At 48.6% G+C, this 71,201-nt stretch overlaps 2 protein-coding genes across 2 annotated transcripts; one reads left to right on the forward strand and one right to left on the reverse strand.

Annotated features, from left to right (window-relative positions):
• Positions 1-30,883: 30,883 nt before the first annotated feature.
• Positions 30,884-49,158, reverse strand: EIF4E3 (eukaryotic translation initiation factor 4E family member 3). Its single transcript, XM_084292718.1, has 7 exons — positions 48,960-49,158; positions 41,184-41,256; positions 39,225-39,319; positions 37,199-37,259; positions 34,050-34,116; positions 32,518-32,673; positions 30,884-31,995 (listed from the first exon to the last, which is right to left on the reverse strand). The coding sequence occupies exons 1-7, from the start codon at positions 49,088-49,090 to the stop codon at positions 31,949-31,951; spliced, it is 630 nt and encodes a 209-aa protein (XP_084148844.1). The 5' UTR covers positions 49,091-49,158; the 3' UTR covers positions 30,884-31,948.
• Positions 49,159-62,723: 13,565 nt separating this feature from the next.
• On the forward strand, positions 62,724-64,836 carry GPR27 (G protein-coupled receptor 27). The gene has a single exon (XM_084292946.1). The coding sequence runs from the start codon at positions 62,732-62,734 to the stop codon at positions 63,872-63,874; it is 1,143 nt and encodes a 380-aa protein (XP_084149072.1). The 5' UTR covers positions 62,724-62,731; the 3' UTR covers positions 63,875-64,836.
• Positions 64,837-71,201: the final 6,365 nt, after the last annotated feature.

Here is a 71,201-nt window from a genome sequence, read left to right on the forward strand (position 1 = left end):
GTGTTGAGATGAGACTTCTAAAGAGCTTCCACTGCCCTTTGCACTCTCGCAATAATCTTAAATTACTACAACTTAATTGCAATTTCAAGGCACTAAAATGGGGATGTCTTAAAAACAGCAAAGGGAGGGTCACTGAGAGGAGAAAAATTATTTAGTCCTCCTCAGGTACCAGATGCTTCTCGGAGAGAAGAGTTGATTGTGCCTCCTCTTCTCTCATTTTCCACGGAGCCCTATCCTCATTTCCAGAATGGCACCGAACAAAAACTTATCAAGATTATTCTGGATACTTGCCACATACAAACAGCCATTACACATAAGCCTGTTCGCTTGCATGCATGGAAGAGATCGGTGCCAGGAGAATAGAAAGACAAAACCCTAGAGCATATTTGCAAAGAAGGCTGCACGCGAACGGAGCCAGCGGTTTCTCTGACTTGGTAGGTCCAACGCTGGAGCAAGAAAAAAGAGCACACGTTAAATAAAACACTGCAGACACCCCAATCAACAAATATCCGAGCTCCTAAAAATAGACCGGCTTGCATTCCCTCTTCAGCCCCAAACAGATATTTTTTTTAATTAAAAGGCTACAGAGCTCCCACAATTAAGTTTTCCCTCTAACGACTGCAGGATTTATTCCAGCCTACTTTTTTCCCTGTGCATACCCTGGCATCACCTCGCTGCGGTTCCCAGTGCAGCGATAGCTGCGGGAATCCGGCAGCACGGTACTGTGAGAGCAGCCGGCTGCGAGCAGCGTTTTTGTCAGCAAGCACTCCCAGCACACACACGAGATCTTGGTCGGCTCTGACTGCAAGAAGGCATTTCGTAAGGCTTTGGCCAACAGAGAAGCAATCCGAATCGCGACTTAAAGCGCAGCCAAGCACTTTAGGCGTGCCTTCGGTGGCAAGAAGTCAGGGCCCCGAGCCCCTCCGTACCTCGCTAAGCATGTGAGCAAAGTTTTGTTGCCAGGACCTCTCGGAGCAGCCGCAGACAGGCTGCTGATCTCTAGCGCACCACGGTTATCAGCTCCCCTCGGCAAGCGCCGCCGGGCTCCGACTGCCACCGTGAAAACACGAGGGGGGCCGGGAGGGGAGTGAAGTCGCAGTTGTGTGAGTCAGGGACACAGACCCGAAGGCAGCAGCGCCGTTTGATGTCAGCCTGCTCCGGATCAGGCCCCACGCAGCCGAGCTGCCTACCCTGACCTCGCCCTCGGGGCCACGGGGCCCGTGCCATGCCTGGCAGCCAGCACAGCGCCCAGGCAGGACTCCAACGTCCCCTAAAACACCGTGAGCCAACAGCAAGCCCGAGCTGCGTGGCTCCTGAGGGCCTGATCCCGATCCCACCCCCGGGGAGCTGAGGCTCCCTCTCCCCTGGCTCCCCTCGGGCACACGTTGTGGCCACAGAAGGCCCGATGGAGCACGGCCTGCCTGCCCACAGCCACCCCGCTACCTGCCTCCACTGCGGGAAGAGGTTTCAGCTCGGTGCCTCGAAGTTGCAATTAAATTGCAGTAATTTAAGATTATCACGAGAGCAAAGGGCAGCAGCGGCTCTTCGGCAGACTCCTCTCGCCACTTAATGCTGCTCAGTCTTGGGGGTTAAATGAGCTTCTTTAGTGTAAGTACCTTAAAGCAAGCGAATCGTAAACAAAATTTATACTATTTTCTGACAGCATATAATCTATTTAAATTTATTAAAGCTTCTCTGAGAAAATTTAAGATGACAGAAGTATCATTATGTCCTATAAATAACTGGACAGCCTTGCAGAAATAACTGTATTTTACATACAAATCCTACATATGTGTGTGCATGTGGTATTTCATTTGATACACAAATACATGCTCAAAAGACACTTCACAAAATGAATTACATTATCGGCTTCGATCTCTCTCTATAAATGACCACGAGCAGTAAGCATACAACATGCTAAGCTGCGCTCCATAAATCCACATTTTTACTACCCCCCTTTTTCCTAATTTTTACAATACCACGAAACAAGGATAATTCCAGAGCTAAACTGTTTAGGCTGTATCATACCACGGATGATAATGCAAATTGAAGCTCTTAAAAAAAAAGGTGATCCCCTCCAGCAGGAAAGCATATTGCAGCGTATGCTGTGCAGTAACGCCCGGTGCACAATTCTCTGCTCAACTTTCCTGCTCCTTCCCTCACCAGCACAGAAACCGGCTGCCTTGCTATCACCGGTGGAACCGATTTAAGCAGAAAATGTTTATAGTTGTTAAAAAACATTACACATTACCCAAAACGGCTTAATAGCATACATGTGCATGTTTAACACACGTACTTTTTATTGTCTAATTAAAGTATGTGCCATAAAAAAACTACAGGCTTTATGCTAAGTTATGCAGGATGGTTATGAAACCTTACCTTATAAAAAGTATAAAGTACTTATTGTGTGATCTGCACTGTTAATTAAAGAAATACTTATGTGAAAACGTTTTGCATTTCTTAATTCTTCAGTAGATGTGCACTTGGTCTGCCTCCTGGTTAACACACATTCGGGTAACAGCCTTTTCCTCAGATTTTTTAATAGATGTTCCCATTGTTTTTGAATGCTTTAAAGAAATTAAATGGGTGGCTTATTTGTAGAGTTTACAGTGAGGTGTACAAACGCAAACATCAAAGTGTAAAGCAACAAAAATATCACTAACTCGCACTGGTTAAGGTTGGTTAAGACTTAAACCCAAAATATTTATTGAAGTAACAATCAATTATCACTTAATACCCCTCGCTACAATTTTCTCTCAAAACTACACAGTAATTGAGTCTCTCCAACACAGTCACGAAGCCAAGTTACACACAGTTTTGCAAAAACCTTGGCATATCAAGAATAAGGTGCCACCCGGGTAATAGGCTTTGAAAGAAAGACACCACAAGTTTTCTGAACTCTAGGAACGCAGACAGACAATGTACAATGCTTAATCACAGCCAAACTCCTCTATTATGCATCAGCACAGCACTTACACACACACAGAACAAAAAAAATAAAATAAATAATCCACGTTTCCTTACAATTCAGAGATCCAGAAATAAGAGCTGAATTCCACTGAACTTTTACGCTGCTTTCAACATTGCACTACTGAGACGCCACCTTCTCCGCAGCTCTAGACAGCGAAAATAAAAATCAAATCCTAAGTCACTCGGGAAGTATATACAATGCACTCCAAAGCACTATCACTCAAAAAAAAAAAAAAAGGGAAAAAAAAGAAACACCAGCCCAGCCCATGCACAAAACCTAACTTTGCAAGCGAAATCACAAGCACCAGAAAGCCTTGTTTGAAATAGCAGTTATTTTTCTCAAAGTTATCCTTTGGTTTCACAACAAAGATCAGCATTTGTAATGGTCCATTTCTGCATAAGTGAACATATAGCCTTGCTGCCTGATCGAATAGTCCAGAGCTTTCAGTGAGGCAGCTCCTGACAACAGCCCAGCAGCAGCTTTGTTTGATCTCTCCTGCCTTCCTTAATCTGGGTTGTCAAGGTTCACTTGTTGGAGGCTGTTTACTTTACTTTTTCCAAAAAAAAAAAAAAAAAAAAAAGTGATTTTTTTTTTCTGTCTCTCATACAATGACTAATCCAAAGACTAAGGGGGAAGAATGCTGCCAATGCAAGATGTTAAAGCTACAATACCTTTTTGCAATGAGATTTTAGCCGACACCTTTTGAATGGTAACTAGTGAAGAGCTTCCTCCCCCAGTGCCCTGGTCCATTCAATCTGGTTGTGAGATAGTGCAAATCGAGCGTGCGGGGGGGAAAGATTCGGAGCAGAGAAATTGAAACCAGGAGCCCTGATTCCCCCCTTCTTCCCCCAAATTTACTCGCAAAGATGCAGCGTAGCTCCTTGCCTACGCTCGCTGCTCTGAGAACTCGAATTCCTTCAGGATCTCTCAAACTTAGAAAAAGTAAGAGCTTCTCAGCAGCGGCACAAGCTGCAAAAAATAACAACCCAGCGAGATGCCTGCTTTCCCTCCGCCTAAATTAAAGCAAACCGTGGACTACCAGCGCAAGCAGCAAGTTTCTTTGACGACACGCTTTAAAGTTTGCCTAATTAAGAGCCTGTCATTAGTGACAGCAACATTATGTTAAAGCAGGTAAAACGCAACGTTAGGAAAAACTGCATGGAAAAAGGAAACACGGCTTCGAGAATCGCTTTAATATTTATAACCGCTCAGCCCCCTAGAAATCAGCAGGCTACATTGTGTAGACGACACGCTACGAGCAGCATACAGACATTACTCACTCAAAGAGCAGTTACTAAAAATGAAACCTTAAACTTCGGAGCCCAGAAGTTGGGCTCCAGCTTCCCTAGAGGAGCGGCGGCCGGGCGCGGGCAGGCGGCGGGACCTCGGGCGGTGCGCTAGGGCTGCGCAGCCTGGGGAGGTGGGGGGGGGGACAGAGGGAGATGGGGAGGAAAAAAAAAAGGAAAAAAGAAAAAAAAAAAAAAAAAAAAAAAAGAAGGAGGAATCTCGCTCGGTTGGGTTCACTCAAAGCAAAACCACGCAATTAAAATCATTACAGCGAAGCGGCAGGAGGAGGGCTCGCGAAAATCGATGCGCTCCGCAGCCAGCCCAGCGATGCTCTGCGCGCAGGGGCCGGGGAATTAAGGCACAGTTGCGCGGGGGGGGGGGGAGACACGGACCCTCTGCGCCCTGCGCAGCCCAGCCCGCTGCCCGACACCGCTTCGGGTTTGTTTTTTTTTTTATTTTTTTAATTTTTTTTCGGAGAAAAAAAGAAGCGAGAGGGGGGAGGAGGAGGAGGAGGAGGAGGAGGGAGGCGCGGACACGCCGCTCGGACGCCGCCTGCAGCGCGCACCCTCCCGGTGCCCGGCGGAGGCGGGCTGCAGGTGCGGGAGGCGCTGCGCGGGGCTCCGCGGATGTGCCCCCCCCCCCCATCCCTCCTCACCCCTTCCCCGGCACCCCCCCGGCTCCTTGGAGCCGTCCCTATGGGGCTCCGCACCGCGGGGGTTGCGCGGAGAGAAGGGGAAAGGGGGGGCAGAGGGATGCGCGGGTGCGCAGCGCCGGGTTGGGGAGGTGCGGGTGTTGGGTTAAACACTCCGGGGGGGGTGGAAAAATGAAGAAAAAAAGGGAAAAAAGGGAAAAAAATAAATGAGGAGGGGGATGGGCGCAGCGGGACGCGGAGGGGGGGGTGCGCAAAGATGCGCGGCAGCGCAAAGGGCAGCGCGGGGGGGGGCGCAACAGGTGCGCAGGGCAGGGGGCGGCCCCGCCGGCCGCTGGGGGGGGCACGGGGGGGTGCAGGGGGGGGGCGCGGCCCCGCCGCAACTTCTTGCCCCGAGCGCTGAAGTTGGGGCTTGCGCGCCCCTTGCGCGGGGGGAGCCGGCGGAGAGCGCTGAAAATAGGGGGGTGGGGAGGGGGGTACAGGGGAAAGGGGGGGGGTGGATGAAGGGATAAAGGGGAGAGAGGGGTAAAGGGGAGGGGGGGGGGACGCCGCATCCCTCCCCGCGGGGGGGGAAGTTTGCAAAGTGGGCAGGGGGGGGCTGCGCAGCCGGGGTGGCGGGGGGGGGGGGGGGGGGAGAGAAAAATAAAAGGGGGGTGGGGAAAAAGGGGAAAGGGGTCGCGGCGGGCACACGTGGGGGGAGAAGTGCGAGAGGGAAAGTGCCGGGGGATGGGATGGGATGGGATGGGATGGGATGGGATGGGATGGGATGGGGATGGGGGGGGGGGGGGGTGGCACGGGGAGAGGGGAGGGGGGGGGGCGGACTCACCCGCACGACTCGGCCCTGCCGCTGCCCGGCTCGGCTGGGCTGGGCTGGGCTGGGCTGGGGGCCGCCTGGCTCCGTCCCGTCCCTGTCCCCTCTCCCGTCCCTCCTCTCTCTCTCTCTCTCCTCTCTCTCTCTCTCTCTCTGTTTCTCCGGGCACGCCGAGCCCGGGCGGCGCGGCGGCGTGCTCCGCCGCTCGGTAAATAACAATAGAGCCGCCCCTCGGCTCCGCTCCCAGCTCCCAGCTCCCGGCTCCGCTCGGCGCCGGGCCCCGCACGCTGCCGCTGCCGCCGCCGCCCCCGCCCCGCGCCCGCCCCGCGCAGCCCCGCGCGGCGCAGCCCGGCCGCGGCCCTACAGGGGATGGGGGATGGAGAAAGGGGGGGGGGGGGGAAGGGGGGGGGAGGTGAGCGCGGAGGGGGCCGTTTTGGGGAGGGGGGGGGGTGGCCCGCCCCCGCGGAGGGAGATGTTGTTATTTTTTGCTGTTGTCAGTCCCTGACGTCACATCCACCTGCTGGGTAAACAAGGCTGGGTGCGAGGAGGAGGGGGGGTGGGGGGGGGGGGAAATCGGAATAATGGGGAAAAAAGAGGAAAAAAAAAAAAAAAAAAGGGAGGGATTTAGGGGGGTGCGGGAGCAGAGCCGGGCTCGCTGCGCGCCCCTGCGCGGGTTCAGCGCGGGTTCTGCGCGGGGTTTGCGCGGGTTCTGCGCTGCGCCCCCCCCCCCCCTACGTCCCCAAGGCCCCTCCGCAACTTTTCTGCCCCCCCCCAACCGCATCCAGGCGGCCCCGCACCGCCCGCACCCCCCCCCCCCCCCTGCGCCGGGCGCGCAAGCACTGCGCGGGTGCGCAGCGGGGGCTGGGCGAGACGGGGGTCGTGGGGGGGTGTAGGAAGAGTGGGGGGGGCCCGGAGGGGTCTCCTGGGGGGGTCCCGAGGGGGGGGGGGCTGTGTGCGGGGAGCTGCCGGTGCCGCCCGGCCGGGAGCAGCTCCGCAAAGTTGAAAATCGCGGGCAGCGCAGGGGGCTGCGGGCCAGGGCTGGAGCCCCCCCACCGGGACGGAGCTTCTTCCCCCACTCCTCTTTTTTTTAATTCATTTTTTCCCCCCTTTCTTTCATTTTTTTCCTTTTTTTTTTTTCTTTTTTTCCTTTTTTTTATTTTTTTTATTATTTTTTTTTTTTTTTTTGCAACTTTGGGGCTTCCAGCGGGTCCCAAACAAAGCTCCCCAGCCCTTTTAAGGGTCGGCTCCCTGGAAACACCACAAGCACCCGCACCGCAGGGCAGGACCCGACCCCTATTCCCATGCACGGACCCCCCCGACCCCCACAGGACCCCCCAAAAGCCCCCGGAGCGCGCCCCCCCCCCCCCCCCCCCAGCGGGGCTCGGCCGGGCAGGGCCGGGGCCGCGGCGCCACCTTTCGGCAGCAGCGCGGGGAGCCCGGCCGGGAGCACTCACACCTGAAATGCCTGCGAGGGCAAGGCACTTTAGGCCTCATTCATTGTGTTTTCCGTCATTAAAAGGGGAAAAAAGAGCTGCAAATAAATATTTCATAAATATTTGCCAGGACGCCGGCGAGCCCCGGTTGGAGCAGGGGCTTTAAGCACTGGGAGCGCCGCGGTGCGGAGGTGTTTCGGCACCTGTCTGCAGCAAGAAGTGAGGAACATCCTCAGATAACTTTCCTAAAGCACCCCCTTCCTGCTCTTCGGGTTGTTTTGTGTTCATCCTGGAATAAACAGTGGTTGTTGGAAATCCCTCCAGTCTCCTGTTGTCAGCTTCGCCCATCCAACCCGGCACATCAGCCCCGGAAAACCTCAATTAATCCCCTAAGGATACGGGCATGGGGTCGGCTCCCCCTCCACCACTACTGCTGCTGGTGCTGGAGCTGCTCAGGGCCCTATTGCTGTGCCTAGAGAGAGCTGCTCGCTGTTCCCCCACAGCCATCCCCAGAGCAGATTTTGGCAAGGGTGCGCGCAGGCTACGGCTACAGCTTGTTTGCTAAAAAAAAAATGATGAAGGTGATGACGCCTCCGTAATTATAGGTGTTACTTGTTTTAAAGTCGGAATGTTTTCCAAGCTACTGTCACGCCACACCTCCGGTGGCCCCGCAGCCAGGCCTCCCAGTCCTTCCCCTTTTAGTCACTGGTTTACGAGGTTTGCAGAACGCCTCGCCGGGCTGCGCGGCTGCTTTCAGGGCTGCTTGGTGCTCCTGGTGCTCCAGCAGGGCCCGTGGAGGCACTGGGATGTTGTCCTGCCTTCTGCACCAGGCATGGGAAGGCAGGATCTGCACCAGAAGCCCTTCATTGCCCTGGCTGTGGTGGGAATCACGTCCACGAGGACACCCTATAACCACCCTCTGGCCTCACACCGCTGCTCAGAGCCAAGCAGCAGACAGAAATTGCTGTCCTGCCCCGCAGCAGCTTGTCCTCTGCTCATCGAGGTGTCCCTCCAAGTGTCAGGAGCCACCCCGAGCTAACTTTCCTGTAGTTTCCATTTGCCCTGAGCTGCCAGGCCCTGCCTGTTGCCTTTTCCTGTGGGGGCCATGAGCGGCTGCTGTATTCACGTTGGGCTATTAATCTGCCTGAATTTGGGAGAGACCCTGAACTGAATATTCATGGGAATTAATGTCATTTAACTCTTATTACTTCCTGAACGCAGTTATGTGCAACACGTGGATTGGCAAACAGCAGCAGATGTCCTGTCCTGCTGGAAGTCTCCGACCCACCAGCCCCTTAATGGGAAACGCCAACCCCCGGGCACCTGCGGCACTGGGGGTGCACAGGGAGCTGAGGGAAGGGGCAGGCAGCAAGCAGCGCCTGGCAGAGTTGAAAATACGCTTAATAAGGTACTGCAGTACAAGCTCTTCTTCCTCAGGTATTTCATTTACAGTTAGGGACCGCACTTCTTACTCTCTTACAGAAGAGCTTCAGTTTTGCTTCGGTTTTCTCCAGTTCCTGGCTCCTAGAATAAAACCTTTCAGGGTCTCCTCCTCCTCCTGGCCTCTTTCGCGACCCAGCACCTTTTGGGAGGTCCTTGGCACCTCCTAGGAAAAGAAATGCCCAAGTCCAACCCTCCTCAGAGGGACCACGCGCCAGAGCTCACGCTGCTCCTCTGACAACAAAGCAGCAAGTGGCTCGCTCTTCGAGCAGAGCAGTCCCAGCAGCCGCGCTACCAACCCCTGGCGTAACATAACAAGGAGTCTTCCCAAAATATTTGGGCTTGCCCTGTCACAGCGCGCGGCGCTCGAGTTCAGCACTCTGTCAACAGTGCCAGGTGTCTCCTGAACCCCCAGCTCCCGAGCCAAGAGGGAGAGCTCAGAAGCAGGGAATAATCATTATTCACATTGCTAACACAGGGCGGAATGTTGCAGCAGATAACGTAACAAAACCCGCTGCAGCGAGAAGAGCTACAGGTCCTTATTTATCCCAGCTAGACACACAATGAACTCTGTCTCCTGGAAAGAGAAAGTGAGGCTCCCCCTCTTGCAACTGACAGCCACCAAAAAATATATATATGTGTGTATATTCTGGTGTGCAGGCCGTGGCCCTCAAGGAGGGCCGACATTCCCTGCAGCCCTTGATAAACCAACTGGCAATTTCGGGGGGTTGAAAAAAAAAAAAAAAAAAAAAAGTTACTCAAAGCCAAACTCAAACATCTAAGAAAAAAAAAGCTGGTGAAACCAAAATCCAAGAACAATTTCATTTTGAGTCAATCCAAAGATTTCAATTTTGAGTTTTAGGGGAATAAAAAAAAAAAAAAAAAAAGACACACACCCCCTTGCTTGAAAATAAAATTAAAGGACATTTTGAACACAAAGTAGTTTCAAAATGAAAAATCAAAGTGTTTCATGTCAGAAGTGTCAAAACTAACAGCTTCAGCATTTGTCAGAGCTTTTTTGAGTTTTTATAAATGACAAGTTTGGCATGTGTGCACAAACCGTTTTGGTGCTGCTGAATCTGCATTTTTGCATGCAAAAAAAAAAAAAAAAAAAGAAAAAAAAAAGAAAAGAGGTTGGGTGAAATTTTCTGAGCACGAGCCCCCTGTGCAGCTCCCTTTGTTTGGAGGAGTAGGAGGCCAGCGGCAGCCTCCCGCGACGCCTGCGCTGCCGCAGAGCCCTGGTGACACCTGTCATCTCCTCTTTGGCTTATTAATATTTTACCATTGGGTTTGCAGGACTCCGCGGGCCTGGGCTTTTTCAGAACTAGTTCACTAGTTAGCGGGAGAAGGTGCAAAGGTTAGGACAGCCTGACTGCACGTCTCCGGCTTGACACGCTGCTGGGTGACAGCCTGCCACGTACCTAGCCCGGGATGACTTCAGGTAACTCATTAGCCTGGTTCATTACAGCCTTTGCAGGAACAAAGTTGCGGGCTAAGCTCCGTTTCCCCAGCTTCATCACCCAAAGTGATGCTTTTCCAGCGGGGTTTCCTCCTGCCAAGTTCCAGCCAGGTTTACAACTTACCTGGCAGGAGTGGAAATAGGAGCACCTGAAACAGGGCATCGAGTTTAAAACCTGGATTACGTGAAATGCTACTGCTGTAAAAAAAAAATTCCTAACAAATTTGTGAAGCACCAGTATTAGTGACTGAACTTATTCTCTCCATGAAACCAGCGACCAGCTGGGTTTTACCTGCCTGCTTCCAGCACAGCTCACCTTGCTGCAGGTCTGGGACAGCGCCTTGTCCCCAGGGAGAGCAACAAAATTCCCTCACTGCGAGCACCACAGCACGGGTAGCAGATACCTGCCTGCTTTGTGCCGCCTGATTCCTGCACCTCTGCTTCTCGCTGCACCTCAACAGCTTCTCGTTCAGCCAGGCTCAGCGTCTTTAAAGCTTCTGCAGAAAGCTCCAGTGCTTCTCTAGAGCAAGAGAGAAATTCACACCACCATCTCCTCCTCTCCTCCTCCAGCTGCCAGCAGAGCCTCGGCTCCCCAGGGGCTCCAACCCTCCAGCCACGCACCGGCTGCATCTGCCAAAGGCCAGAGCTGCTCCTTCCCCGCCCTGCCCGGAGAAGCGAGCTGAGATGGAGACGTGTTTCTCGCATCACCTTGCCATTTCTGGGGCTGCTCTAACTCCTGCTGTGGTGCACACAAGTCCCCGTGGGGATGCGGTGCTCCTCCGGCCCCCAGCAGGCCAACCAAGCCCCATCCCAGCACAAATCGTCTCCCTGCCCAGCCTCCCTCACCAGTCCTTCCCCAGAGCTGAGCTGGGAAGGGGATGCAGCTTCTCCCACGAAGGGTTTTCTGTTGATGCCGTCTCAGAAGTGTACTTGGCTAAGTCTTATTCCATCCCAACTTTTCCACTATTATGACTTTCTTAATCCAAAGGTCCAACATCAACAAAGATTAAAGCTTTTACTCTGGTTACATATCTCTGAAAACAGCAGTCTCCTGTGTCCTGGGAGATAAACACTACCAGATGCTCTAGTAAACAGCGGAAAGGGGAGAGAGGGGGAAAAACACAGTGGTCGGGAGAAGGAGAGATGAAATCGAGTTAGGAACAGCAGAAGAGACCGGAGAAGTGAATTCCTGGTGGTTCTCGCGGCGTGGCAGTGAAGAGGTTAAGCCCCAGTACGCTGCCATCTCTAGACAGAATTGGTTGTTATTGCATTGATAAAACCCTGGGTTGTGTTTTCCTTGTCCATTTTGACCCGTATCTGACGTTAGCATTGCAAATGATGTCTGCTGCCATTCAACTAGTCAAAGTGAGCGGACAGCAACAAGACAGAGAGCTCCGCAAAGACGATACTAATGGAAGGGGTGGGGAAAAGGCTGATTTACATGTAATTAATTATTATTTATGTAAAAACCATATCATTGTGGTGGTTCTTGACATCATTTAAAGCCTCTTTTCAAAAGAGGAGTCTCCCCTTGTAGCGTGCTGATCTTTTCTGCACTGTTAGTGCGGGTTGGGATGTGGAGGGGTCCGCGTGGGCCACCACCACCGCTCGCAGGCGGACATCCAAACGCCCACGAGGGCCAAGCAGTACAATCCTGCCTCCCCCGACAGATACCTTAGGGTGGCCAGGCCCACGGGAAGCCAGAGTCATCGGGTGAAAACTGTCAGATTTTAGCCCAACGTTGCGCAGAAGATGACAGAGTTACACACAGCTGCCGCGAAGAAGTCTCGGATGAAATAAATGGATTTTCTTCTGAGCTTGTAAAATGATTAACTTATTTATTTGATTTCAGCACCTGATCTCGCAATAATCACCTTGCCCAGCCCCAAGGTACGTTGGCAATGTTGTTCCAGACGCTTCGGCACAGACAGAGCTCCCGCAGGAAGACATCAATCTTCCCGGGCAAATGAAACTGGTCCACAAAAATGAAGGGCACAGCTCCGCCCTGGCCTGCCCAAATCCCCAGCCACAGCTCCTGTCCAGCTCCCAGACACGGCCCTGCCCCGCCGGCTTTCACAGGAGCTAGGTCAAACCTGAGGTGCAGGGATTGCATATGGCAGCATGACCTAATTAATTCTGGCTCTGCTGGGCAAGATCTGCACGGCGGAAAGCTCATTGGCAGTGTCTCCACGGTTCTCTCTAATTTGCCGAAGGAGCTGCTGGGCAAGGAGCTCACTTAACCTCAATGATGGCAGGGACAGATTAAAGAGAGCCGGGCTCAAAAACAGGCAGGTCTCAAGCACCCTTCTTAAGAAAGAAAAACAAACCACAGCGCTAATTGGAGCAATTGGACGGGGCAGGAGCTTCGGCTCGAGCGGATGGGACAGCCTGGCCTCACCTGAGGACGGATGGCACCCGCAGGGATGCCCCGAGCACCCGCCAGCCCCAGCCCCGTGTCCCACCTCCCCCAGCCTGGCCTCTGCCAAGAGCTCAGCACCTCGCTGGCCGGCTTCTGTGGATGGAGATCTCCCCCTGGAGCATAGAAGCCCACCCCATTAGGCAATTTCCAGCCACCACGAGTGAGTTTTTCACTCGACCCTCGCCCACCAGAGCTGTGGTGGGACTCGCATCCCATCCTCAGCAGCATGTGAGCCCAGTGGAGGTGAAGTGGATTGTCCAGCCTTTTTTTGGGGCTTTATTTTTAAGTTTGTTTGTAAGTCACGCTTACCATAGGGATGAGCAGGCTGCTATCTCTGTATCCAACCTCCCAGCTCCATAAAACTGAGCGAGGTCAGCAGAGGGACCTTTTTTCCCGGTGAAATTAGCACAGCCATAGAGGCAGAGGCATTATCAGAGCTACCGAAAGCTTTCTTTATCTGCTCAGCCTAGGACCAGATGTTTTCCTACAAACTCTGTGGCTCTCGGTGGTGCACAAGTGCTCTCTGCCATCTTTGCACATCAAACGTCCGCAGAGCAAAGAGAGTGTTTTGAATCTCACCGAAATTTCTGACTTTCAGGAGGTTATTATTTCTGCTGCGGGTTTTTCAGAGAGAAGGCATTATTTAAATGGGAATCCTCACACCCAAGAACCTTCTGGCTGTTTATTCCTGCTCAGGGTAATTCTCTGGCAGACACATTACAGCTTCCACCCCGATACTGTGAGAGTCTGAGGCACATTTCCACCAACCCTCTGACTTGGTTAATCGCATCAAATATTTTGTTTATGAAGTCCTATTCTACAAAGCCCAACCTGGAAGCAGGCATTCATCCTCCCATCTACAAGCACTTTTGCTATAATTTCTTTTAAAGTCGAAGCTGATCCTTATCTACAAAAGGCCAGAGCAATAAGTATTTAATGTGTTTAGAAAACACGGCTCTTTCACCACACCTGCAGCCCGGCTGCCAACTTTCAGCCATGTGGACTCTCCACTGCTCTGCTGTGGTAAACAACATCGTTTGCCCTGGCTTCCCTCGTAGCAGGCACCTCTCCCAAACGTCTGTAGGTACTCGCACCCTAAAGGGCTTCCTGCACTCAGGTCCTGTGCCTGCAACACTTCTGAGGGCTCAGGTTTGGGGGTGGCCACGGGTGGCTGCTGTTCCTCCAGGTCATCCTGTTAGCGAGTGCCACAGATGCAGAGGAGACCTCACTCTGAACACCGGGACCATCTCAGGAGTTACTCCCCAGTTGTTTTTTTTTTTATTCCCTTTAAGAGAGGAATGAAATCCCATCTTTCCCAGGCTTCTGAGGGCAATTCATCCCAGCCCCCCAGTCCACAGCTGTCTCCCACAACCTGATGCAACGCAACGTCCCGTTTTATAAGCCTCTCCCTTGGCACCTCCAGCACTCCTTTGGGTCCTAGCGATGCCACTGAGCAAACAAACTTCAAAGCAAAAAGCAATGCCAGAGCCAGGGAGACGCGCCTGGGGGGGGAAGAGAACTAGGGTAATAAAACTCACAGCATCACCCCTGTGCCAACAGCCTCGTACTTCTTGTGCCTCCAATTCCTGCCATTTCTTGGCACGGCTTCCTAAGACGTTGCTTCCTTCTGGAGATGAAAGGAGCAGGCAAAGGGTTAAATCCCAGCCGCCGTACCCCACCCCCAGCCTATTCACAGCAGAAGGAAATCTGTCTCTCTCCCACCCCTCAGCATCCTGTCTGTGCTGCATGGAAAACACACAAATCCCTGGCAGCTTCCTGAGGGGCAGAGACCTCAGCCCGGCCGGCACCCAGGCTGAGCTCCCCTCCCAGCCCCGTGCCCCCTGCTCAGACCAGGCCCTGATGCGGTCAGCACAGAGCTCTGCCCTGCTCACGGGCTGAATTACACCCAGAGAGGCTTTTCTCCCCTGGTCTCCCCTTGCCAGGTCTGCCTTGACGTCTCCTTTTGATGTGAACACCCAGAAGGGAGCTGGAACTGCTCCCCCGAGGCTGCCCCAAGCTCATCCAAAGGGATCCCCGCTGGTGTTTAGGGCTGTCCCCATCCCCCTGATGCTCCCCCCGAGCCACACCGCCCCCGTGGCAGCCAGCTGCTGGAGGTGGGGAGCCCGCAGGAGAGTTTCCATGGTGAGTGCAGTCACCCAGGCTTCAGGAAGTCCCCCAGAGGTCACACGGGTGTCACCACCTTCCCACACATGGCCCTGGGGTACCGCAGAGCACGCCTGCCTGTGCTGAGCAGAAAAAACAAAGGTCCTCACCCCTGTCCCCTCCAACAGGCTCAGAGGATGCACAAGCAAGCTGCTGAGATGAAGGGGATGGGAGCTACAAGAAGCCAACCCCTGCCACCCGAGGTGGGGACACAGCATCATGTTCAGCATCCCCAAACACATCCCAGCCTGGAGGTGCTCAGCACCCCCACGGCAGCAGCAGCTCGGAGCCGTGCCCTTGCTAACAAAATCACTCTGAAGCACGAAACTCTCAAGCTACCTCTGGCTCACAAGCGTGTGGCTGTCACCTAGAGGGGCTCTGAACCTCACGCCGTCCGTTCCTCGCATAGAAACATGTCCTGAGACTGCTTCCACGGGGCAGGCACCGCGCTCGGTGCATCCACGCGGGGAATCTGAGCAAGGAGGGCACCGCAGCCCCACACCCGGCTCGCTGTGCCGCGACTTGTCCGCGCAGCCGGGCCCCGCGCGGCTCCTTCCAGCGCTCCCCGTCACGTGGGAGCTGCAGCGGTGCCAGATCGACGCGTTCAAAGTCATGAGTCACAGTTTCCAAAAATTATCTAACTGGTATAAAAGGGAAAAAAAAAAAAAAAAAAAAAAAAGAAATTTAATGAATTCTGTCTTTTCGTATTTCAGATGACACCCAAAAGTTTCTCCACAGCTCGCGGTGCTAGAAACTCAAGGAAAAACAAACACATGACAGAAAGCAGAAGTAGAGATTTTCATGCATTCTCATGATTCCAGAAGCTGGAGCTTTAAGGAAAAAGAAACAATAAACAACAAAAGGCTTATGATATAAGGATTATGATTTGGCTAGCAGCAGAAGTAAAACCTCATGATTTATGTGACAAACCTCAACTGAACAACTCGGCTCCAAAACTTGGAAAAAGGTGAAACATTCCAGCATCGTTTTGGCTGCCAAGATAACAGAAACAATCGTGCAAAATTCCAGGGCAAGCAACAAAAATTAATGAGATTTGTTCCACTTTCGTGAACTCGAAGACAAACAGATGTTGACAAAAAGATGTTGCAAACAGTTTTTGCTGCTCAGCCGAGCCCAGCCCGCAGCGATACGAGTGCATCTCTGCGCCGTTGTGTCATCCCCTTCGCTCTGCCTTTTCAGCACACCCCGAGCAGCCCAGTGCCTTCGCGTGCTGCGTGCTCTTTCACATCTTTTACCAGCACAGTGAGTTTAATTACAGTCTCCTGTATGCCACGTTAACAATCACAATTAGTTATTAAGCATTTATTCTGCCAGAAAACACCTGTACTGGGTACTTCCCTAAGACCCGGTTTCAAAGGGGCAGGAAAATGCCCCCTCTTCAGTAACATCCACACTTTTTAATGCGATTCTACAATTTCAACTACGAGTACCAAAGGGCTCAGCTGGCTCCTGCCTGCTACTTTCTGTTCTCCTTTAATACTGAAGCAATCATTAATTTTATTTGCTATAGATTAGACCTGTAGGACCCAACCTAAATGACACTGAGATCCAAGAGGCCCTCTCCTGGAAAAAGGCTCCAGAAATGGATCCCATGTCCAAATTGAAGATGACGCCAGCACTGGTTTCATTTCAAGGCAATCCAGATGTTCAGTAAAGTGATTAGGAAGTGGTGTGTATCAAATATAAGATACTCTGCATTGAACTAATGCATTTATTTGCTCTGAATGGTTTTCCAGTTCAGGGCAGCACTTTGCCTGTCACAAGTAAAGTGCTTTGACAGAACACATGGACATTGCTGCTGCCTCAGCTGAGCCAGCACACAGAGTGGCCAGCAACCCTCAAATGGCAAAAAGAGCCCAAAAAAAAGTACTGCCACTCTGATACATTTATTTCCTGGCCAACTAAATGAGTTCACCTCCCATTTGTCAGCATCCTGTACATCCACAGCCATTTAAAGGAAGCAAATAAACCTAGTGTTACCATGAAGTCATTGAGGTTTCGCTGTTACTGCTTAGCAGGTGTCCCAAACGTCACCAGAATCAGGTAACACAGCCTTGTGCTTTGAAGAACCCAGGCTGAGAGCTTGCCCTGGCTGTCAGCAGCCCCGGTCAGGCTTCCTTCCCTCCAGCACTGCATCCGAGCCAGGGGTCCCCTGGCAGGCACAGGGCTCTGGTACCCAACCTGGCCCCCACCACGTAGCTGTGACAAGGTAGGTGAGGCTCTGAGACCTGGCTGGGGCCCAGCAAGAGGTGGGAAAGCTTTGTCTCAAACCCCTGCTGAGTGCTGCCTCGCCCCTGGGGACCTGCTGGTGGCATACTCCCTTCAAGGAAGGGGGGTGAGGATGGAGAACAGCTGAGGAAGTTGAGTGGGTGGATCCCCTATTTCACTGCCATAATTAGCAAGAGAAAGGGTAGCCCTCTTCTTTCCCTTCCTCCTGGGTGGAGAGACTTGCAGCAGATGTATTGACTGTTACCTCTGGCTGCCTTGATTTATTTTTATTAAGGACAGTTACAGAAACAAAGTCTCCAGGCAGTCACAAAAGAAAAAGAGGAAAAAAAAAAAATAAATCCAGAGACATCACATCCACTGTGAATGTAAAACACGGTAGCTCCATCCAGTCCCAGAGAGGCACCAGCCACACCATCCCATCCAAACACAGCACCCACAGACACGGACAGGATCTTCTGTGCCGTCAGGGTCCCTTTGGGCTTACATCTCTGCTTTCTCACTCAACTTTCTCTTTGCACCTTCTACTTGTGTAGAGGGGAGGACTCACGGGCACATGGGGAAAAAATCCAGATAAGAAAATGCAGCTGGATTGTAATTTGTAGTTTCACAGTCCTCTGTGGATAAGCCCCAACACAATACATCCATTTGCCTGCAAATTGAGAATTGTGTTAAACCCACGGTAGTTCTGAGGTAACAATATCTTCACGCTGAGAAACTTGAAGACTGCTGAGAAATACAGCACTTAAGCAGAACAAAAAGCAAATTCCCAGCAGCACCTTCCACCCCCATGTTTTTATTGAGTTTTAGTAGAAAAGAATTCAAAAATACAGAGAGCCTGCCGACCAGACTAGGCATTGTCTGCATTAATTTGGGGTATACATTACTCTCAGTTGATACTCAGATGAAAAATTAACCCAGCATTCCTCCATGGCTTCAGATTTCATGAACAAATTTTGCAGGCACATCTCTGGACATGGTGCTCTTGGTTTCCACTTGCACGAGCACACAGGAAAGGGAGGCACAGCTCCGTGCGTGTTGGTGGGGATGGTCTCCCAGATGAAACGGGACCATGCAGAACAACAGCAGCTCTGAACTCCGAAGAGCTTTTCTGGAAGCAGTAATGGTAACGGGACCGTGCCCCAGCTTGAGTGATGGCAGAATCTGGCCACCAGATACCTGACCTGCACCAGCCGTGCAAAAGCAAATAATGAAAACTGAACAAAGTGGAACTGAGATCTTCAGCAGGGCCTGAAGGAGCCATCTTCAGTCTTATGTGACTTCGGTAGTTCTTACTCTGAATTTTCTCCTGAAGCCCAAAATACAAATCTTACGTTATAAAGGTACCATGCTTCCAGCTGATCTTATGACATTATCAGGGGGTTTTCATTATCAAAATACAGAATTTTATAATTGCCATTTCATTAGGTTATACAGGCCGCAAAGCAAGGAGATTCATTGGTGAAACATATTTACATTTTCTAGCTTACTTCTGACAGATATTTTTTATAAACCAGACACGAATTCAAACACCTCAGACCTGCCCTTGCACCAGAGGTTACAAAGTCGGGCTGCTCCTCCCAAGAACTTCTAGAACCATCCAGCTATTTCCATAAGGAGCACCAACAACAAGCAAGAACTTGGCTGTGAACAAGAGGCAGGAAGCACCAGCACAACCACCCGAACCACGCCACCTTCAGCAGCAGCCCCGTGTGCTTCACCAGCCTGCTGCTCTGTGCCCCCTCTCCTAACCACAGCCCCTGGCACCCATAGAGCAGACGTCTGGAGCCCCACGACACCACCACACAGCACCATTACCTCAATAAAAAGCCACCAGGCTTCTCCAGAAGCACCACCACAAACCTCTCAGCCCCCCAGGACACGCAGATCGCCCCCAGCCCTTCCACAGCCGCTTCCCCCCAGCGGCCAGCAAGCCCTGTGAGCAGAGCCCAGGAAGACCTACCTCCCACAGCAACACGGGATCCTTTCCTTGGCCTGAGGCTAACGAGCCTTGACCTCAGCTAGCAGAAAACCAAGATGCTTGAACCTCCAAGTTCAAGAAGCTGTACTTTATCCCCTTCAAGCCCCCCTCACACAAGGCAGGGCCTACCTGCCTCTTGGGCTCCCCAGGCCTGGGGAGCTCTGGGCAAACAGCGCAGGTGAAGCAGGTCAGGCTGTCCCCTCACCATCTGCACACAGGTGGTGGCATTTTCCTCTCATGAACAGGAGATCACGGCTGCAGAAACACTGTGTGAACCACACCACCTCCCTGATCCGCTTCTGAGAGGGGGAAGGCTGGCAGAAACACAGAGGCCTCTGTGCCAGGCTTCCTTGTCAGGACTAACACCTTCCCGTTACAGGAGCTGGGCCCTTCTTAACATCAAACAGGGCGTCAAACACTGGATTTTCAAAGAAATGTATATTAAAAGCAATGCCAGTTATAAGTGATTGGCAAGAATTAACATGGGCATCTTCACTGGAGCACAGTCTGCGAGCTGTGGCAGATAAATACGGGCATTTCTATCGGGCATCGCTTTATATACACCCTGCAAAAGCAAATCATTGGGTGGGATGTGAAAATCAAGGAGGAAAAATATATATGTTTCTGATTATTCTACCCTAATGTTGTGTTCTGTCATTATGGCAGATTGCTTAATTGTGCTGCTGATTACTTTTCCTGAATTCTTCCTACAGCTGTAGTTTTTGCAGTGCCGTGGAAACACTAATTAGCAGGAGGAATGTTGCCTTAAATTTTGTTACAATATCATACATGGGAAAAAAAAAATAGAAATCCTCAGCCTTCACTTACTTCGTCCCCCTCTCTTGTTTACTTAACCCATCTCACTCACCGTCCGTCTGTCCCTCCTGTAAACTCTGTCTGGGCAAAGGTGGCGAGGTCGTAGGCAGGGAAGTCCTGCCGCCAGATGAAGGCAGCTGTAATCCAAGTGAGCAGTTTAGATCAGTCCTTTCCACCCCACAAAATTCACCTTTTAGAACAATCCAAATGTTCATTCACCATAGGACGGGCTAGACTTTGCGTGTGCTTGCTACCAGGAATTATCTATATACTTTGCAATATGCAAAATAAGCTGCCAGTATAGGAACATCTGCACGATGCTGTAATCTTACTGCACATTTAGACTCCACATCCTTAATGATCCATCACGGGGAATGATTTGATGTTGTTTAACTCTTGTTTCGCTAAGCTGTGGCATGCATTTGCCCTGCTTGTTCTGCAATATATTCCTGCAATATATCCACTCGCTAAGGAGAAATGCTTCTTATCTTGTGTAAATGAATGCTGTGACATTCTATTTTTTATTTTTCTGCCCCTAAGCGCTAGCTGCTGGTTCAGCCAGCATTTCTCTTCCTCCTTCCCTTCCTCCAGGCGATCTGGTGGGAAGAGATGTGCTCCTTACTCAGGAGTGTGCATGCAACCCTCAGGGAAGCAATTTTGAAGAGGGGACCCCACTCCTCCACCTCCATTTTTACACCAGTTTGGGATTAGCAGCAAAATGGGGGAGGATGGCAGCGCACGGGTGCTGTTGGTAGGACTTCCCCCTCTCTGAACCGACTGCCTCAGCTCAGCCGAGCTGTTGACCCGACATAGTGCAGCAACTTTCCTGTTTCTCCTGCATGTGTAACCGCAGCCTGAGCCAGCACCTCGACTGTGACCCTCACCCGGTGCCTGAGGCCTCCGCCGCAGTGGCTCTGTGCTCGGGCTGCCCCACACCACAGCCGTTCCGCCGGCACACTTTGGCTTTTACTCCCCAGGGCCAGCGCAGCCCACGCGTCCCGGCGCAGCCACCCCGCTTCCCAGGAAGGGAAACTTTGGGTGGGATGAGAAACCATCCCACACACGCGGCTGAGTCACGAGCCCTGCCGCCCGCCGCAGGGGCTGCACCCCGAGGTGCGAGCACTTCGCCACCACCGGCTGCTCCGCTCCGCCAGCGGCACCAAGCAGCTGAGGCGAAGCAAGGCAGTGGGGTGATTTTGGGGGTGGGAAGGGTCCAACGCTCACCTGAATGGAGTTTGGCCATCTGAAGGAAATAGAAAGTCTGGGAACAGCCAAGGGCAGCTCACTTATAAGCAAGAAGACAGCTTTGGGGCTTAGCACAAGTGCTCCAGCAGCAGAGACGAGGCTGAGACAGGTATAGCTCAGTCAACACTTTGTGCACAAGATCCATTGGCTTCTTCCTGCGTATGGTTTCTCACCAGAACATTGCCCCTGAAGCACTGCAAAATGTTGAACAAACAGTGCTGCACGCCAGGAGTGCATCACACGAATGGATAGCCAGCTGTACCGCTGGCAGGGTGCAGGCAGGAGCCCTGGCATCTCCTGGGCTTCCTGCAGGCTTTGAAAGGCACCAAGCAGCACACACACGGTGACCCCAGGGTGCTGGAGGCACTGGACTCGCTTTGAGCCGGCAGTGGAAGAGCTTGTGCATGCCTAGGGGGCGAGGTCAGCGTTTGTGGACATCTGGCAGCTCCCAACAGGCTGCCAGACATTGGGAAATCTGAGACAAACAGACAAAATCCTCCAGATCTGCCTGTACACAACTTTCAGGTGGAGAATGTCTGGGGAAAGTTGCATACATGGTAACCCTCTGCTTTGCTTTAGCCCTGACTGAAATGCAACCTGTCCTGGGATGGGCTTTGACACCTGTGGTGCTGGGAGCTGGGCTGGCAGCACCCAGTGAGCTTGCCAAGTCCTGCTTCAGAGCTTGTTGCAGGCTTGGGTTTTAGGCAAGACCATCCCTGAAGCTGCTCTCAGCTGCTCGTATCTGTGAGCAGCCAGTGTCATTACTGGGAAAGCAGCACAGCCCAGCGGGGTGAGGAGCACCTGAGCTATCCCCCATCATGGATGAGGAGCAGCAAGCTTGGGGTTTGGCATAGTCAAAATTAGGACCTTCCATCCCTGCACCCACTCAGGTTCTTCAGAGTGTTTGTGAACAGGAATCTCACGGATCAACTAAATCCCATGTGATTGCACTGCACCTCTGATCGCAGGGAGCAGTCCCCACCAAAAAGAGCTCACAGGTGAGGAGCAGGAATGTCAGGCAGTCAGGATTATTAAAATCCAACAGCACACACCGCAGATTATTACAAGCCAGCAGCAGATACGTGTCCTCTAGGAGAAAGCCATTTTATCTGCCTGTTGCTAGTAAGTACTGGAAGAGGTTTCATGGTCACCATAAGTATTAGGACTGAATAATGTTTGGCTATATTAATCTGAAGTGCACAGCAGGGAATAAGGTAATTTTTCCATCCTTCTGATTATATGTAAAAATTTTATATGAGCTTTTTGTGGATTTGATTGCAGCAACTTGGGATGTTTCCCAATTTGTTCCTCTCCCAGGATAGTTTTTCTGGATCAGCTGCTAGCGAGCCCTGGTGGAACACATGGTATAAAGTATTTGTTGCTTTAACATTTCAAACAACCTAGACAGACAAGGTCACACTCTCCTGGCACATGGCCTGCATGCAGCGCCTTCTTTGTCTTCTTTAATATCTGCTGCAGCCGAACAGCAAGGCGAGCGGGCTGGTCCTGCAGCATCTCAATGGTACAAGCATAAATCCACGCTTTCCTTCCCTCTCACTCTCCCGTTTGCCACCTTTCTGTTTGGCTACGGCGGTGCTGTGTTGGCTAGCAGTGGCCTCACCCACCCTCTGGCCGGCAGAGCACGCGAGCCACTTTGTTAGCTAAATGCTGCGCTTCCTTGTGAGAGCAGACGCTGCAAAGTACTCGAAATAACGTTAGCGGCTGTGAACTGCGGGGCCCGATCGATGAGGGACATGACAGCCAATTACCCTCCCACTTTCTGATTGTCCCCAGCAATCAGCCCGGATCAATACTTTCAATCTCAATTGATAGCAGATATCAAACCTGAAATAAAGCGGTTCGCTGTTTTGGAAGCGCTGTCGCAGTGTGTTAAGGCGGCCACCCCACACATTTAACCATTCATTTCACTTCCACCTGGCCCTGCCTGGCCGGGCATCGCGCTGCCCAAACCATGCACAAGTGGCATTTTGGCACAAGCACCCATCAGCCACAGGCACAGACCGGGCAGAGGGCAGCAGCACAGCTGTGTCTCCTTGCACCGGGCACCTTATTGCAGAATTAGCTTCCCAAAAGAAGCAAAAATTATAAATTCAGTTTAGCACAGCAGGGTGAAAGCATGAATATCAGGAGGAAAACATACACTGAAGCAAGGAAGATGCTTAGCACGTCTTCCAAGCAGGCAGCCAGGACACCAGCCACAGGTTTGGCACAGCAGGGCAGGTGGCTTCTCTGTCCCTCCTCACCCGTTGTGCCACCCAGTTGCCATCCCAGCAGCGACCAGTGCTGGGTGCGTGCTGGTGGCCACCCCGGTGCAGGGGGCTGCTCTTGGCCACCCCTGCTCTCTTCGCGGGCGGCGGCGCCTGCCTTTGTTTCAGAAGACTCAGCGAAGCCTCCAACTATTTGAAGAAGCACCGTGCCAGGAGATCTTTCAGAGTTTCCTTTAAAGATGCCAGTTCACGCAGGCTTTTGTAATTGAGCAGGGTCATTTACATTCATAATGGTTTAACCAAAAAAACACCTGCTGGTGTGGGTGTGATGAGCCAGGCCCTCGCTGCGCTGCGGTGGGGGTCAGGACCAACAGGGATGTGACAAGGATGGTCACTGCTGCCCTATCCAAAAGCCTCACAGGGTTTGGTGTTGGTGTCCCCAGAGCATCCCAAAGATATCAGCTGAGCAGCAGCTCCCTGCCCTCAGCACCTATAGCAACCCTCTGCCACACCTGTCCTTCTGCTGTCCCTCAGGGGGTGTCAGCCCCAACATGCCATGCCCACGGTGCCCAGAAATGCCCTTGCTGACATCTGGGACAAGCACCACGTCCCGAGGGCAGGCAGCCTCTCAGCAGCCCCTTAGAAAGGCTGAGGAGGGGTGATGCTGATAGGAAAGGCATCTGCTGCATCCTCAGTGCTGTGGAGAAAAAGCTGGAGAACATGAACTTGGGAGCTCAGGGCACAGATGGAAAAAAAAATAAAAAAGACAAAATAAAACACTCTTAAAAAACATTTACCACGGGGATTGGCTGTAACAGGTCGGAGTGCAGTGTCCTGTCCCCCTGAGCTGACACCCTCAGCTCCCCGCAGTGCCAGGTAGCCCCACCACGCATCTCAGGGGGCACCACAGGGACAGATGGCTGCAAGCCCTGGCTGGGCTGGGGGACACCTCCCGGGGCCCCAGGCTGGTGACATTTCGCTCACAGCCCCATGGGTGAGAGATGCTCCCTGTGCACATTCCCCTTCTCCCCCCCTGCCCTGCCCGATCCCCCTACGAAGGCTCCCCCGGTGTCCCTGCAGGGGCACAGCCGCCTGTCCCAGTGTCCCCTCAGCCCTGCAGCTCCTCTCCTTGCTGCCATTTTCAGAGGGCTGGCTAATGAAACAGATCCCAATTAGCTCTCTGCAGGTCGCTTCGTTTCAACATCCACGTGCAACCGAGGCAGAAGCACAGCCACGAGCTGATGGGGATAAAGCATGAGCCCCGCGAGCACAGCGTGGCGAGGAGCCAGGCTCCCTCTCTGTTAATACACAGTGCTTGTTATAAGATTGAATATCCATTTGGGGGCAGGATTCACCTACTTTCCTCTGCGCGCTCCCCTCTGAAAGCATCGTAATGCTTTACTTATTGGCATTTTATTTTGATGAATAGGCTGCAATTGGTGCAGAAATACCCCGAGTGGCATCAGGAGGCTCAGCCACGTGACCGCTGGCCCATTTGCGCCCAGCACCATCAGTCAAAGTTCGTGGCACTCACGGGATGCTGAAGCCCGAGGATTTTCCTAGCAGGCATGGAGAGGCAGGGCAGCACGAGGCATACCAAGTCTTGGCTGCTGGGTGGTGTCTGGGCTGAGCCTGACGCTGTGCTGCCTTTCCCAAGGCCACGGCGGAGCTGCCCAGATGCAGAGTGCCTGAGCGGTGCTGAGCATGGAGAAGGGGAGGAGAGAAGATTTCTCCAGGCTGGGGTTAGAGCTGAGCCTTTGCGTGGCCAGCACGCATGAAAACAACTTTGATGGGGCAGAAAGGAAAAAAAGAAAAAAAAAAAAAAGGAATGTAAGCCAGGGACCTTGAAACAGCGTGGGTCAGGCACAAAGGGCTGCTTTTACTTGGTGCATTTTATGTAATGTGCAGGGGTCCTGCTCACAACGTGGTGCTCCCAAAAGGCAGCCCTCCAGCAGCAGCAACGAAGTCTCTGAGCTCAGGCAGCCTGCCACAGCCATGAAATAGCTTCTGCACTGACAGGCTGGGTCCTGGCACCAGGCTGCCCTTTACCAAAGCCCTTTTCCCATTGCCAGCCCAGGAGAACGCCCCCTTGGCTGGGGTTTCGGGGCGCACCTCACCACACCATGCCAGGCAGCGGGCTCTGCCCTGCACTGGGCAGGCAGTGGCTGGGGGTGCAAGCAGCAGGTTTGCACTCCATAAAAACATTCCTACAACACATCCAGCTCCCCCAGCACTGCCCCATGCCCTCGCCCAGCCACACCAGCAGGACAAGCCCCACTGCTGCCCCCCCAAAACCCCTGTGCCGTGGGGCAGGCTCCGGCACAGCCCTGCTCTGTGTGCTGGCGGGGAAGGCTGCTGCACCGCCTGCTCTGTGCTGCTTGCTGCCAGAATCGCTCCTGACCTTGCCGGTGCCGCAGGACAGCCAGGGAGACGCATCCCCCTCTTTCCTCCTGCCGGCACAGAGCTATTTGATGTGCCGCTGTTTACTTTGGGAGAGCTGCAGAGCCAAGGCCCTGTCTGAGCACTGCGAATGCTTCTTTCTGGGCAGGGGAGGAGGAGGGGGGGAAGGCAGCGATTCAGTCCAGCTCTAGAAGCAAGCCCCTTGCTATATATAACAAGGAGTCCTCCGTGGTTTGTGCTTTCTAATTGCAGTTAATTAGGAGTCGTAGCTGTAGCTTTGCTTCCCACGTGGCTTTGGGCAAAACTGGTGGTAAAAGTTGTTTTCAAGAGCGTTTTGCTCCTTGACGGTGTCAGGGAGGTCACGAATGTGACAGAGGCCTCAGAGGTGACTTGGGGAGGGTTGTTGGGGAGGGTTGCATCACACCCCCAGGACAAAAAGTGCCTTTACAGGGCATGAGCAGGAGCGCAGACCTGAGGAGAGGCCACGGGAGCTTCTCTCCTGCTCTTCCAGGCTGGGTTTGAGCTTTGCGTGTGCTCAGAGAAGGGGAGAAACGCACAAGCTGTGACTATTTTTGACATGCACTTAAGCTCCGAAACCCCCCAGAAATCAAAGACCCTCTGAATTTGCCAGCAACAGTTCGAGAAAATCCATTTCCTTACGGCTGCTCCCGACTCGGATAGCCGCCCCCCTTCTTCGCACTGTTTATACGTGAATTCCTCCAGCATTATGTGCTTTGTGTAAGCAGGAAAAGTCCAGTCCAGACAAAGCTCCGTGACAGGCTCCCCTGACTAATAGCAGAATTATCCTTACATAAGTCCTTTCTCTTCCTTGGCACTTTATTTTCCAGCAGGAAGGGTGCTTCTCTGCAGCCTGGCAGGACGAGAGCAGCCGAGCTGGTCCCTGCAGCCCCGGGCTGCTCGCTCCATCCTTTGTCTTGCACTGCCATCTCATGGCAGCCTCGCTGCCAGTTTGAGCAGCTCCTTTGGCTTTCAGCTCCGCAGGTATTTTCTTGCTGAGCTGCAAAGGTTTCAGATCTATCAAGCCAAACGAAATCCAGAGATTAAATAAGTTTTTAATTACCGAACGCTCCGTGTCCAGAACCTAAGAGCCTTCAAAGGCAGCTCCAGGCTGGAGCACAAGGCAGAGATCATTTATCTTCCTCGAAGACGAGCGGCCTTCCTGTCCAGACTGCTGCTATATAAATGGTAACACTATACAAACATGTGTCTTCCACATTACGGACCATCTCTAATGGCTCCTTTATTTCAAGAGAGAGAGAGGGGGAAAAAAAAACGAAAAGAAAAAAAAGAAAGAAAAAAAAAAAAGAGAGAGATAAAAACCCATACTTAAATCTGGAAGCCATTGCAGGCTTCAAACTGTAAAACTATTGCAAATGTTGAACTTCCACTCCCACCTCCTTGCAGCTCGGAGATGTTTCCAGCGCTACCCCCTGTCCATAGGCACCAAATGCTGACAGCCACCCAGCACCCATGGGTGCACGGCAGAGCCCCCAGCACCCCCTGCCCAGAGGAGAGGGAGAACCAGCAGTAGCAGACACCCAAACAAGATGCCTCTCCCCGTCCCATGGCGTGCCGGCAGGCCGATGGGGTGTGTTGGCCAAGCCACGCTGCCAGAAGAGCTTTTCTTCCAGGCTTCGGCTCATCCCGTGCCTGCAGGAGGATCAGAGGAGGCCTAATCCCGGAGATTAAGGCCTGGATGCTGGCGGAAGGAAGGTTTCTGCTCCTCGCCACTGCAGGGGGGACTCTGCTGGAGCAGGCAAAACCCAGAAAAAAACAGAATTATTTTTTTTTATCCAAACATTTGAGGACATCTCAGGTCCCGTGGTCACTGCCATGGCCTTGCGGCTCAGCACCCTGCCCTGGGGCCGAGCACTGCCCTTGCTCCCCACCAGGTATCTTCCACTCTGCAGAGGACAGGCTCAGGTTGGCCCCTCTCAGCACCCAGCTGAGGGTTTGGGGGTGGATTTGGGTCTCCGAGGGGTCGTGGCATGGGTGTCCCGCCGTGAGAAATTAGGGGAGGGACATGGGTACCAGGCGGTGCCACCCAGTGTCCCCAGCACACAGCCACAGGGCGTGGGAGCTGATGGGTGAAGCCGTGGCGCAGCCGCTGCGGGGCGGGGCGGGGAGGGTGACTAACAGCTGGTTGGGAAATACCAAAGGCAAAACAAAACAGGAGTCCCCAAAAAATAAGCCCAAGGAAAAAGAAGCAAGCCAGCAGGCTTTGCGTGCAGAACTCGTGGGCGCTGCCCATCACGGGATCATTTCACATTTTACCTGGTAAGCCACCCTCTCCTCTGACCAGCAAATATTATTTTCAAGTATTGCTAAGGGCCAGCAGTGCTGTTGCATTTTGGATCAGGATTTTCTTGCTCCAAACCTCATGTTCTGTGGCCAGAAGACGTTCAAGAATATTCCTTCCTCCCCCAGCTGGCATTCAGGACACGCTGAAAGCGCTCGGTGCAGTTTGGAGCCATGCAGTGCCACGAAGCTTTTGAGACACATCCCTCCCTCCTGGGTGGCCGTCACCACTCCAGAGAGCCTTGTCCCTGTGCCCGTGGTGCCACCACCCTGCCGTTCCCTATTAGTGCCTCAGCACCAGCCTCTTTCCCCCTGTGCTGCCCCAGAACCAGCACCGCTCTGCGTGGCACAATGCTTTCTCTCCCACATCGTGGCAATCCCAATGCAAATCCCAGCCCGGCGTGGCACAGGTTTGCACGCCCCGCCTTGTTGAGCACCTTGCTTTCCCCTTGCACACTTGTACAGAAATTTAACTGTGCAGAGTTCCTTCAGACTACTCCCTGATGTGCAAATACAGCTTTAAATGACTTCTCTAGGAAAGAATCCTCACTATTTTATACAAATTGTCTTGCATGTTTATTGCACAGAATCCCGATCCAAAAAGAAGGGGATTCATCCCGTGCCTATTCATAACACTGCTCTCCCTTACGCATTACGAGCTGGAACAAACTCCAGGCCCCCTCGCATGATGAATGATGCCTACTTCAGGCCTCGCTTTCAGCCTGCTCCGATTTGCTTATTTATGGAGCCTCCGTGGCAGCAGCACCAGTGGAAACCCTTCTTGCCCAGTTTTAGCTTTTAAGCTTCATCCCCCGCAGCCAAGCCTGGCATAGGCAAAACATAAAAAGTGATTTCTTTTATGCTCCCATCACCTGGCGATAGCAGAGCGCTGACTGCGCCCATCCTGGCCTGCAGAGCCTTTTGCTCCTTGCTCTGATGTATGGAGTTCCTTAATTATTATTGAGGAGAGCGTGCCAGCCTGCCACGCTAAAACAGAAGCTCACAGGAGGCTGAGCAAAGCCCACAGTACGGAGTGGCTTTCACTGAAGATGCCCTGATGTGTTCCTGCACAGTGATCAGGCAGCATCACCCGGGCACACTGCACAACACAAAAACGCTCCCACCACTCGCGCCTGCTCCCACTGTGCCATTTTTCACCGCTCCTCTCCAAACCAAAACGCCACCAGCATCTCCGGGGGGCGAATACACTGTAGAGCAGAATCATTAATCCTGATACATCTCACATTTCCTGAACCACTTTGCAAGTTTTTTTTTTTTTTTTTTTTTTAAAAAAAAAAAACAGCACGATGTGAGAGTGCCCAGGAGTGAGACATCACAACGCCAGCACACACCCGCAGCCCGTTTTGGCGCATGCAAGTGCAGCGGCTCCTGCCAAGGAAGCTCCTTGTGCTGTGTGCAGGAGCAGCAGGAGGGACACTGCTGGGACCGTGACATGGAGGGAGGGCTTCCCAGCAGACAGGGCAGCAGCTCCCAGCTCTGCCAACACTCGTTTGTCACCCGGGCATCCCCAAGGTGTAACAACCACCCCATGGGGACACCACCACCAGTCAGGGAGAGAAAAGCATTTGGGGAAGACAACACAAACACCGAGTGTGCCAGAGATTACTTAATTCACAGGGAAATTAAAAACAAAAACAGAACTCCCAAAGCTTTGCAATCTCTTAGAGCAGATATTTTATAGTCAGTCATGAAGACAAAAAATAGAAGAGCAAGATTTCAGCAGCTGCAGAAGCAGCAGGTGAGGCAGGAGATCTCAAGATCCCAGGGCTGAGACAGCCCCTGGAGGGACCAGCAGCTGCTACAGCAGAGAGAGAAGTTGCTGCTAAAGGACAGCAGCAAAAAACAAACTGACTCAAACATATCTTTGCCAGAGAATGAAAGATTTAAGCTGGAGCAGCAACTGATTGGGTACAAGCTTTGGGGCAAAGCTGCCTTTCCCTTGCCTACTAATTGTTATGCCTCACCAAGATCTCAAACAAGTTATGTTCAACAAACTGCTATTTAATTACCAGCACGGAATCCTGTTAATTAGCTTGCCCCAGAAGGCAGCCCTTCATCCCCGTTAAGTGAAATTCCCGACTAATCCCCGCAGTTGTGCCGCAGCCAGGGAAGCTGCAAGGCAGCACACGGGGGTAACACTGAGCCCCAGGGAGGTGAGGGCAGCCACTGCAAAAGTTCTTCCGTTTTTACATTCAATGCTTGCAAAATCCCCAAATGCAGTTTGTCTTGTCCCGAGGAACCCACTCATTGCCCATAGAAATGAGGGCCTCCAAGTGTGCACTTGCACTAAACCCCATCCAGTAATACCTGTATTAACTGAAGCTCCACTCAGTGCTGCAGTAACGACTCCACTTCACCATGGAGGTAAAGCACCTGCTCGTGTTCTCTCACTTATTCTGAGAAGTTTCTGACATTTTACATTCACACTAGTGGTCTTATTTATTTTGAAACCTTGGTTTAAAAAAAAAAAAAGGGACCTTGAGTATTAACTGAATATATACAAGAGATACTACTAGTGGACTTCATGCCTTTCTGGTTTAAGAACAAAAACATTTTAAAATATATGTATATATATATTTAAAATAAATAAATTATATTTTTTAATCTGTAAACAAAATGTAGATAGCTTCTAAGAGAAGTTTCACTGAAAAACACAGGTTTAAAAAGGCAGGTCTGGTAACATTTTGTCTCAAATCAATCACAGAAGCAAGACATTTGATCTAAGAAAACTTCTTTATTTCTTTAATTAATAATCTCATTAACTGCAGTTTTAATTCATAAATACAAAGTTGTAAAAAAAAAAACCTCATGTGCAATCCTTACTTTTAAATTTGATTCTAATGGCTGCTTCTTAATACTCCAAACATGTGGAAATCAGTGCAATTTGAACAGTTGCCAAACAAGAACTCTTACCAATGAAGTAATGCTGAGCAGAGCACACGTTCCTCTCTACGCTGCAGCCTCTTCTCGCAAAAGGAACTAAATCTTTGGTAGTATAGTAAAGCAAACTGACACCTCATAATTAATATAGACAAACATTTAAAGAGTAGCACAGTTAATGTTCACATTCATGCTGTAAAACAAAATCCACTTATTTTCTTTAAATTAAAAAAAAAAAAAAAGACCGAAGGAGCCCTGATATCTTAAAAACTGTGTGATAGGTTTTCTTCCTTTGCACTGAAGTCAACAGCAATTCTGTTGACTAAAATAACTGCAGAAGTCTGAGGGATGGGGATCCAGTTAGTCAAACGCATTAGAAATGATTCATGACTTTTTCCAATAGTGTACAGAAAAATATCACACACTAAAAAAATAAAGACACAAACCCTTCTTAAATAGCAGATGTAGAGTTTGCAGGGTTTCTTACCTAAAGATCTCTCAATACGAGCCTGAACAGAGTTTTTTGAAGTCATCACACTTTAAACACTTGTTAATGTTATCTCACAGAGGGTCAGTTCCAATATAAACGTGTCTCTTTAGTTGTTCATTCAGTGAATTCTTCACTCTTTACTCTTACAGCATGTGTGCTGTTGTCAGTGCAAGACCAGATTACATAGTCCATTAGGATAATGCAGTGCAACTCCTTCATCTCTTGGGACAAAGACAGTGAGTAAATCTTAGCATGATAGGAATGTCTCAAAATGAAAATTGAAAACACATTTCACCAAGCCAGTATTCCTCTATGCACAGCACATCTAGAGAAAGCAGCATATCATGTTTGTGCACATTTGCATCTAACTAAGTACAGTACAGAAAAACAAAGCATTCTATCTTAATGAAATCGGAATAAATATGATCTGATTAAAAAAAAAAATAGTGGCCAAAATAACTTTTTAAAGAAACAATGAAGAATTGAAAACACAACCAAACAAAAAGTAATGAATGGCACATTTGGCAGGCAGGGTAACCATGTTTCCTCATTTTCAGCAGCAATAGCCCAATCTGAAGTGTTAGAAACTCAAGAGGGCCACTGCACATAGTGGTTCTGCAGGACTTCCAGCCATCTTTCTGCTCGTTCAGACCACCTCCAAACACTAAGTGTCGAGCACAAGACTGCGCTTAATGTTTTCCACGTCTGCCTTCAAAAGCATGGTGCTCTCTGTGTGCTAAGGGAGAGAAATAAAAAGAAAACATGTAAGTTTTGACAGGGGGTTGAAAAGATGAAGAGGAAAGACAGTGATGCACAAGCAGTTGAGGAAGACAATGTGCCAAGGAGTGATCTTTGGGAACACACTGTTCTGATTACATATTTATAGAGAGTCTAAAGAAAGGGATCCCTGAAAATCCTGTCTGTAACTGGTTCCACTAAATCAATACACACATTAAGAAGCATGCAGTCTTGGCAGCTATCAAGATGTCTCTCAATAACTTTAGGAATCAGGTGTATTAAGCATAAAGCTAAAAACATTCTAAAATTAAATCTAAAATATTCTATGCTTTGAATGGTAGCTAACTCTCATTGAAGGCACAGGGCCATCTGTAATTCTTAAGCGAAAATTTCAGTGCAAGGAGAGATGCTGTGTTTCTAAATGGCTAATGAGGAACCAGAGAGGTTATTCCCATGGAAATATCCCACCAGCATCTCGCTCCTCTAACAGCGGTGGAAATGAACTAGTAAAAATACTTACGTTTATAAAACACTGCTTTAAAGGAGGTGTGTGGCAGAAGTTTATATATCTTTTCTAAAACTTTTGCTTCACTCGCTAAGGAAGCGTTCCCATTCCAGACTTGTATAACATCTTCACGGTCACGAACGCTGACGCTAACCCCTATTACTTCATCATCTGCATGGAAGAGGAAGCATCATTAAAAAAAAATACTTGAAAAGTGAGACATGTCTAATTCGATACTTATGTGCTGTGCAAGTGTCCAGAAGTTGAACAAACTGAAGCAACAAAAGAACATTCTCCAATGCAGGGAATACAAGTGTTCAAACCAGACAAAACAGTTACCAGAAAGAAACAAACACTATTTATAGTAACTATTGCAAATATTACCTCACAATGGTTTTAATGAAGTGCCTCAAGAAAATTTATCTTTATTAACACTTACCCTTGACCAGGAGGTAATCTTGTGATTCTTCAGATTGTTTAGCAATATAAACTACTAAGGGAAATCTACCTTAAATAATACTGCATAAAATACTGCAAGCAAAAGCCTGCAGAGGCAGATTAGCTGTCTTGTATTTTTCCTCAGAAACTGGTTTTTTCTCCTTTGTGATAAAGCAGTGAAGGAACACTTCCTAACTGGTTGTTCAGTATCATTGTAACAGCTAATTTAATCTGATATTTGTGTTTAGGAGAGGCAAACAGCGTCACAAGAGATGATGCAAAAGAACCATTCACATCACCCAGACAGAAGAGGCAGCTCTGTAACTGAGCCCAGACACATGAGATGGTCACAGGCTCATACTTGCTGCCTGTGTCTGAGGGGCAGCACTTGCTGATGCACCTTAAGCATGCTGGCATTCCCAGCACCTTCCTGGAGTTCATTTCCAAATGAAATGTGTAAGCACAGAAGAGACATTTATTCTGAAAGTGATTGCATTAAATCATTACATCTGAACAAAAACCACAGATGAACTTCTGGATAATTAATGACTGTTTTCCGGTAAGCCAGCAAGGTATTTCAAGAATTTTACGTAAATTAAATCACACTAAAGACTACTTTGACCTAAGCAATGCTTTTAAGTGATAATGAAAGCATCACCTCTGGCTAGAGTGCTAAGCTGGGGTTCAGAAGACCCAGGTTTCCATTACAGCTCTGTTATGGGTTTTTAACACCACCACAGTCAAACCACACAGCTTCTCTGTGCTTCAGGTCTGCTCTGGTGCTTCCCCAAACAGCCCATAACCAGAATACACCACGACAGCTAATGGGCATCTAATTCAGTTGCTTCCAACTGTGACAGTACAAACAATCTGGTATAGAAATGTTATTTGGTGTTCCAGAATTCTGGCATTGTAGAATTTAATATTAATCACTTAAATGCTGGCAGAGATAGACATTTAAAACCTTGATAATCCGCTGGCTTCCCAGGAACACAGGCTGTTCAGCTGGAGTTCATAGGTAGCTCTGCACTGGAACAGCTGAAATATCTCATCCTCCTCTTCCTGAGGGTAGGTATGGATACGATATCAATAGTGTTTTTGAAAGTTACCTGCTGCACAACAATCCATGAACTGTTCTCCAATAGTTGCTAACAGGAGCTCTTTCCATACTGCTGCCTAAGAAGAAGAAGAAAAGTTACTTTTGCTTTACTATCTCTTAATTTAAAAGTTTGGTTTGCTAGAGAATGTACTCAAAACTGAGCTTTCTGAGGTTGTCTAAACAAAAAAGTGTTTGTTGCAATTACACGCTGTGTTATATTATTAATTTCTTCAATATAGTCTGAGCAAGAGTTTAGACCCTGGAAATAAATACTGTTACAAAGAATTGTTAAAATAGATATTTAATATTTAACTCTATTTACTTTGTCTGTGTCCATGACCCACCCTGAACACACTAATCAACGTACAGCATGGAAGTAGAATTCCCAAGAATTTCCCATGATAAAAGACAGAAACAAATGATCACAAGTAGAGCCTTACCATGAAAAAGCATTACCATCCATGCTACAAAAAGCACCAGAAATCCCTACCAACAAGTTAAATGGATTTATTATTTAAACATCAAGTCTGATTTGCCTTGACTACGAAATAAGCCTGTCTTTCAACAGATTCAGATGCACACTAGAGAGTTAAAACGGGGGGGAACAACAACTATCTGCCAGTTTTCTTTGGCTCTGTTAGACCAATTACACTGTTATTTGCTTTTGGCATTTATTACCTAAGCAAAAGACCATACAAATCCTGGAATGCCTCTGGATCAACACGTTCAGTAATATGCTCCAAGGTGTGCATTTACAGGGATGGAAAATATAGACATCGATGTATTCTGTAATATACATATTTTGCTATATCACCATAAAGATTTTATTAATACACTTCTTCTAAGGAATGCCTTTCTGCTCTTTGAAATTAACTTGAATTTTAGTACTATTAAAAAGAAAAAGCAATTAAATGCACCACGGTTAAAACAAAAGCAGAAGGAATAGCAATTAAACGCGCCTGGGTTAAAACAAAAAGCAAGCAGCTATGGGGATGACAAACCAATAAACTGCTTTAATGGAGCTTCCAAGTACTCCTAAGCCATCTTCTGGACTACAAAGGACCAGACGTTGCTGTGACTCATTACCACCTCATCCTATCCATAACATGAAGCTACGCTATGGGAAGAACTGCTGCCATGCCTCACGAGGCAGCTTGGGATGTCAGAGTGAGCCTGCGAGATGATGCCCTTGCCTGCCAGCGTCCAGTCCGTACATTAAGGTGAGATGACCACGCACAGTCATTACCGGGCGCAGTGCTCGCTACCGTGAGCTGTCCTCACGGCCTCATGGGTAGGAAGCACTTCATCCAGTAGTAAGCAGTTGCAGGATCAGGCTTATAAGGATCTAAAAAGTATTAGTTTTCGTATTAAAAACCAGCATACAGAAGGGTCACCGTACACATGCAACAACATTGAAGTGTCAGTATTTTGTCGGTCAGCTTTTCATACCACTTCTAAGACTGGTATCTTCAGAAATAACTACGTTTCCCTCCCTCCACACCCTCTGCAAGCACTGCTCTAGCATATTATCTTCCAGTGAGGGCTGTACAAGATGGCTCTTCTTGGCCAAGGAGATGTGGTCTGGGTGTGTGGTGATTAGAAGCACGAAGCCAAGACTGAGAAATAGGCATAAATAATATTTTATGCCATTTACAAAGGTACTAAAAGCTGACTCAGGTTCATCTCCCATTAAACCTTTCAGAGGTGATCAGGGACATGTGGTACTTAGTTTGAGATATCAGAAAATAACCTCATGTCCGAAAGTGGTGATCATTCTATGAAAAACAAGGCTTCTTTGGGGTCCCTAAATGCACCACACAATAATGCAGGCTCCCAAAACCTCTCGTCACTGCCGACAATCTTCACACCTTGGGTTATAATAGGAAAAACAAAATTTCAGTGTCTTTTGTGATCACTGGGGACTGAAGGCAGGAAAGCTGCAATTCACATATGGAAAAGAGCCCACAGGCAAAACCAATTAGCTTTTGGCTGAAGTTTCAAGTACCATCTTTCAGCATTTAATGCCTTCTGCAAGGCTGTCAGATTTTTCTTACAGTTCATGTTTAGCATTTAAAGGCCTGATCCAGACCCCACCTGCACACACACAACGTGTGAATAGGTCAGGCCTCTTCCCTGTGGCAGGTCACAGGAAAAGGCATTTGAAGTAACTTGCATGCATCTGACAGCGCTGTGACACTCAGCATACAGAAAGTCATTTGTTTCAGCAGGGCTAGAACGACAACATGCCTGTACATTTTATCTTCTGCATTTCTAAATTCTGAAAACTAAGAAGCACTACTTTTACAAGATGTACAAGTGAGGTGACTGCCAACCTCAAACTCAATCTTGCCAAAGGGGATGATCCCACTATTCTTCTCTCCTTTACCCCATATACTCATTAAAATGAACTCTCCTAGCTATACACTCAAATTAAAAATAAGCTTTTTTTTTTCCCTGAAATCATAGTGTGCTAAATTGGCTCACAAATAAGTTTGGTGAGCACCAGAGCCTTCACAAGGGGGATGAGGAAAAGAGAACAAACAAAACCTTCCCTCTTTCAAGGGAAGAAAGACATTAGATGGGTCTCGCTACCTGTGGAGAGAAAGCCTTAGTCCTCATTTGTCCTGAGGAAGGCACAGTGCTCCTCACTCCCACACGTAGCACATACAAGCAGTGCCAAGCACAAGCAGTCCTACTGAGTTTGACACAAAACTTGGGAGCATTTAGCACTTCGTGAAACTCCGGAAGTTGTGCTGAACCACACGTGTGGATTGTTGAAGAGCATTACTGAGGTTCTGGCTGTAATATTAACAGGAGGAGGTTTCTATGTTTTGCTTTGCATGCCTATAATCAAACTGAGTTTTGAAAACAAAGGTGTTTATAGAATACCATCTTTGTCAAATGGAATACAACGCTGCAGCTTTCAATTGATTTATAATACCTTGACAAATGTGATCAAAACCAAGAGATACCAAATTAGCTGAAAATAAAACTTTTGCTCACCGTCTTAAAGCAAAAGATTACAGACTTTAAAATGGTGTTTGGTTGTTGCATCGGGTGATGTCAAAACTAGGAAGTCTTACAACAGCTTTATCACACGGAATTTAAAGGAACCCCCTTACAAAAAAAATCAAAAAGGAAAGAGTCAGTGTTACATACCGTACTTTCTTTAGGGACTTTCATTTTCCATATACCTCCCTTGGCATTGCTTTCCTCTTCCCTGGTTATGGGAAATAGATCAGTAAAATAAGCATTCAGATCCACATCAAGATAAACCTACGTTCAGGGGTTAATTTTCCCAGAAAAATCCCATTGGAAATGCAATTACTAACCCCGGGTAGCATGACTCAAATTATGACTTCTGACATCAGACATAATTCTTCCATTGTTCATATGAACTGCATCTCTCAACACCTAATCCCTCTCCCAAGTTTTTTGTGTTGGAAAATATATACATTTTCCCTGGCTACAGACTAGCTTTGAAGTGGCTGCACACGATATGGGAACAAGCCACAAAGCAATTTTATGTTTTACTATGGTAACCTTTTATTTTGGAAGAACTCCGGCACATATTTTCACAAAAGCAACTTATTAGTCTCAAATTTATCCATTTCAATACAAAAACGTGAGCATACTTCATTTCAGTTTTGTGACAACTAGAAATTGTCTTTGTTTAAAAAGACTGAAGCTGTCTAGGGCCAGGACAACCTGTAAACTGTCTTTTAAAGACAAAGGTACAACATAAACTTCTGAACTTTTCAAGTTTTCTGTTACAATTCTTTAAGTAAAATTTTAAATTTTAGGGTTTCTAGTATTCTGTTAAGGCTCTGTAAAAGCAAAGTTATAGGCACAACCTAAAAGTCACTTTTGGAGCAGTGTAAAGCCATTATGAAAGCCACAGAGACTCTCCAGATCAGTGATGTCCCACTGGTCCACACAAACACCTGTGGCAGAAGGAGGGAAACCTCTGCAAGTCCCTAATTCGTTCTCCTGAATTTGTTTTTCCTCTAAAAAACAATGCTGTGGTTAGCCAGTATAGCATAACTGCAATCTGAGAAAATCTTCTTTGCAGTAATTACTGTTAAGTCAGGGGGTTACCAATGGTACCAACCTCTTACAATCCCTTCCCTAAGAGGCAGCACACACACCTAGTCTTAAAACAGATGTATCTTTTTCAGGAAAAGCCCTTGCATTTTACACCTTTAACAGTGATTTATCAAAATAGAATTTAGACTAGAAGGAAAAAATCCATTCAAAAATATCAAGGAACTGCACATATTGGCCCAGCTGATTTATACAGACACCAACATTTTGTTCAAACCCAATTTAGTTATTCTGGCCAGTCACAGTATTTTTTAGAAAACTAACACAGATCTTCAGATGCGTTTCACTTTAAAGAAGTATTTGCCTCTTCAGTAGATTAGGACAGAAACCTCCTGTAGTAACTCTACATCCAGTTAGAGACACGATGATCCAGTTAGAGAACCCTAATCCAATTACAATCTAGTGCAAATGATGTCAAAAAGATCAAATCTCTTCAGTAAATGTTTAAGATAATTAAGATGTGAAGGAACTGGATCAGGAAGAAGGTATGCTAAACTCAATTTCTGAAAGGAAAACATCAGTGATTTATACTTTATTTCATTACTATCCCACAATCAAGTAGGGACTTGCTGCAATGCACCACTTCATAATGCCTTACGTTGGTTTTAACCCAAGCCTGTAAGTAAATTTTAATGCACACTCCATAATTTTGTACAGGTGAAGAACAGTTAAGGACACACCAGTTATTTGCATCATTATTACGCTACCTTCACTGCAAAGAAAAATTTGCAAGGTAATAGCGTGTTTCAAAGACAAGTAACGTTCTGCGCAGTCTTGAACCAGATTTCAAAGGCACATTTTAATTTCTTAATTGTTAATCCATGATTTAATTTCTGACATTTATGTTCAAAGGTGGACAATTAAATTACAGCCTGCACTTTTAATAATGACTCTATTTAGTACAAGTCACTTTTAAGCTTAACATAACCCCTAGGATACTTTTTGCAGGTCTCAAGGTCAGGCATTTGCGGGCAGCAGAAAGGTGATGCTCCTGGCCCACACCTCCTTTCCCTGCCTCCTTTCCCCATGTCACGTTTTCCCAGTGCCCACTCCCAGCAGTGTCTGATGATAACACACTTACCAAAGTGGCCGTCTTTCTCCCCGCATTAAGTGGTAACTACATCTCAGGGGCAAGCTTGTCACAGGAGGAATGTTGTTGTAGACACTCCAGAAATTCTTTATAAACGAAAAAAACACTAGTTGCATTAACACAAGAAAATACATTTCAAATGAATTTACTTCCTTGGTCATATTCTCTAAAACCATCACATATCTTACTCCTAGAGACCTGTCACCTTCTGCATTATAAGAAAATGAAACTTACTGCAATTTCACTTGTGTGTGTTTATACTGAAGTATGTCAGAACAAACCAGTACACTAAACTTCCTTAACATACTGAAGTTAAATACTTACATAAAATCTCCACCTTGTGTCACTACCAACTAGTCTAAAACTTCACTGGGATCACCTTGAACTACAAAGAAACAGCGATAATTCCGTTGAACTAAATCCCTAACTAGCTCTCAAATTTTCATGAGACAAAGAACTTAAGATGCACGTTAATACAGGAATGGGGGAGAAATGAAAAGATGCAGGATCCATCAGAATACATCCCAGCTTTTCTGGTAGTAAGAGCAGCAGCTGTCACATGTGCTTGGGGTGGATAAAAGGCACCTAGAAAGGGTGGTGAGCAACAGGGAGGGATGATTGAAGGGATCCCAATTCCCTTTCTTCTTCATCCAACAGCCAGGAAGAAAAAAGGATTTTAAAGACTTATGTTGCATCAACATGTAGTGATGCAACATTAAGCATTAGTACAACTAATTAAGTATTAGTTCATCTAATACTTAATCGTTAGCATGACTTCGAAACAAAGACTGCAACATTATGCGATAAGATTTTGTAGCCCTTGGCAATTCCATTTAACAGCCATTACCAACATCCAGTCACAAAAGAAGAAAAACTATTAAAAATATAAAAATGGGTATGAAAAATTGGAGAGAACTAGGAACATTTATATTAAGTTCTGGGCCATCGTGCAGTGCTGCTCCTCTCACCAACGAAGATGGAAAAAGAGGCACAAACAGGGGCTCCCACAGGAGAGCCAACACCAAGCACTGGTTCCAGCTTTCCCCCTTGAGCTTACCTGGCCTCGTGCCTGGGTCTTCCCAGAGGGACTCTTTGTGTTTTCAGCCCCAAATTCATGAAAAGAAAAACTTAAGCTTTTTGAACAATAAAGCCCAATAATTTAATGAATAAAGGCTGGATTCAGAGTGGGAAAATGGCCATTACCAGATACTGCGTACACTGTTTTGTGGTCTTATGCTGACCTTTTTTCCAACAGTTCAAACAAGAGCCAGAGTAGCTGGTTTTGAAACAAACCCACTGGTGCTGTCAGCTCAAACTTGACAGAGATGTTCTGATGCACGGTTGATGCAACCATTCCTGCTAACACAGGCATGGTAACTCTGGTATAAAACAGAAATGCAATGTACTTGCAAGAGATGCCCGCTGATGGGCACTGGCAGATGACACAAACACGCAGAATTTCTCATTGTTGCATGATGTACATGTAAAAGCCTTTTGATGTGTCAGTTTGATAGATTAGTTTTATTTATTTATTTATTTTTTTAAGAAAAAAGTCATGCTCCAGGGCAGAAAAATAAAAACACAGGCTGTAACATTTAGTCTTCATGCAATGATTTTCTGTATTAAAACTTAGAGAAAAGTTAGGAAAAATACTTGAAAACACATCAAGTATAACAATGCAGCACAGGCACAAGTGGAAACTTTGGAAAGTTTATGGGTGGGCTTGCCTGATCAAGCCAATATTTCCTCCTTTTCTGGTCTGGAAAGCCAAATGAAATTCAAACAATGACTATGTGATACCACACACGATCACGCACAATAATGCTTACACTTCCTACCACAGCTGAGCAAAGCCATGAGCGTGACTCACCCAGATGGGTGTTAATCCTGCTTCACACCTTAAGTTTTGCTCTTCTTGTGTGGCAGTCGCTAGAGCCAAGCCAGCCTTACCTGCACTGTTTGTACTGTATAAATCTTCTTCAAGTTGGAGGCACATTCAGCTGCTGTAGTACCAGGTAGTGACCTTGTGGGGGGGGGGGAAAGAAAGTAGGGATTAATAAAAATGTATTTTAACAAGGGGGAAGAAGGGAGACAGGGAGAAGTGAATCACACGAGTGTGAAGATAAAATATCCACAAATCAAAGTTATCCAGTAAACTTCAATTTAATCATAATTAATCATTTAAAGAGAGGAATTCCATTGTTTTGAGTACTTTTGAGTAAATAGAGATTTGCCAGGTAAATTGGGATTTTAGACTAGAATTGAAGAGAGTCATCCGGTTGGAAGGGACCTATAAAGACCAACCCCAGCTGCTGTTTTATGAAATCACTTTCAGTAAGCAGATAAAATTCAGATTTTAAACCAAAAACATCGATGCTGCTAACTGCCACGCCACACTTCTCAGCTGTTAGAAAAAAAAAAAAAAAAGTTATTTGTCTGGAACCTGCAGACCCAAGCTCGCATCCCCAGGTTGTTTGCCAGTGATTCCCAAGAGCCAGGGGCACCCCGAGACCCCCAGCACCCCGAGACCCCCGGCGTGCCGCAGGGGGGGCAGCGGCCGCCAGGTGGCAGCGGGCTCCAGCCCAGCGCAGCACCAGGAGCCCCCGGCCCTGCTCCTGCATCCCTCGGATGGATGGAAGGAGAAAAAGATGCAGGGCTCACTGGTGTATTGCTGTTACACTGAGCTGATCTCACCGCAGAGCACTTCAGTGCTTTATGGGAGACGCGTACGGGCTGTGGGAAAGCAGAGTGCCAAAGGACAGCTCCTGGTTTCAGTGCTGTGAGCCACCTAACGCAACCCACACGGCAAATTTGGGATTTCAGGCAGTCCTTCCACCAGCAACAATTCATTCTTCAAGCTGTGTCTGCTGCTGGCACTTGCCACAAAGCCAGGAGGTGCTTGGGCTTGTTTCACACCCAGGGCGCAGGGCTACGCTGCTGTACACCAGACAGGGTGAGCTTCTCCGGGTCACCCTCACACCGACCATTCCCATGTTCCCATCCCAAGCAGGGCTGCTGCCTTCAGGCACTGAAGCACTGCATCCTTTTCAGCCTTTGTGCCATCTCTGGGGTGTGTGCAATGCAGGGCAGCACATCCACCACATCCCCAGGTGTCCCCATCACCACCCACCTGACAATCCCAACACACACCCTCCGGCACACCTAGTGGGAACGAGGTCAACATTTCCAGGGCTCATTCAATTTGTTAAAACCAGAAGCATTTTCCTCCTCAGAAGTTGACATAGGATTTGTAAAACAGAACGAAGATCACAAAGCAACCTCCCATTGCACAGGAAGGATGGCATTCAGAAGACTGAACCCCAAAACAGAAGCAGAGGAGATAACATGGGAATCCAGCTGATGCTGGGGTACCTTCTGGAGAAAGATCCCAGGATAAGGGCAAACCAGATCCCAGTCACCCTCCTGTCTCTGCAGCTGCTTGTCCCAGTACCTCTGATGGGCATGTAAAGCACTACAACAACTCTCAGTTGTTACAGATGTAATTCAGGCTCTGGGGCAGAAGGGGAATCCACACAGAAGAAATGAAATAATTAAACAAGCAAAACTGCTGAAGCAGCACCAGATCAACAAAACTTTAATGCTGGCCCCCAGGTTTCTCGGGGGGCTCCTATCAAAGCAAAATGACTTTAAAATGCACACAAAAGCAGCAGAGAAACTCCTCCGTCTTTTCCAGCATAGGACAGCCTAGCTAATGATCACTGGATACAAGACTACACCACTGTAATGGACTCAACAAGAAAACAGGGCATTTGATGCCCCAATTTCAGTAATTAATTTAACTAGAGGTTATAAAAAAACAGACAAGAAATCAATATAGTGCAGGTCTGAGTCCTGTGGTTCATGAACTACAGAAACTCCCACGGGAAAGACTGATAATGTGAAAATAACAACAAACAAAGCTTTCAGTGTGCTCAGAAGGAATTATTATAGTGACTGGTGGCATCTTCGTGCTCTGCACTCACCATTAAAGAGCAAAAAGAAAAATCCACAGTATTTCCAAGTATTTAACCAAAGCCAGTTTTCAAACACACAAAACAATGAAAGTAGTAAGTTAAAGGAGATGGAAACTCAGCAGGTGTTTTTGTCAATGAGGAATTGTGGATTTGCAAGCTATCACTTACTTTTTCCTTGCTGCTGACCAGAAGTAGCACATCTCACTGTGTGTCATGTACTATTGACCTTAAATAGGCAAAACATGAGTAAGTTTTGCCTCTTCTTGTTTCATACCACCGTTCAAAGAATTTCTTCTCTTACATACTACTGCCAGTTTGCTGACTGCAGATCACCAACACCTACGGGGTTAACTCTGCTGTACAACGTGTGGCATCCCCTCTGCATGCTCACACTGATACTGCTCCCGAGATGCTGCCATGGTAAGGTCTATTCAAATGAAAGAGAAATCCAGCCTGTAATGATAGCTTTCAAAGGTTATCTAGATAATCACGGTAGCCATGTAGTTATTTTAACGCCATTTTAAAGATCAGCTAAGAATGAAAGACAATATTCCACTCCAAGGTCATCAAATGGTTCATTTTGATAGCTGCAGATCATGGTTTGTCTGGAAAAAAAACATTATCAGCTGGCAGAAAACACCAATCAACCAGCAAATCATTTGTTTTAAAAGTTAAGGTGCCTGACTACTCATTTATTCTTAGTAACCTGCCTGGCAAGCACTCTGTGCCCACAAGATTACACTGCATTATGTCAGCCTCTCACCCAGCTCTGTGAAGTGCCACTGATTTATGGGTCTGAGCATGAACCCCTAAACCTTATTAAGCAAATACTACAGAAGGCGCTGTAAATGATAAAATGACAGCATGCAGCAATTTAAAAGTTTCAGGACCATTTGCTGCAGAAGTTACACCTGCACAAATTGGGTTGAACGCGTGAGTATAGGACAGAAACGGTATTTTAAATCACAGACAGCCAGAGAAGGAAAAAGTGCATTTCATTCAAAATGGCAGATTGCTGACAGCAATGAACTGCAGCTGTTCTGCCACAGCCTCCCAGGAACTCAGCAGATAATACAGATGACAACTGAGCAGGTTTTGTGCCTTGAAACCCAGGAAATGATTTCTTTTTAACCAAGTACACAGAATAAGTTTAGATTCAACTAGCACAAGTGTTAGATGAGTTTCTAATGAAGAAACCTGTAGATATTCCTATTTCCATACGTATTGCAACAAACACTTGCAATGTAAGCTAGGAGTAATAAGATGTTTGTGTACCTTCCTGAAAAAAACTCAATACATATTCTACTACAAAACAGAAAGCTTTGTTTAAGGGTCTGCATTTGCAGGTCACTGTGGGGCTCCTCCATTTGGGATAGTTTTACTGCCATCGACAGTAACATCAAGCTGATGCGCCACAATGAATTTTGAATTATTGCCATGGTGCTGTTTTGAATCAACTCAACAAGCACTGCAGACTCTAAGGAGCAGGAGGGAAAAGGCTGTGTCAGAAAGCAGCTGGACACAGAAGGCTTTTTTGGAGGTGGGCATGTCAGCCCCTGGGCCACCAACCCATTAATGCACACCCAGCTTCCCCACGGAGCCTGCACATGAAATATTCAGCAGCTCTCCTGCTCCGTGCCCTGCGACTCCCAGCACCTTCCTGCACCTTCAGAATATTTATGGGAGAAGTTTCAGTGCAACTTCTGGAAGAACTGAGCTGCCTAACGAGGTCAGGCCCACCCCTGTAAACTGCAGGAGCATTAGGAAGAGGTGGAGCATGGAAACAGAAATAACCTACCCAAGCTGAATCCTACTGCCAGCTTGCTTAGCTACTCCTTTATTATTCCAGCACGAATAAAGAACAAGAGACAAAGATAAATTCCATTGTTTTATGCATGAATAAACCTCCAGGTGGTTGTGCTTATGTTAATGTGACGCTGAACTGTAGCTCTTCTGTTTCCCTGCGAAGAGCCAAGGATAGAAGTTTTTTTTCATACATACTCACACTGGCCTTTGTTTCCCAGCGGGAATCGCTCCACGGCTTTAGCGGGAGCTTTAAAAGCTGCCGAGCACTTTTGAAGATACCACTGTCAGTGCTGAGACACACTGGTTTGGGTACGAATAAGCAAAATATTTACTTGCAAAGCTTAAACTCAAAAACATGCTGTGGCAACTAAATAAATCTGGCAATCCATCCTGAATGCAGACAAAGACTGATTTCAAGCCATCAAAGCCTGTCAAAATGCATTTACCAGGTTGAACGTTTTTATAATATTAACCATCATTTTTCATTGTAAGCCACCTACTCATGAGCTTTAATAGATGAAATAGATGATTCCAGATAAATAGGATTTTGCTATAGGGAAGAAGGGAAATTATTAAGTTTAGTTTCCAATATTTGATGTGTTCGGTTATAATGACTCACAATTATTATGAAAACAGCTCAGTTGTCTACTAAGCATTATTTATATAGATCTCATCACTATAAACTGGGGAGAGGAAAATCAGCATATAGGGGTGTATTTATGTGAGAATGTTTTCACTTTCCTGGAGTTGTCTATTAACATTGCATTACATTTGACAACATTCATTAGCATATTCTTCCTCTCAAAGATACAGAAGAGTTGAACCATAAACAAAATTACCTAAAAAGCACTGTTGAAGCGAGGCAAGAAGAAAAGGCAGACAGGCCCCTACAATGAAACTAGCACTGTTGTGTGCATACACTCACACACACTTCCACTGACATGAGCGCATCTGTGACAGCGCTTATCTGGAAATGAGACTTCTGTACCAGGCTTTTGTGATCTGCGTACAGTTTCTGATAGCAGCGATTTGTAAAGAAGGGTACCCGTATTTTCCTCACTGTTGACTGAAAGTGGCATGTCAGCAGAACTGTCAGCTCAGACGCACTTAGATCTTCAAAAGACGTCTTTCTGCAAGGACGTGTGACATCTTCATCACTGCAAGTGCATACACACACTCTGGACCACGAACTGTAACCACTGACAAAACCTCTGGCTTCTCATTGAGAGGCTGAAAAAAGCGGACAGCTATTAGTACTGGTATCTTCTATTATTTTAGCAGGGAAAGGCTTACTTAGTGCAGCTTTAATCATGAGAGGGCACACAACGCCAGGTAGGATTACTTGCATTGTGCCCAAACATACACATCAAAAAGCCAAATCAGTTTCACCATCTTCATATTTACACACATATTGTATCTAGATCTACAATCCCAAATCCCATTAAGGGATAGTTTCAAGTGCCTAACCTGGTTTGTTTTTACATTATTACATTCACTGAGGTATTATCACAGTACATGTATCGTCTATTTATTTATTTATTTATTTTACAATAAAGGGCATTGCAAAAACTAGAAACGCAATCATGCAATCTTTTGTTTAAAAGCCAGAGACAACTATGAGCAGGACTGTGCACTAATTCACAGCTACACTGAGACGAGCAGGAGTGTGAAGAGCCACCAGCAGGAATCAGCTTCCCAAGGTGACACCAAAGGCATCCTCAAGACCTGATGAAATTCCCCAGGCCTTGTAACATCACCAGGGTATGGCATGCAAAGCACTATGAATAAGACATGCAGGTATCAACTCTGAGACCTGCAGAATGGACACATAAAACAGCAGATCTAAAGCCTCTGATTTAGAACACTTGGTACATCACCTTAAAACATTAACTTGTTAAAAAAAAAAAACTCATTTCTTTTAACAGGAAAAAGTGACAGCTTCTGTCTCTGTATGTGAAACAGCTGGCCTGTGAGCATTTGAAGATCATTCATGGGATCTTGTCAAACTAGTGAATAATATTTTCCCAAACACCTTCATCATTCTCACTTTCCTAAAGCATATATGGGGTCAGATATAAGAAAGTGAAATCCGACTGTTAATATTTTAGACATGTACCAAGAAAGAAGGCTTAGCGCTTCCAGGAAATGCAACTGGCCCATGACATGCATGTGACAATGACAGTGAACCAGAACCTGGTCACAGGATCGCAGACCTCAAATCTTAAACCTACGCCAAGGCATTTAGAGAAACAAGTGCTAATGTGGATAAAACAAAGGCATTTACTCCTGAGGTGGAAGATGAATCCGGGACACTAAGGTAAAAATGAGGCCATTAAACCCAAGTGAATCACTTGGAAGCATGTCACAAGCTGCTAGAGGAAGTGCTGCTTCCTGGATATTTACTTTAAGAGTGTGACTTAATGAAAAGACACATGCTGGAGATCTTAGGATGTATGCCATGGATCTCTCACCATAGAGGGACAGAAAGATGCCTACCTCTACATATCCATCTCAACATCTACTTACCCTCAAATTTCACTTCCTCTTGCATTTCAGCCCCAAACCACTGTAATACGTAAAGGCACTCAGAAGCAAAACCATCATATGACACAACACCACTGCTCCACACTAGGTGTTACTGAAGTAAGTTAAAAATGCTCAGCTGTATTCTACAGAAAGTTCATCCCATACAAACCTTAGCACCAGTCCCCCAGCAAACCGTGTGGGTGTACCAATAAACAGTACAGATGCTTCAGTGGGACTCTGTGGACACACAAACCTCCACACACTGCAGTAATCTAAGCTCCTAGTCGTCCATTAAGAGCTCTCTTGTGTGCTTTTTAATGACTTACATTAAAAAAAAAAAAAATAGTAATATTGTTCCCTGTCATTATTCTGCTACTGTTGCTGGTAAACAAAACTGTGCTGAGTGTAGGTAAGGCTAAAGACATGCTGACGCCTGGTGACAATTTTTTTTAAAACATACATTCACTTTTGGTTTTGTAAAGTAAGGAAGAACAACACTACCTAATTAAATACTTAGAAGGCATCAGAAGGAGGGAGAAAGAAAAGCAAACAGAGTAACTGAGTTTTAAAGCCTGAAATGCAGCTGAACCAGGACTTGGGGGTGAGGGGCTCACGATACAGGTCAGTAACTTGAAATGGATTTTAACTTCTGGCATAAATTATACAAGCTGGACATGCTTATCTCCCCGTGCTCGTGTAAACAAGCAGATCTTTGTGATAGCTTGCTTCGGAAGTGGTCCAAACACTGTTTTTTTAGAAGTAACCAAACAAACAGAAAACACAATTCAGACCCTGAGCCTGACCACAACGAAGTCAGGGTTCAAAGGGGCGAACCAGGCATGATTTGCGGGGTCACTCACAAGGTTTGGTTTGCCGGACCTGAGACCATTTGCCTGCTTTCGTCAATGCCATGCTATTTCTCCATCAGGAAATAAAAAAAAGGGACAGAAGAGGGGAGGAGAAGCTCAGGACACGGCGAGGAAGGCGGTTAGCATGCAGCAAGGCTTGTGGGGAGAGAACTTCTCCTCCTGGTTGACGGAGAGGAGAAACAAACCAGAAGGTGGAAGGGGCGATACAGAAGGTTAATAACGAGACAAAAGCACAGTCTGGGAGCAGACAGGCGAGCAGGCCGGGATTTCAGCTTCAATTTCGGGCTGGGCTCGGCACCGTGACCCCAAACCCCCGGGCAGCCCAGGGCCCCCTCCCTCGCGTCACGGCTAAATTTAGGGCTTAAAGCAACACCCGGGGCGCCGGCATCGGGAACCACAAAAGCAAAACTGGCTCGGAAAGTGCTTTTATTAACAGCTGGCTGAAAGCGTAAGGGGAGGGGACACCCAGCAAATGAATGTTACATCCAAAAGTTCTCCCCCCCGAAGCCAGCCCCCCGATAACCAGCCCCCCCCCCGGCTCCCCCACTCACTTATCGAGCCAGAAGGTCCAGGGCGAGTGCAGGGGCAGCGGCAGCCCCGGCCCCCCCGGCCCTCCTGGCAGCCCCTCCGGGGAGCTGGGGGGCTCCGGGCCCGGGGGGCCGGCGGGGGGGCTGAGCGCCATGTCCCTGCCCCGGCCGGCCCCGCAGCGCCGCCCGCATCGGGGGGGCGGGACGGGAGAGGGCGCGGGGAGGGGACAAGGGACGCGGGGAGGAGGAGGAGGAGGGGAAGGGAGGAAGGACGGGAGGGGACGAGCCGGCTGGTGGAGGGGGGCAGCCCAAAAAGCAGACCCCGTGGCTGGGAGCCGTGCCCTAACGCCTCGTGAACTCAGGGCTCGGGGCTGTGCTTATGTCCCTGGGCAGCCTGTCCCTGTTCCTGACCACCTCTGGGTGCAGAGCCTGTCCCTAACCCCCAGCCTGACCCTCCCCTGTCCCAGCTCCATGCCGTCCCCTCGGGTCTTGTCGCTGTCCCCAGAGAGCAGAGCTCAGCGCCTGCCCCTCTGCTCCCTATGAGGAGCTGCAGGCCGCCATGAGGCCTCCCCTCGGCCTGCTCTGCTCAGGGCTGAACAAACCCAGGGACCTCAGCACTCCTCACACACCTTCCCCATCTTCATAAACCTCCCTTGGACACAGTTTTATGTCTTTCTTCCATTCCACTGCCCCAAACTGCACACAGGGACCAGAGAGACATAGGGACAGAGAGGTGGTGACAGGCAGCGATAGATGTGACTTGAGCACACAGCTGACTTGGACAGGGCGATACTTATCTGTCTTCTCATCTTCTCCCCCTCCTATTTAACTTACATGCTTCTTTTAAAGGGAGACGTTTCCCATAATCCAGCATGGATGCGTGCTTTAAAAATCTCACATTATTTTTGTAATAGTATTTCTTAATTTAAGATTCTCCCCGGTGGGACTATGCACAATAGTAAAGTTAAACACCCACATAAGCGATAGCAGGATCAAAGACCATGAATCACATAGGATTCCTTGCAAACACATTTAGTAGGATGAATAATTTTATATGCACTTCTTCCTAAAAGAAAAATCAGTGAAGCCACACTCCTTTAAAAAATGAAATCTAACAGTAAGTAAGGCCAGAGATCACCCATAAAAAGCAGTCTGTACAGTGACAGTGAAGAAACAAAAAAAGTTAATGATTATGTTGTGCAGATGGAAAATGCTAACTACTTAGCCAAATTAAATAAGATCTGGAAAACCAGTTGCACCATCTCTTGCAATTTAATTTACTGCTCTTTAAATAGAAGACAAGATAATGACTGCTTGGGAAAGCTTGGAGTCTGAAATTCATTGGTATGCCCACTCCAAGCTTTCTCCCGCTGTGTTAATGGTGTGCCCACCAAAAACGTTCATCCTGAACAAAGTACTACAATAAATGGTTGTATCTAGGCACAGCAGGCCTGGGTTTTCACAGGAGAGCTGGAGAAGAAGAGAAGGTAGGAGGGTGGAGGTTTCCTGAAGGGCACACTTCACCTCTGGGCCTGTGGCAGACAGCCTCCATGCCAGTGGCATTTCTGGTGTCCTGCTGAGGTTGCCAGTGCAGTGCCTATTTTTGTCTATGCAGCCAATCTCACTGGAAATAAGGCCAAGACCACGAGCAGGTACTACACAGCTAACTCTCTTGAATCCACCGCCTCTGACAGGAACCACACGCTCCAGCAAAAGCCTCCAGATTCCACCATCAGCAAGCGGTTCATCATTTAAAACATTATAGCTCAGGTTGAAAACAAATTACCATGTTACAAACAACCTGAGCTGTAAGGAACAATATCAAAGTACAGCCCCCACACCTCCAAGACACTGAGTGAATACCAGGCAGCAGAGCCTGTATCATTACTCCAAATGAGACATGTAAAGCCTCTATTTGTTTCTTGTTTACAGCAGTAAACACCAGGCCTCACAGCGGCACAAGGTACATCATGGGAATCTCAGATAACAGTAAATTAATCTGGCTGTGGAGGAAGGGCAATCACAGGATGCATTGAATTAGCACATGCAGCCCTTGCCTACAGACATTTCTAAGAAGTCGTGACACAGAGGCAAGAACGAGTCTCCTGAGGTGGATCTCACAAGGAGAAACTGTGGTGAGAACAACATCCTGATCCTGCTCAGCCTCCCCGTATTGCCAGCATGCCTTGAACAAAAACAGTTTGGAGATTGAGTCCCAGGAAATTAGTAGCACTTTTAGACAGATTTATGAACTTTAATTAAAAATGTATTTCACTGATATTTGCCTCATATCTAGAATGTTCATTTTTAAAGAAACCCTGCTGATACCATCTCCTGTGCTTTTGCACCTTCTCAAGCAGACCTACAATACACAAATTGTGTTATAGTGCAACTCCGTGCTCCAAGGCAGCACAGAGACGAGGTGACTACAGCTCACCACCACAGCAGGACTGCCTGTCTCTGTCCCTTACTTACTTGTCCCATCCCAGCTACATCCTCACTTTGCTTGCAGAATCTCTGGGCAAAGAGGGGATTGTCTGCCATGAAAGGTCTTATAAAGCAGAACCAGGCAGCCAAGAGCAGGAGTCAGCAGGCAGATCAGATCAGCTGATTGCAGATGGGTAACAGCTGAAACATTCCCAGGTAACCATTGGTGGGAAAGAAAAAAAAAAAAAAAAAAAAAAATAATAAGAGGAAAAAAAAATAATAGGGAAAAACAGTGGTGTGGGAAATACCATTTTGGCCCATTCTGAGTGGGCCACTGCTTTCCTGAACTCAGTTTTAAGCACGTGAACCTCTTTGCCCCAAGGGTCCAAGTACTTTTTTGCTGGGGCTATTTAAAGTTGAAGCAAGCATACTATAGCTGGAACACTGAACATAACTCTTTCCATGGTCTTACTTGACATTTAACACCCTGCCCTTATCATCTGTGCTGATCCCAGAGCCTTGGCAGCACCGGCTGTATCACACGTGCTTGAGCTGCTATTTGCCTGCTCGGGTGGCTCTTTGCACAGCCCCTGCTCCCAGCTCGAGGGGAGGATCCCTGCAGCATAACGTGGCCGTGGCTGGAGGGGCAGGCAGCCTCCTCAAACATTCAGGACCATCCCTTCCCTTGCTGGCAGTTGTATAACATCGCTGTGGCAACTACAATGCCTGCATGCATGAGAAATATTAGCAAAGCATTAGGCTTATTTTAGCTGCGTTTTAACACAGTTTAGCACCTGCGAGCGAGGAAGGGAACAAGCGCCATATGAGCAGTCGTGTTGCGCTTCCACGCTGGAAGCCTCCCACAGCTATTTCCGAGGCGATAGGTATGGCACCTCAGCAAACACCCAGCAGATAACCTGCTTTTGTTTATTCGGTGCTCCTAATAAAAAAATAACCGTGTGAAATGTTGGGGAAGACCTCTGCCTAGCCGAAGCTGGTCTTTTACTTCGAGCCGGAGCCAGCTGCAGCATAAAACCTTCATGGACTTGGGAGCTGGCTGGCGCACAAGCCCTGGCTGCTGTGCCCAGCTGCTGCTGCCGGTGCCCCGCTGGCTCGCAGACTGAGCCAACAGCCATGAAATGTAATTTCTGTACCAAACGCTGGTGTCACGATCGCTGGCTCTTGAAACACTGCCTGTGACTTCAGAAGCATATTAAGTAACACGGGAGCTGCTTCTGATAGCTTCCCAGGAAGATAAACTGATCAACCGAAAGCCAAAGCAGAGGTGAGGAAGGGATTTGATTTGATATTTGCTTCCAAAAGCTTAAATAAATGTTTTTTAAAACCTAAAGCATGATATTAAAGTGTTGAATCCAAATGCTTTTGGCAAAAGCTCCCCCATCTAGGAATGATTTCATATCAGCCAAGCTGTTAAGCGGAGGTTGTCATGGAAACAAGTTATATTCAAATGATATGGCCAGAGATATACTGTATTTAGTGAGTTCTTCATTTGCTGCTTATTGGGAACATGTCAGAACTAAATGGTATTGCATAACTTTGTTTTGTTCAAAACAAACTGTCTCGCTGCCCCAGTTTTTCTGGCAGCCTTGAGCCCGGTCCTGCCTGGGACAGCAAGCACCGAGCACTGCTCCATGGGACAGGCTGCTCACCCCTCCGACTGCTGCAAGCTGCCTGCCACCAAAGGCTTCCTTCAGGGGCATGAACCTACATCTGTGGACATCCTGTAAATGTCCATAACCTAACAAACATAGGGCTACTATTAACTTTCTGTCTCTGAGTGACGCTAGAACAAATCTCAGGCAGGAGTATGTGCGTACTGAATTTCTACATCCACTTTTTTAGCTGTGGAGCTGTGAAAAAGGAGTAAAGGCCTATTTTTTACATAAACAAAAGTAGTTGCTCAAGTTAAAAAGCAAAACCAAATCACCTTTGGCCCAGACATTATATGTGGAAACTTCAGCCTGAAAAGTGAAAACAAAAATGAAGGTCAAAAAAAAAAAAAAGCCCCAAAACCACTCTAATACATGTAGGAACCACTGTGCCGCTTTTACACAGCAGAGTATGAAGGAAAGTGTTTTAAACAATCTCCTAAGGGATGGGGAAGTCCTGATTGCCCAATAGAAGCTGGCCATTAAGTAAAAGTCAAACAAAAGTAAAACCTGCCCCTTAAAGCTGTTGCATAACTGTACAGTGCAGCACAGAGAGATGCTGGCATCTTATAACCTCCAGTTCCAGGGGCCTATGAAAATTGAATGGGAGCTTGCTCACCTCTGAGGCAGGTAATCCTAAATTTCTCCAAGCTTTCTCTCTGTTACAGTTTATAAAGCAAAAAGCAAGGCCAAATAGCATCCCTGGTATGTGAAAAAGCAAGGAAAATCCAGGAGGATTTTTGCCAGAAGTGAATACGCTCACGAAGAAAGCAGCACCAGCTCTCTACCTGCCTCAGATCAGTGTGCTAGCTCAAGACATCAGTCTTTCCAGGCAATTTGATGCATTGCAGTCACAGCCCTGTTGGTTACCATTGCTCATGAAGGAGGGTTCAGCCTTGTCCAAAGCCCTTTACAGTTAAGTAAAGTAATTTATTGAACTAAGTGTGCTTTACATTAGATCTTTATTCTTGACCCATCCATTTTGGGGGAGCTGAACTGGCTCAACTCAGCATCAAAACCCACGCATCAGGTGTTAGACCTGAATTTCTAACTTAGCTTTAGATTGTAGGCTTCTGCTTTCATCCCTCCACCTTCCCATTGCCTACATTTTTAAGGCACTGGATCTATCTTAGGTGTTAAAGAAACAAATGCCTAGCAAAGATGAGATTACAGGCAGAAATGAGAGAAACTTGACGGACCTCAAATCTGAGCTGAATTATACATTGGAAACAAGCTCCAAGCAGCTTTCCTTTCCTTATTTCCCAGTAAAATATCTGCAGTGTTTCACTTAGATATTGCTTCCCCAAACACGGCGATCCCAAAATAGCATCATCCACCATGCTATTCTGTGTTATATTAAATCAAAAAGAATGTTATTGGCACCACATCTGGCAGCTGCTTTGATGTGGAACATGAGATTAAATACTGATCTTTTTTTTTTTTACAGGCAGCCTGGTGCACAGCTGAAGGAAACAATGTGCAAGGGTCTCATCCTACACACCGAGCAAGCATGTTAGCCTGGACTGCAGAGTAAGCCAGGGATGGAAAGCTTCATCTTGTACTGATATTGCAAGAAATATAAAGATTGTAAAATAGAAAAACAGAGAAAATGCAGTGGTTTTGGTTTTGTTTTAGCAGGTTTTATACTCACCTCTTGTACATTATTAGTTCGATGCTGCTCGTAGAGGGTCACAACTTTCTGCATCACACGCCAGCAAATTCTGTTCTCACTGAAGCCAGTAAAACCAAGGGCCCCTCTGGAAATGAACCACTAGAGGGAGACTGACTTCATACTGTGACATTGATCCTGCACCTCCAAGACATCCAGCTCCAGATAAAAAGTGCTCTGTATAGCTCAGGTCAAAATTACTCCTTGTGTTGCTTCTTCTGAAATAAAAGAAACTCATGGGTCAAATTCGGCTGAGTTGCTGTGACTGAGACAAGGCCATGTAAATGAGATCAGGCAATCGCATATTTTATTGTTTGTAGGAGAAGTGAGGACCAGTCTATTAAACAACAACAAACAAACAAACAAAACCCACCAAAAAATATCCCAGCCACTGAAAATACTAATAGCTGTATCCTAGCAACATCACGGATTCCTTGTGGACTTTGTTCTGGAGCCTACAGTCTTATTTCATCAAAATTATTGACTTTCTCAAAGTCTCTAAACAACCATCAAAAACCAGTTAGTGCTTAAAAAATACAAACATTTAATTAGTTGCATTAATAAGCAAAAAGAAAAGGAGCATTGCATGCTAGCACTCCCTTTTCATGGAGCTCAGTTTAGCTCCCTTTGAAATTGGTGTCAAAATTTCCACTTTATTTATCGGTAACAGAGCCCGGTCCCTCCTCGGGGAAGAAAAGCTGCAAATGGCCTCAAAGAACATGGCAAATGGGGTTTATTTCCCAAGGCTGGACCCACGCATTGCGTGGATGAAATCCACACAGCTCTCCATGGCCCTTCCAATCAGCGCGTCCTTTCTGTAAAGGTAAAAATTGCATTTAAATGCTGTACAGAGGCTTTGTACTATGCACATACCCAATGCCTTTTTTTTTTTTCTTTTTTTTCTTTTTTACTTTTCCTAAGCTTTGCTTTTATTTAACCACAATTTTTTTCAAGACCACAGAAAATCTGAAATCCTGCTGGGTCTTCCCAAAAGGCTGTACCCTCCTCCTGCCAGGTACCTAATCCTCCCAAAATAAAAAACTTAGCACAAAAGGAACAACCAAAAAAAAAAAATAGTGGTGGGGGGCTGGGGGTAGAACGTCAAACAAATAAGCTGCTTGTTATCCTTAACAGCTTGCATGATGATCCGAGGAATCCTGGGGCATTTTGGCATTTAACTCAGGGCTTGGGTAGGCTTGGATTTTGGTCACAATTTTCACTTAGCTCCAGACTACATCACAGCTTTGCTGACAGTTTTTGTCTGTTATTTCAAGCCCTGCTTCAATAAGTTAGCAAGACTTTTTTTTTTTTTTTTTTCCAGAGAGAAAATGCTATTAAAATATTAAATTCCTTTTCATTAGGCTGCCTTAAAAGCTCAGTTGATAGAATAGCATGGTAAAAAATGTTGCTCACACTTTACTTAGCCCACAAAGTTGTTTGAGACCCACAAATGCTTCCAAATTGCAAATCCCTTTTACGTGCTATTTCTACAGTTCACAATTAAACGAAGAGCGAACGCCTTTGTTGAAGAAGCAATTTAAACACAGAAGGGTTAGTTAGCGACTCCCAGTCCTTGAACATGAATCCAATGACGGCTTGATTTTAATTCCAGACATCGAGCTGAATTGGTTTTTACTGCTTCAGAAGCAGTTTGGGAAGGAGTTGAACCGACATCCGAGCACCTGTTCTGCTCCGCTTAGGGTCACGGTAATACACCGTGCTAATTGCATCCCACTCCTACACCCTGGCAAAGGCTTCCTCTAAACAAACAGCAGCAGTTTACCTAAGAACTTAACACTGAAGCAGTGCTCATGGACTCATTTATGCTGTTAAATCTTACAGTTTTAGTCACACAGAAAGTTTTTGCATTGCCTTTCCTTTCGTTTCAACCACCGGTGTGTGGGAAAGGAGGGGATGCCCGTTTGCACTGTGCTGAGCTAGGAGAAAGTCCTTCTGGCTTCAGCCTAAGCTGTGCACTGGGTATAAATCAAGAGGAAAGGTGATGTATAAGGACAATACAGCAGCAAAGACATCCGATCTCAGATTGTATTTCCTCAAGTTAAAAGATGGTATCAGAAGTGTCTGTATGGGAAGAGCATAACGTTAGAAAAAAGCACAAACAAAATTTATCATATAAAAAAAAAAAGGAAAATGAGAGTTGAGGCAGACTCTGAACAATTACTGGACACTGGAAGTGGGAGCAAAGTGAACCAATGCCAGCACCTAATGTCAGTATGGAAAAACCTTTGGGCAACAAGCATGTTAGAAAATGTTAGAAAATGTTAGAAAAATATTATCTGTGCAACTAACAGTGCAAAATGCTTGCCTGAGCACTTTCTATAGAGCTATGAAGAAAAATAAAAAAGAAAGAAAACAAAACCAACACTGTATAATTGCAACTTAAGTCATTATTTCATGTGATCTTTCCTCACTAGAGGTTATATTGAAAGATTTTTACTGGTAAGCCCCCTGTTGAACTGATGATGCCAACAGGACAGGATCCCAGTACTAGCACCTCCAGTAACCCCCTGTGATGGTTGCATTAATGCCAGCACTGCTCAAAGTCAAGCAACCAAACAAAAAGTTTAGAGATGCATACAGAGTTTTTGCTCCTAGTTATACCTTGCAAGAGTGCTGCAGGGCTAATTTATACCCAGCTAATGCATAAAAGGCGGAGGAGAAGTCAGATGCATCACATCTGCCTGTCTCACCCAGCTCCCCACCCAGTCACTGGGTGGCCCCAGGACAAAGGTGTGAAGTGCAACCCAGGCAGATGCCTGTAGCCAAGGGAAAAGGAAGAGAAGAAACAGGGGGAATGGGGAGATTCCCCCCAGAATTTTTGAGGAATGACTTTCTGTAATTTTCTGTAACTGTGGGCCTGGAGCAGCAGCTAAAAGCGCCCATGGAAAGCCGTGATGCTGGTGGCATCGCCTGTCTGGCTGTGGCTGTGCCTCGTGTCACCGGGGAGCTCTTCCACAAAAGGGCCGCTTCTGAAGAACAGCGTGTCACCGACACGCAGAGGGTTACCTTTCGAAGAGGCAGCAAGGGAAGCGAGCACAAGGAGCTATTCTTCCCCTCTGCTTTTCTTCCCTCTCCATTGAGCAAACTCTTTCAAGACCAGCTCCCTCTGCAGAACGCTCTGAACTTCCAGCGAGTGGCACGCATGGAGGCATTCACAGCCATGATACCTGTGTCTGGTTATTTCCAGTCAAAATAATCTCCTACTCAATTATGGAGAAGAATAGAGAATCGCAGCCTGACTCACAATCACATGGGGGAGAAATGAGAGGAGTTGTTGGAGTTCAAAACGTTCAGCTCGCTGTGGAGGAGGATTAGTGCCGGCGTGGAAGTAGGCTGGCTCTCCCCGCAGCAGCACAGCGCTCAGGGATGGAAAAGACCCGAGTCCACTTCCCTGCTGTGCCAAATATACTCCTCCACTCCTCTCTCCTCCCTCCCCAAGAGAGCGTGTGAAGTATTAGACAGCCGGGAAGGAGCCCCAGCACGGTGTGAGAGCGAGCTGCCAGGTACTGCTCTTCCAGCCGCACGCAGCTCGGGGACTGCTCGCCCGCAGAGTCGGCGCTGCCATGCAGCAGGTCTGGATTCAGCGGGGACATCGATACCCCTGACCACCTTGGTGTCATCAGGGCATTTTGCACAAACACTTCTGTGAACAAAACTGCATCCCAAGCCCTTTGTGGTTGCTCTGCTGACATCTGGACCCTCCGCAGGCAAGGAGTAGGACCGGAGGTTTTCACTCTTGTTTCAAAGCTGCCCTCATTCTTCGGTGGGGTGTAACGTGGCTGTGCCCTGCTTTTACAGAGGGTAAGCATGACTCCCGTGCAAAGCAGTTATTTTAGGTAGTAGTGCAAATTTTGCAGGCTTAAAACTTCTCGCACCATTTTCGCATTAACCAGTGCTCAAACATTACCTTAATGTGTCATTTCTCTGCTCTGCCGCTGTCACCAGGCATTATCATGATCCTTGTAAACACCCACAAAACTGCCTCATTATCTTCTCGCGCTCCCTCCTCCCTCGGCAGCGATGAGCGATGGCCGTGGCGATGCCGATGCCTTTCCCACTCCCCCTTCTCTCTCCAGGGCTCTGCTCTCTCTCATCTCGCAGTCAGATTTTAAGTTCCCCTGGAAAAGGGAGAGCTTTTTGTTTTGCTGCTGTAGCATCCTGCCCCTGACTCACATAACACGAATAATGAGTGTCAGAAGAGTTGTTTGGGGCTCGCAGCAAGTTGGTAAGGAGGGTCCAGAGCTCTCCTGTGCACTCTCAGACTCAGGTCCCTGTTCTCTTTTGCTGCTACAGACGGGCCTTTGCATCTCCTTGGTTGCTCTGCCTGGAAACTTCTCCTTGCCCGAACTGTACGTGATGGCAAAATTGTCTGTGCTGCCTGCTCCTACCTGCCCCACGTCCCAGAGGTGTCTCTGCCACGGCAGGGGCTTGTTTCCAACCTTGGGGCATACCCCAACATTTCCTGCTGCTTCCCTGACACCACTAGCATTTTGGTAGCATTTTGATTCCTGGCACAGTGGTACCAGGGGACACAGGGCGTTGCTCTTTCCAGAAGCATTATGCAGAGCTCCCAGGCGCAACAACACAAGTAACACCAACAATAATAAATAGCAAAGAAGACCGGGGACTGGTGGAAAAAGGCAACACGCCACAGTATTTTCTTTCAGGTTCTGCATTTCAGCTGCCTTTCTCACTGGAGGCAGGGAGCGCAGAACGTGAAGAGGCAGCCAATTCAAGCAAAGCACATAGAAAGGTCAGAGGAACCCATCTAGCTCGTGCAGCACCATTTTGTGGGCAGAGAATAGCTCTTCATTAAGCTCGTTTTGTGGAAGTGATTGGAGTGAGAAAGGGAAATAGCTGAACGCGCTCATTACAATCTCTGGAAATTAACTGTTCCCCATGACTGCTGCGATGGATTTGGCTCGTGTCTGGCTGTGCCCAAATCAATATACACCTCATTTTTCCATCCCTGCCCGGGCACAGGGAGGTGAGAGCCGGGGTTTTGGTCCTGTGCCATGTCCAGGCCATGCCAACTCCTCACACCTCCCCAGGTATCCCAGTGCCTGCTGGAAGAGCTCCACAAGCAGCTTTGCGAAGGGGTCACTGAATATCCCAGATCTCATTTTTGGGCCATGGAGCCAGTTCTGATCTGCAGGTACTGTAAACGTGACACCGTCCAAACATCTGAACAGAGATGGAGCCTGGGCGAGGCAATTGCTGGAGCCCAGAGGGTCTGACACAGAGGACGTGAGGTGCCATGAGTTGTGGGGATGTCCTGTCCACAACAGCACCGAGCACCTGGCTGGGCTCTGGGGTGTAATGGGTGGTTATTGTGACTGCTCTGCCCCAACTTAGCCCCTCGGGGAGGTGAGGAACCTGCTCCTGTGAGGACTGCTAGCCCCCCAACTGCCCCGTATTTTCCCGTTCCTTTTAGCTGTCCCTACAGCACTGCACCTCTCCGCAGGCTGCACGAGGAAACCCCACGTCCCTGCCTCGCACCCTATAGCACCGTACAGCAGCCCCATCACAGGAGCCGGGGGAGATGGCTGAACCACCAATCCTTGCTACAGGTGGGAGAAAGATGAGCTAGCAATTTGCTGCCGACCTGGCAGGATAGCAGCGAATTACAGCAGCTCCCGAGCCAGCTCAGCTGCGCTGGCGGGCGTTCAGCGAGAGGAGAAGCCCTCCTGCAGGCACGGAGGAGGGAAGCAGGTGTGCTGGGCCCTTTTGCTCGCTTGATCTCAGAGATGGCAGAGCTCACAGAGGCCATGAGGTCTCCTCTGCTCCTCTGAAAAGCCACACACCCCAAGGACAATTTATCCTGGTGCTTGGGCTTGGCAAAGTGCTCGGGCTGCTGGCACCCTGATGTGAGGGCATCCTGTAACCCGGCCCTGCCTCGTGCTGGGGACAGCCCAGGCTCGAGGTTCCCCATGTCCTCCAGAAAGGCTGCTCCTGGTGCCAGCTGCCGAGGGGACACCACGCACCCGATGCTCGTCACTGCCTGCCGCAGTGATGTGAGAAACGCCTGGGAAATCGCACAGAGCACTGAACAACCCGTGGGCAATTCCCTGTCACAGTACAACCTCGGTGCAAATGAGAAACCTAACAACTGAGAACAGCTCAGATGTGCTGGTAGGAAGCAAAAAGCAGCCTCAATTATCTGCCTTTTTTTTTTTTTTCCCCCTTTCAGGATTTTTTTGCTCTCTGAATGCTAGCAATAAAGAGCAGATAAAAACCTGACCCACGGGCGAGCGATGTCCTGCATGTGATGGAGATCTCAGCCAAACTTTGGGCCAAAGTCTGCAGTTGGTCCCACCAGCATCTGGACACCGAGCTGAGCTCTGGGCAGCTGGTGGCACACCTGAGGCCAGGACCTGGCCCTTGGCAGGCTCTACGGAGACTTTCTGCAACCAGCCAGCAAGCTCTGGGGCTGATGCAGCTTTTGGGGCTGATGCAGATGATTTAATTGCTATCGTTTCTGGAATAATGCTTAATTTACTGAGGGCTTTTAATAGAACGCGTGAAAGCATTTCAGACTTGCCCTTCACAGCAGGCCATGAAGGAAATTCAGAAGCAGTGCAATAATTGCATTAGCATCTCCAGCACCCAGGGCCGCGGGGCGGTGTGTGCCTTGCAGGGCGCACGGAGAGGCCTTGCCCTAAATACACACGGATGGCAAAGTGGGAGAGAGAGGACAAGCACCTGCACCTCACCGGCCTGTGCTAATTAAACTGCTCGTTGTGAACCCACACCAAGAGTGCAGGGGCATCAGCACTGTGCGAGTCAGGCCAAATGCACAGAACCCACCCCCAGCTCTCCCCATGCCCCGTACAGAACTGTGCAATCATAAAACTCAGCCTGGGAGCTGGGCGAGCCCCTGCACAGCGCAGAAACACAGAAAGCATCAGTGTGGCTTAGCGACATTTTGCTGTCTCCCCTCCCTTTCTTTTCAGGAACCTGTGTCAGACCCCAAATGTCAGCGTTCTGACTCGCAGAGGCAGCTTTTTCTTGTCGTGCATGCTGAGATGTCTGCAGGGGAGCTCGCTGCAGAGCTCCGTCCCCTTCAGCCCCCCAGCACAGCATCCCTGGGCACTCAGCAGCAACAGGCACTGCTGGGTTCGCTTCCCCTGCGCACCACCCTCGGGGCCGCCTGAATCCATCCAAAACACACCTGTGGCTGCAGCACGGGCAAGGCGTGCACCCCCCTGCCCTACAGACACGCTGCAGCACTTTGCCCACACAACAGGTCCCAGCGGGACACATCCGTGGGTGCGCACCCACCTGGACCGCGCCCCTACCCATCCCCATCCCTTCACCCCTGGGCGGCTCCTGGGGACCACCCGGGGGGCGGTGCCGGCACATCCCCATCCCGTAGACCCCACGGCGTCCCGTGCCATCCCATTCATCCCATCGGATCCTATTTTGTCCCTCCCCATCCCCGCCGCAGCAGCGGGACCTCCGCACCGCTCCGCGCCGCTGCGCGCCCGCCGGAGCCCCGCGCTGCGCAGGGGCCGGGCTGCGCTGGGGGGGGGGGGGGGGGGGGAGGCGGAGGGAAGGCGGAGGGAAGAGGAGGGAGGGACGGGCGGACAGACGGGCGGACAGGCAGACAGACAGACGGACGGGGCTTTACCCCATTGTCCTCGCCGGCCCCGCAGCAGCTGCAGGGCGGCGGTAAGGGGCGAGGGGCTCCGCACCGCACCGCTCCCGGCCCCCTGCATGGGGCGGCGGCGGCGGCGCGGGGCGCGGCCCTGAGGGGGCGGCGGAGCCGCATGGCCCGGGGGGAGCCCGGCCGCAGCGCCGCTCCTCGCCCGGGGGGCGGCGGAGGAGGAAGAGGAGGAAGAGGAGGAGGCGGAGGAGGAGGAGGGAGGCCGGGGAGGAGGCCGGCGGCGGCGGGCATGGGGGTGCCGGGCGGCGGGGGGGGTCTCGGTGCGCTGCCGAGGCGCTGAGCCCCCGGCCCTGCTGCGAGGAGGAGGAGGAGGAGGAAGAGGAGGAGGAGGAGGAAGGACCCGATGGCGAACAGCAGCGAGCTGGGGAGCAGCAGCAGCCCGCACCTGCCCAGCGCTGGCGGCCTGCTGAGCGCCTCCGGGCTGAAGCTGGCCACGCTGGGCTTGATCCTGTGCGTGAGCCTGGCGGGCAACGTGCTCTTCGCTTGGCTCATCCTCAAGGACCGGCACCTGCACCGCGCCCCGTACTACCTGCTGCTGGACCTCTGCCTGGCCGACGGGCTCCGCTCGCTGGCCTGCTTCCCCTTCGTCATGCTGTCGGTGCGCAGCGGGGCCGCCTGGCCCCACGGGCCGCTCAGCTGCAAGGTGCTGGCCTTCCTGGCCGTGCTCTTCTGCTTCCACGCTGCCTTCCTGCTCTTCTGCGTGGGGGTGACGCGCTACATGGCCATCGCCCACCACCGCTTCTACGCCAAGCGCATGACGGGCTGGACCTGCCTGGCCGTGGTGTGCATGGTGTGGACTCTCTCCATGGCCATGGCCTTCCCGCCCGTCTTCGACGTGGGCACCTACAAGTTCATCCGGGAGGAGGAGCAGTGCATCTTCGAGCACCGCTACGTCAAGGCCAACGACACGCTGGGCTTCATGCTCATGCTGGCGGCCGTCATCGCCGCCACCCACCTGGTCTACATCAAGCTGCTCTTCTTCATCCACGGCCACCGCAAGATGAAGCCGGCCCAGCTGGTACCGGCCATCAGCCAAAACTGGACCTTCCACGGGCCGGGGGCCACGGGCCAAGCGGCTGCAAACTGGACGGCTGGCTTCGGCAGGGGGCCCACGCCGCCCACCCTCGTGGGCATAAGGCAGGCCACCCACAGCCAGATCAAGAGGCTGCTGGTGCTGGAGGAGTTCAAGATGGAGAAAAGGCTCTGCAAGATGTTCTACATGATCACCTTGCTCTTCCTGCTCCTCTGGTCCCCCTACATCGTGGCCTGCTACCTGCGGGTCTTCATTAAGGCCAGCTCCATCCCCCAGGTCTACCTGACCACCTCCGTCTGGATGACGTTTGCCCAGGCTGGGGTCAACCCCATCCTTTGCTTCATCTTCAACAAGGAGCTCAGGGTCTGTCTCCGAGCCCACTTCCCCTGCTGCCAAAGCATCCAGAGCACCCAGGGCACCATCCTTTGCGATCTCAAGAGCTTTGGGATGTAGGGGGGCTTTTCTCAGTCTAAAAAAGAAAGGTGGACATCGTTTTCCATGTTTCTGCATACGGTCTCGAGAGAGTGTGACCTGTGGGGGACGTACTAAACCACCACCCAGCACCCAAACCTTAGGCTGTAAGAAGCTATTTTATTTATTTTTCTATATTTTGCGTATGCTCTCTTCAGAACATAAAAGATTGCTGTCTATGGGAACAGGTACTCGAGCAGAACACCCCCAAACCTTAGGCTGTAAGAAGCTGTTTTTCTTTGTGATTGTGTGGTTTTTAAAAACAAAACAGGGCTCCAAGTTTCTGGTCTTGCTTCTAACGTTTCTAGACATGATTCCAACAGATACGGATTAAGGCCATGACATTTTTTTTTCCTATTCCTGTCTGTTTTGATAAAGGCTTAACAATTTTACTCATGTAATATTTGATAAAGGCCAAGACAATTTTATACTAAAGTTATTTTTGATGACCTCAAGAGGTGTTGTTTTATTATTATTTGATTTCCAGTGAAGAACAAGAAGAGGACATTCCTAATGTGGTCAGAAGTCAGTTTTTGGTGGGAGCTGTGGGTTCATTCATTCTCAAACGGTTTGAGTATTTGAAGCAGTTACTTATAACTTTTGCTTGACATGCAAACAGTGTAGAACTAATTTAAATTTTCTTGTTGCACTATTCATTTGGTAATATTTCAGAACTATTTGTGAAATGTGATTTTAAAATACCAACTTTAAAAATAATCAACTATAGCAGTTTTTAAAACCTAGATTGAAATTCATATTTTACTGCCTTTATAGGAAGTTATCTACAAACCTGGGTAATACTTGTACATTTTGACTGTTTTCTTTAATAAAATATTGAAAACTTTTACTGTATGTAATTGTTTCAGAATGGCAGCATTCTGCTTTTGCTGACAAATAACTTATGTATATGGAAGGTTGTATGTCTTGTGTCTGAGTAGATTTCACAGCCGAAGTTATTATGGACAAGCACAATCCTTATTTGCTGTTAGATCTCAATTTAGGTGTTTATACCAATAAAAGTGACTGATGCTATTTTTAAGGAGACTTAAGTTCATGATGGGCAACAGGTTTAAATAGCGCAATTCTCTCTGTCTACTGAAAGCAAACTTCTGTTTTAGATAACTACTCCTCTGATAACGATAGAGGAGAGCAGATAATTGTGGATCACTAATTTTAGTCGGCAAAGCAGTTCCGTAACATGGTGGCTTGGTTAATGCTGTATTCATTTGTCAACTCTTAACGGGTCATTTAAGTTTAATAAGCGTGGCATGTTGACTTGCTTCATCGTTCTAGAAAGACTTCTTCGAAAGTACTTTAACTGGCAGCCTGATGGCAGGATCCTGACACAACTTTTTTAGCCGTCTCGGAGGAAGCCGTGCTTGCTTTCAGATGTATCATGTAACATTTAACAAACATTGATCATCGCAGCTCTGTAGCCAGTCGCACACAAAATGACAGAGATGAGCTCAATTTCCATGAAGAAATTGCGTCTGTGCTGAGAGCATTTCTGCAGAGAGTAGTCCAAAGTCGTTAGACGTCAGTGGGGACATCACTGTAGTGACTGTGGCGCGAGTGCAGCAGAGATGTGTGTGACAGCTGGAGCAAGAGGGGGCAAGGTGGCAGCTGCAGGGAATAAAGCCAGGCACAGCCTGTGGTTTGCTGTCCTGCCTTTTCTCCTTACCTCCTGTAACTCAGATTTGAACACCACAGAGGCAGCCTTTCTTGGAGGAGAAGTTTGCGGTTTGAGTTTTCGGTGTAACCACAGAGAAGGTGGGCAGGGGCCAGGAGCAGCAGTCTTAATGATAATTTCCAAAACTGTTAGTGAAAATGCATCTGGGTATCGAAGGAAAGCTGTCAATACCTTCAGATCACAGCAGAAGCTGGCTTTCAGTGCTAATTAAATTTTCATCCTGAGAAGCTGGATCACAGCTTAGTAAATCTTGATGAGTAATCAGGTAGAGTCGCATTATGGAGATGTACATGCAAGGCATCAGTGCTGTTGCTGGGAATTGTATTCCAAGTATCCCTTTCATGCCTGTTTTTGGTCTTTTCAGTGGAATTCCAACTTTTACAGAGTCGTATTTTCTTAAAACTTAAGAAACTTCTTATGCAGATAAAAGCATCTATCAGGGGGCTAGAACTGTGATCTCCATGTAAAGTCTTGCCTTCTGGTACCAGCAGTATTAGGAAACAGTCCACGTTTTTTTTTTTTCCTCTTAGTCTATTAAAAGTGTCAGATGTTTTGGCATTTGAGCTATAAGTAGTATGGTTATGATTCTATTTAAACCACAGAGATGGGAGAATAGTTATTTTAAAACATCCTTAAAAGCTGCATGATTTTCACTTCTAGAAAGATTAGGCACAAGTCGTACAGTCAGTCCTAGATGCGGGATGACAAGTCGCCTTCGGGTGACCTGCTGGGTGTATTTAGACTTGGGGAACCGAAGCCACGCTGCTGAATTGAGTGCCTGCCTGTGCACGTGGGCACCTCAGCAGTGCCATCACAGGGGGGTGAGGCTGGTTCTTACCTGCCGAAAAGAAGAGATACTTTGCTGTCACCATCAGGGGCAACCAGACCTGGCCTTGCTGCAGTGACAGGATGCCAAGAAGTTTAGGATGGGTATCTCTACCGTACCTTTTTCTTGCATGTAGCATTCTGGGCTGTCCCAGGCCTTCTGATGTACCCTGAAGGCAGAATTGGTGCTGTTTGAGGTTAATTTGATATGTTAGGTACTCTTAATATAAAGCAGGTTGTGATCCTGGCTATGCTAGTACAAACATGAAGGAACTACAGTAGCTTTAATTCAAGGCTCGGGCAGGCGTTGTACAATAGAGCTGCGCTCCAGAAAATTTGAAACTAAATACCAAGGACAGATAGATGGTGGAAAATGAAACAGTGCTCGGCACAGGCACACCACCAAACACCACTGCTAGTCTAGCCTGCTGGCTGAGCACTCACTGAGAGAGCACGCCAAGCAGGGGAGGGCTGGAGGGACACCAGAGGCTAGCTATTCCTTCTGGAATCTGAGAAGAGATAAGGGAGTTGTGGAAAAAGGCAGCGTTTCCAAAGCACAGCGCCGACACGTTCTCGCAGCATCTGCATGTGGGGAAAGTGGGTCAGAGATTAACTGCTTTGGCCAAGATCGGAGAAGGGGTGTCAGAGGGGATGCAAACCTGCTCTGAATAACAGCAGTAGAGAAATAAAGTGAAAGAGAACGGGCTGAGCACGGGGAGCCCTCCCTGATGCTGCTGGGACTTCTGAGGAGCGGCTGCAAGCCTCCGTGTCCTCAGCTGCCCACCAAAACACGAGTGCTGCTGGTCTGGCTCAAAGTGCTAATGGATGAGACTCAGCAGGAGCTGGGTGTTAACAATTACTTCCCACATCCACATGGGAAGCTATTGCAGCCTGTTGTGCAAGTGCTGAGCTCATCTGCAAAAACTCAGATGCTCTGAACCCATCCCCAGCCCCTCTGACCGAAACACAAAGTCCTTGGGGGCTTGATGAGCTGCAGGGCTCCCACCTCCTCCACCTGCCTGTGGTTGATGTAGATCACATCCTCTCTGTACGCCTCCCGTACAGGACATATATATGATAGTTTTCCGTCTTCTGGGCAACAAGAGTGCTCAGTATCACGGGAAATACCATCATCATCTCCCCTGGAGACTTTCCACTGTCTGGCTCAGAGGTCACAGCACGCTTGCTTTTGCATATCTGTGGTGAAGAATTGCAGTTGCTCCGTGAGCTGTGCCGCACTGGAAAATCTTGATCGCTGCTGGCATCTTCACTCACTCACCAGGTATTTAACACATTCCTTGCAAACATTCCCAGTAGAAATCTTGCTGTGCTGAAGTCAGTGGAGGTTTTAGCATAAACTTACATGTCAGACCAGCGTGAAAAATGACACTGATCTGAAATCTCAGCAAGTACTGGCTATGGCGATCTCTGCTTTGCAACACTCGAAGCCTGAAGTGCTGCAGGGTGTCTCTGTCTCTGCTGTTCAGATTTGGAAAGTTTGCTGGGAAAGGGGCTGAAATATTTGACCCCAGCCAAATTATGATGTTGGGTAAATGTCACATATTCAGCATTGGAGGATGAGCAGGGATGCGTAGCCCATGAGCTCTCTCTGTTTGCTTTGCCAGTGCCAGGTCTGCACCAGGGGAGACAAGGCTGCTTCCCAGAATGGTGTGAGATCAGTAGCCTTAAGAAAAAGGGCAGGATTTTGGCTTATTCCGGTAGCAACAATTCTTTCCTAGGGCTCTACCTGGATGTGATACAGCTACACCTCCAGAAGGCTGCTCTGCCATATGCTGCGGGGCTGCCCTAGGACACGTTGTGCTGAGCTCAGAGGAGAGCAGAGCTGGCATCGTCCCTCCCCTCCCAGCAAAGGATGCGCAGGGCTTGGCTGGATCTCTGCCACCTGCCCACACGGTTGCACACAGTTTTACCTTGCTCAGTGCAGCGCCTGCACTTGCTCAGAGTTGCCAGCAAACCACCCCAGCAGAGCAGAGGCTCGGACAGTGACACACAAGTATTGGCAGAAGGGGATGGCATCTCAAGGCACTGCACCAATTTAGGCTGCAGATTAGGTGATTCTGTGATAGCAGAATACCCCAGAAACCTTATTAGTTAGCCATGCCTCAAATCAAAGTATTCCCAGAAACACAGCAGGGGGCTGTTTTCTGACAGGGGTCTGCTAAAATCTCCAACTTTAGCACAGCTTCTTTTAGAGTTGCTCAAAACACTGCCCAGGCTACAATTAACTCTGCTGTGACATGAACCAGGAAACATCTCCCATGCGGTGGGGTTGGTGGGCTTCAGAGTATGATAACACGTACAGCAACCCAAGGAATGGAGCCAAAGACCAGCAGCGCAGATGGGCTCGTAAAAGCTGGCATAGAGTCACGTTGGGCTGAGGCCATGCTGATGGAAGCCTTACCCCAAATCCCTTTCCCTGCCGGTGACCCCCAGCACCATGTCATTCAGAGCACCTTGTGTGGATTAAATCCTTACTCACCTGTCAGCTGTCGAGCTGGAAGCCTCAGGCTGAATTTCAGACGGGCCTGATGTCTGCACCACTCTGGGTTTTCCCTAGGGCTGATGATGCTGAGCAGCCCTGAGCCTGTCTTCACTTGGTACGAATCATTGATTGCCCCATGCCTCGGTGCTTTATCCGACAAATGATTAATTATTCCTACTCACCTCTGTAAAGCCCAGAACTACCGGTGGCAAAAGCAGAGCATTATCAGGGGTGAACAATCACTGACTACATAAGCTTTCATCACTTCACTTTAAAGTCAAGCTAAGCCTTTAATGCAAGCTGTTGCATTTCTGTATTTCTATTCATGTTTAATGACCTCGGTACTTGCACTGCATCTTTGATCTTGTGAGTCATGCATGGTTTTACTGTGGATGTATTTATTGGAAAGCCACTTTCTTCAGTGCCACATTTTTCACCTCTGCTGTGACCAGGTTGATACCAGAGAGCACTTCGTGTAGGAGGCTTTCAAGTTCAAAGCTAGTCTTGCAAGGGCAAGGGGAAGCTGTGAAGTCCCGGCTAATTTTAGGCAGTCATCACAGCGCTAATGAAGTAGGAAGAAGAGAAAAAAAAAAAAAAAAAAAAAAAAAATAGAGATCACCCGGTGAAGAGAAACCCCTTCCTAAAGCCTCTCAATGTTACTGACTGATGTGTCATTAAAAAACAAAACCCTGTGTTTGTGTGAGAATGATTAACCGTTGGAACAAGTCATCCAGGGAAGCAATGGATACTCCATCTGTGAGCTGTGCAGCAGGAGCCTGCGTGCCAGCCCACGGCCAGCCTGCCCGGGAGCCGGGGCTGTGCCCGGGGCTCAGCTGGGCACACGGGGTGGCAAAATTCAGGGATGCCAGCAAACAGCATCAGCGTCCTTTCTGTCTCAGGGTGATTCACTCCTTCCTTTCGCTGTGTTACAACACCCGTTTTGTCTTATAAATACCAGCACCGGCTTCTCTTGGAAATTTTAGCAGAGGTAGAGCTCAAATGGCTTTGTCATGAAAAAAATCCAGAGGGGGGGAAACACACATGGCTCAGAAGCCAGGGCTGAGGTCTGGGTGCTTTCAGACAGTGAGAGAGCGGGGAATGATTTAGTGGAATATTACCTCCCTCCGTCGAACCGCTCAATCTGTTCCCATCTGTCACCCGAGCGCTTGAAGGAGGGTGATGGAAAGGAAGCAGTTGACGAGCTCGATAGCCGAGTAAATCAGCCGGGCTCTTTCTTCTCCTTCCCCCTCTCCTCAGGCCTCGCACACCAGCACCAGAACCAAGGAGGGTGCAGAGGGGATATCCCCATGGGGCGAGCTGCCATGGCAGCGGGCCCCGCAGGAGACGTCTGGGTGTGGAGGAAGGTGGACGGCCATGCAATGTGTTCATGGTGACTCAAGGGGGAGAAGGCAGGCGCCCAAGCCAAGGAGCTGGCAGTGCCACACGTGGGGACACAGCTCGGAGCCGCGACATGGCAGGGAGGAGGGCATGGCCAGGCCGACACCACTGCTGCCTCCCAGCACCAAGATGGTGGTGGTAGCAGAAACCAGGCCCCGCAAGACCTGCACACAGCTGGGCATGGATGTCCCTGTGATTCTTCCCAGTAGATCCCAAACACTCAGCCAGGAGGGCTTCCCCTTGCTCTGTTTGTGCAGTATCTGAGTGTAAGTGCTGCTGGAAACCACACCCAGGTAACGGAGGGCTCTGTGGCAATACGTGAAAGGTTTGTTAGCAATGCTGAAGAGTTCAATGAGACCAAGGTGGAGGTGAAGTTATGACAACTCAGCAGCCAGGAAGCTTTGCCATGGAATTGAAAGGAGCAGGGAATATGTGCCTTCCTGTTAAAGTTTCAGCCACGTGAGAGAAGAAATTTTTGGGGAAAAATCTGCTGACTTGACAGGATGCAGAGAAATTTTTGGAGAGGCCAAGCACGCTTGCAGCTGCCTCACCAGAGCCTCCCCTCAGGCTGGCCGTTCCAGAGATGGGCTCTGCCGTACCCTAACAGAGGAATAAATGGAGAGAGGCCCCAGCAGGCACCCCCTGAAGCAAACAGCAGCTCTGCCCATCCGTGAGCTCCTCACAGCAAGACCGTGTCCACCCACACGAAGCAGCACGCAGCACGCTCACGTGTGTGAGGGCAAGAGTACATAAGGAGGGCTGGGTCCTGCTCGCGTCGCTGGAACCCGGCCACACTTCCAGTCTGCCGCTGAGCAGCCTTACAGCCGTGGGGTTTACAGAGCTGCCTTGCATTTAAAGCCACATCTAATCCCTTCCACGTGTTGTGAGCTGGT

This window comes from Netta rufina (assembly GCF_964035555.1).
Source record: "Netta rufina genome assembly, chromosome: 10".
Taxonomy (NCBI): Eukaryota; Metazoa; Chordata; class Aves; order Anseriformes; family Anatidae; genus Netta; species Netta rufina.

Excerpts from the sequence above, each read along its gene's own strand:
- EIF4E3 (XM_084292718.1), bottom strand. The coding sequence starts at position 49,090 with ATGGCGCTCAGCCCCCCCGCCGGCCCCCCGGGCCCGGAGCCCCCCAGC. Across the intron at positions 41,257-48,959 it reads TGGACCTTCTGGCTCGATAA|GTCACTACCTGGTACTACAG; the intron begins GTGAGTGGGGGA and ends CCCCCCCACAAG. Across the intron at positions 31,996-32,517 it reads TAAAGCAGTGTTTTATAAAC|CACACAGAGAGCACCATGCT; the intron begins GTAAGTATTTTT and ends TCTCTCCCTTAG.
- GPR27 (XM_084292946.1), top strand. The coding sequence starts at position 62,732 with ATGGCGAACAGCAGCGAGCTGGGGAGCAGCAGCAGCCCGCACCTGCCC.